At 35.8% G+C, this 72,089-nt stretch overlaps 4 pseudogenes; 3 read left to right on the top strand and 1 right to left on the bottom strand.

Annotated features, from left to right (window-relative positions):
- The first annotated feature begins 4,695 nt into the window (after positions 1 to 4,695).
- LOC143595243 (calcium-transporting ATPase 12, plasma membrane-type pseudogene) lies at positions 4,696 to 7,823 on the top strand (annotated as a pseudogene).
- Positions 7,824 to 13,386: 5,563 nt separating this feature from the next.
- On the top strand, positions 13,387 to 16,358 carry LOC143595242 (putative calcium-transporting ATPase 13, plasma membrane-type pseudogene; annotated as a pseudogene).
- An 8,720-nt stretch (positions 16,359 to 25,078) lies between these two features.
- Positions 25,079 to 28,167, top strand: LOC143595245 (calcium-transporting ATPase 12, plasma membrane-type pseudogene; annotated as a pseudogene).
- A 20,073-nt stretch (positions 28,168 to 48,240) lies between these two features.
- Positions 48,241 to 50,151, bottom strand: LOC143595239 (calcium-transporting ATPase 12, plasma membrane-type pseudogene; annotated as a pseudogene).
- Positions 50,152 to 72,089: the final 21,938 nt, after the last annotated feature.

The raw sequence follows: 72,089 nt of genomic DNA, 5'->3' as shown, positions 1-72,089 counted from the left end.
ACTTTCGCTTCCATTAAAATTCGTTACAAAACCGATTAATATTATATCCATAATTAGTTAACTTTGGTCGTTAAAATAAATCGCCATAACTTTAAGACTCGTTAATATTAATTTGCTCGTTAAAATTTATTTTGGTAATATTAATTCGTTAATTCGTTAAACACTAATTCATTAGCTTATAATTCATTAAACCATTAACAATAGCTTTATTTCGTTAGCTTTTAATTTCTTCAACTTTAATTCGCTAACATAAATATTATTCGAGATGTGATTACCCTTTAAAATTCGTTTAAAACTTAAAGATAATATAATATTATAATACCACAAAATACTAATAAAATATATTAACTAATGCATTATCCCGTTAACCATATATATATAACATTTTCAATCTCAATAGTTAGATTTGTTTTTGTTTTAATTACAGTTGAAAAGTTCAATCGTTTCAGATTCTTTAACGCACTTCCGGCTGCTTTGGTTTCGTATCGTGCTTTGGACTTTTATTGCATGTTTATCTTCGACTTCAATATGAGTTTCTCACACCCTCTTTTTAACGTTTTTATTACATTAGGGGGTAGCATATGTATCCTACAAAATTCAAAGTTAATTATGATTTCATTTACAAACTGCAATTCATTATATGGACTTGTTTGCTTACTTGCTTATGTGCGTTGATTTCAAGTGGTTCCCTCAATACGTATGATCATACGCCCCCCCCCCCCCCCTCTTTGCAGTCAGGTCCATTGTATCGAATGAAAAAAGGACCTCATATCCGAGTACGTTGGTTGTGTACCAACTAGAAAGGACCTTCGTTTGTTCTTTACAATCTGGTCCATTGTATCGAGTGTAAAGAACTCTTGTTTACGCATTTCACAAGTTTCATGGAATTGTATGATTTTTATGTATTTATATAAACTGTGGGAACTCACCAACTATATAGATAGTTGACTTTATTTTATACATATGCCACAGGTACAAGCATTAGAGGATGATACTTAGAGAAGACACTAGACTTAAGTTATTTAATAATGGACAAACTGGTTTAGTTGTATTTATTTTTTCCTTGTATTTCTTGTTACAAACTTGTGTACTCGACTTGTAAATTAATTAATGATAATATTGTAACTTAATAGTATCACATGTGTTTTGAACAATTGTACGTCACACTCGGGCGTTTCCGCTTTAGCCGGGGTGCTACACCGAAAATGCATGGTGATTGTTTCTGTGCGTTTCGATACTAATTGGTGAACGAAAACGACCGAGCATGTAGACGATATGTAAATATTAACTCGTTGAATCTCCAATATAAATTTCGGCAAAGTAACAGTACAATCGGCGTCTTGTAAAGTGAACGTGAACGGGTGTAACTTGTTGTAACTCTAAACAAATATGTGAATAGCACATGCACTCATTCGTTAACTGTTAGCCTCACATTCGTTACATGAACTAACATCTCATTCGTCACCATTTGGCTCACATTTGTGAAGCTTGTCCATTCGTTATGTGCATGCTCATTTTCTCTTGATCTCACATTCGTTACTCATGCATGCATTCCAATCACACTTCATTCGTTAAACTTGTTTCCTTCCATTCGTTAACTTCTATGCTTGCTCATTTGCTGCATGCTTCAATTTAGCCATTGTTCTCCTTCATTATCTCATCTGGTTCCCATTCGTCATCCTTAACTTCCTTGTATACATGCATTAACATATGAGCCTCATTATAAAGACACAACGACTTGTTGGTTCAACTCTAGCACTTGTCACATTTCATGTACTAACATACTCCCCCTTATAATTGCTGGAGTTCATTAACTTTTAGTCTTTATCGGTTTCAGATAGTCTTCACTTGTCACATTTCATGTTCATTAACTTTTGTCTTTTTACAATAACCTATCCCTATATATATATATATATATGTTATTGTAAAAAGACAATGTTTCCTAGGAATGGTAAGAATAATTATGGGTCATTTGATTTGGGGATCTAAGGTTGAGATTTAAAATTACCAAAAAACCGACATAGTTTCCTAGAATTGCTCTTTCACCATTATAATCGACATAGTTTTCTATAATTATTCTTTTACCATAGATTTTAATGCCAAATGTCAAAAATATATTGGTTCTTACCATTCCTAGAAAACTCTTTATTCTTATTTGAATCTATATATATATATATATATATATATATATATATATATATATATATATATATGATTTATTTCCTGTTTTGAATAATTTTCATTCCTACTTACATCACGATGCGCCATATAATATATATAACTTCTTTTTCATATTAGAATACATAATTGTTTCTTGGTTGGATGGTTAATGAGATATTTCTAAGATTTCAGTTTTGTTGGGTTGTCTGGGTTCGAATATTTGCCTACCGGGTCCCGGTTCAACCGGTCGGACCGGCCGGTCCGGGGTTCAAAACACTACCTGGATGGGGTCGATTCATTTAATATTATAAATCTTTTATTTGATAACAAGATCGTTCGTTTATATTATCTTTATTTGTTTTTGTTCGATCGTTTGATTTCACCGTACCCGTCTCGTTCGCTTATCAAGAACAAAATCAGTTGTTGTCAGATCGGTTTCAGAACCTACAATGACGATGATGCTTGAGTCCCAAACATGCTTTCAACCCCTCTGCAATCACCAAAACATTTTATTTTATTGACCGAAGTTAGAAAAAAACGAAACTTGGATCTTTGCCCACTTTCTATCTCTAATACACTCTTTAAATTGATGCAGAGCGATCAATGACTCGAGAGACTCATGATTAATCAAAGACGATAATTCGAACCAAAGGTTTTAAGAACAATGTTCTTTAATACAAAACTTAATCAAAAACCAATTAACAAAGAAACCCTAGTACCCTATTTATACTAAAAGAAAAGAAGATAAACATGAAAATAAGATAAACATAAAATAATTAAAATAAAACTAATAATAAAAATGAGATGCTCCTACATCATTGCAAATGAAAGAAATGAAAAGATTGTGAGTTTGCAACCACCAAATGATCCCTAATTATTAGTGCAAAACTTTAAATTTTGGCCAAGTTGCCTTTTAACCCTACACAGTTCCATATTTCATTTCTAACCCAAGACTTTGTTATTGGATTCTTTCTTTTATACCTGGGATGTTGCATAGGGTTGGAGAAGATAAAATATAGGCAAATCATGCTTCTATCTCAAATGAAAGGTATGCTGCCTTTGGAGAGATGCACGGACCCAAAACCCTACATGAAAATGAAAGTATGATTAAAACATAGAGTTCTTCACATGAAATCTAAACAACAAAAAAATTAAACAGATTAAAAAAATTATTAATAAATGATCATAATAATAAAATAAAAGGGCGTACCTGGTGCACTGGGCTCCGGCGTTTGTGTAAGGTTTAGGGACGGGCCGGATCGCTTCATAATCCAATGTACACAGTCTTACCCTATATTTTTTGTGCAATAGGCTGTTTCCACAGCTTGAACTTGCGACTCCTAGTTCACAAAGCAACAACCTTACCATCTGTTACTCTAAGGCTCGCCCTCCATAACAATAATAAGACGATAGAAAAATATAATAGTATGCATAAACATTCTAGAAATTGGTTGTCTTCTTGCAAAAAAGGGTGTGGGAAAATGGTGGATCCTTTCGTATAAAACATTCTTGCTGTATGTCTGCCAGTCGCAAACGAAAAATCTGACATATGTCTTTGGAATTTGTTGAAACCTATGTATCACAATTCGGAGTACTTACTATGGTCAGATTCCTTATAGTTGGAAGTCACGATGAATAATTTGAAACAATTATACTCGTCATGTGGACAACTTAGTATGAGATAATAATTAAGTAGATGAAATTGTAAAGTAAAAGTGACTAACTAAAAATGTAAAAAACCATATATTTTGTTGTTGCACGGCTTTTGTTGTACTACACATTTTTTATATCATCTATTATTTTTAAAAGTTACTAGTAAACATTTTGTTATCGAAACGATCAACTATGGTTAAGTTTTATAGAATTTTCTTTTATTCTAGTTTTGTCATTTTGGAATTTTAAGAATTCTACAAATTTTAATGCATTTGTTTTAAGTAATGAAAACTTTTTCAAAGGGTAACAACTTTAAGTGTTGTGTTCTCTTTTGCATCGTGTAAGCTCCTCTACATGTATATATTATGTACATCTAATCCAATCACAAAATTTTTTTTACGACTACTTATTTCAACAGGTGGGTGGGGGTGGATGAATATTATTCAAACAGCCCATACCGACCTGAATTTGTTTTGCTTGAAACCCATTTTAACCTGAACTCAATTTTCTTAGAATCGTTTTGACCTGAAGCTACAGTGTCCTGTAGTCCAACCCGTCCGGATTGCCAGACCTAACGCTCATTAATGTCTGAAACCATCAATAATATTACCCACCGACAAACACTAAACTATATTTGTAATTTCCAGAAAATATGCATCAAACTTATAATATGGAGGCCACCATATAGACCAAATGGTCAGTCTTAATTCGTTGTCATTGTTACATGTTATAATAATATTTCTCAATCATACTAAATCCAAAACTAGTGAATTTCCATGTTGTTTCTAGGCAGTTTCCTAGAGTAATTAATTTAGTAATTAGTATATAATTGAACTACGTTGCTCCATCAAGCAGAACATACACATTGAAATCATTCGTATCATGCTTACCCTTACCAAAGCCAAGAAACGATGGCGTCGGGCATACTTCATCATATGTTTCGCAAACGCCATCTCCAAAAACTTTGTATCACCCGTTACCCAAGTCCCGACATGCTCTGTTATTGATATCATCCTTCTAAGTGTTTAGCAAAAACCTTTGACACTGATCTTGATCATGGGATCACTGTCAGGTGTTTAAACAAAACGAGATTAATTGTGTTTGGTTCCAGTCCAGTGAGGTTGTTTTATTTTGCGGTCGAGACTCTTTGCAAAGATGCCAAGATTCGCAGCCCACAAACTGCTGTTCCTCAGGTTGGTATTAATATCGAACAGATGTCTGGCCATCATGCCTACAACGTTGATCAAGCACAACTCACGGATATCGTACGAAGCAAAGACGTGAAAAGGCTTAACAGGTTCGATGGTGTCACGGGCTTAGCAAACGCCCTTCACATGCATCTTGAAGATGGAATCAATGGTCAAGATTTAAGTGAAAGACGAAGCGTGTTTGGTTCGAATACTTACCAAAAACATCCTCCAAAGGGTTTCTTTTCTTTTCTAGCCGAAGGTTTAAGCCAGAAATTGTTTCTTATACTAATAGTGTGCGCGGTTCTTTCTCTTGGTTTCGGTATCAAAGAAGATGGAATCAAAGACGGATGGTATGAAGGCGGAAGCATACTTCTCGTTGTCTTTCTGGTTGTCGTTGTGTCTGTGGCTAGTAACTTCAGACATGCGAAACAGCTTCACTGGCTCTCAGAAATAAGAAATGATATCACGATTGACGTTGTTAGAGAAGGAAGGAGACAAAGGATATCGATATTCGATATAGTTGTCGGAGATGTTGTGGTTTTAAACGTAGGAGATCAGATTCCAGCAGACGGGTTGCTTATTGATGGGCATTCTTTGCTAGTTAGCGAGTGGAACATGACCGGTGAGACTGGGCATATAGTCAAACACTATTAATAATCCATTTTTGTTCTCGGGTTCTCAGGTGGTTAACGGACATGGCCAGATGCTCGTGTTATCAGTTGGAATGAAAACCGACTGGGGCATGTTGATGAGTTCTAAAACCAGTGATTATGATGAGGAAACGCCACTACAATCACTCGTCAACAAATTAACTTCTTCAATTGGAAAGACAGGTCTTGCGGTTGGTTTCCTGGTTCTTCTAGTTTTGTTAACTCGTTACTTCACCGGAAACACTGAAGACGTAAATGGTAACCAGGAGTTTTATGGGAAACACACGAGTTTATGAAAAGCACTAGACTCCATCACTGGTATCTTGATGACGGTAGTATCCATCATGCTGGTGGCCATCCCTAAAGGTCTACCGCTAGCGGTCAGGTTCACATATGCATATTCTATGAAGAGAATGATGGGCGATCAAGCCATGGTTCGGAAGTTATCTGCCTGTGACACCATGGGCTCAGCCACGATTATATGCACCCATACAACCGGAACCTTGACTACGAACCAGATGACCGTAGAAAAGTTTTGTCTCAGTCTCGAGTTCATGGAACCAAGTTCTTCCAATGTTCCTTTTCAAGTACTTGAACTTCTCCACGAGGCAGTCGGGTTCAACACTACCGGTACAGTTTTCAAACCCACTTCAGGATTTGTACCTGAATACTTCGGATCCCCAACTGAAAAAGCGATTCTATTGTGGGCAGTTGATGTTCTGGGTATGGATATGGGGAAAGTGAGACAAAGCTCGACTGTTCTTCATGTCGAACATTTTAATTCCGAGAAGAAACGAAGTGGGGTTTCGGTTAGGAGAAAAAATGACAACAGGATTCATGTTCACTGGAAAGGAGCTGCGGAGATGGTACTAGCAATGTGTTCAAAATATTATGACAGCAACGGGCGTCGATCAATAGCGATTCAAGGACACAATTTCAGAATATAATCAAAGGAATGGCAGCAAGTGGTCTCAGGTGCATTGCTTTTGCGCATAAGAAGGTTCCAGAAGGTACAAGCTACCAAACATTACCAGAAGAAGGGTTTACTTTACTCGGGATAGTCGGGTTGAAGGACCCATGTAGGCCCGGATCCAAAAAAGCTATTGAAACTTGCAGGTTTGCTGGAGTTGAAGTCAAGATGATAACCGGAGACAGTGTATTCACAGCAAAAGCCATTGCCACCGAATGTGGGATACTTGATCCGGGTCAAGAAGTATGTGAAGATGAAGTGGTGGAAGGTGTCCAGTTTCGTAATTTCACAGATGAAGAAAGAATGCAAATGGTTGACAAAATCCGTGTGATGGCAAGATCTTCACCTTTTGATAAGCTTTTATTGGTAAAGTGCTTGCAACAAAAAGGACACGTTGTTGCGGTTACAGGTCATGGGACAAACGATGCACCTGCACTCACAGGAGCCGATATTGGACTTGCAATGGGAATTCAAGGAACTGAAGTAGCCAAACTGAGCTCGGATATTATCATCTTAAATGACGATATTGCCTCTGTTTCAGCCGTAGTAAAGTGGGGACGGAGCGTGTACATTAACATCAAAAGATTCATCCAGTTTCAACTCACGGTAAATGTCACCGCTCTTGTTATTAACTCCGTTGCGTCCTTAACATCGGGTTATGTCCACATATCTATAGTCCAACTCTTGTGGGTGTACTTAATCATGAATACTTTGGGCGCACTTGCACTTGCTAGAGAACGGCCCAATAAGGAACTCTTGAACAAACCGCCCGTGGGTCAGGCCGAACCGCTCATAACAAATATCATGTGGAGAAACCTATTTGCGCAGGTTGTTTTCCAGATTGCAGTTTTATTGATGTTGCAGCTTAAAGGTAAGGCGATATTTAATGTGGATGAGAGGGTGAAAAACACAATAGTTTTTAATACTTTTGTGCTATGTCAAGTGTTTAATATGTTCAACTCGAGGAAGCTGGAGGAAGCGAATATATTTGAAGGAATACATAGAAACAGATTGTTTGTTGGAATAACTGGGATCATTGTAATCCTTCAGATTGTGATGGTTGAGTTTTTGAAGAATTTTGCGGATACAGAGAAATTAAGTGGTGTGCAGTGGGGAATTTGTGTTGCAATTGCAGCAGTATCATGGCCTGTTGGACGGTGTATGAAGTTGATACCAGTACCTGATAAACCATTTTTTTGAGCTACGCAATCAGTAGGTGATACACACGACTACTGCAGTATTATGATACGATTACAACAATGTTACGATTTGATTTTAGTTCTCTTTTTTGTTTAAGGTTGTGAAAAGGTAAATATGAAAATAAAAATTTAAGAATATCTGGTATGCAATGCCACTTTTGCTTGCAAAGAAATGAAATGGAAAATCACATGATATGCATACATGTTTCAAACTTTTTTCGTTGAAAAAACGACTTTAGATTTTAATAAGCCTGAAAAAATGGGCGAATATGGTAACCTGTTTTACAGGTGTGGTCATAGTGACTTCTACCTAAAATCGGTTAGGATCAAACCCGTCCATTTTAAAAATATCAAGTTGGTTTGTATCAAAGGGGTTCTAACTAAAATAAGTTCACCTTGAAATGAATCGTTTTAGAAAAAAGAAAATATCAATACTGACTCATTCATTGTATTTGCTTTTATGGTGGCTAGCTGCAAGGTGTGACTGCGATGGTATCGATGGTGATGGTGAAGGTGACGAGTACCAAAATGACGGTGGGAAGCGCTCGCACATTTGAACTTATAACTAACTGTATGTGAACAATAATTATAATAGCGACTCAAGTTGACACACTGCGCAATTTTAATAAACTCATAAAATTGACCATTTTCGTACATTTTGTAGACCCAAACAATCTTATAGAACAGTTTTTAAACATAACTGAACCAATTGCTTGATCAGTGGGTTATAAACTTATGATCACCAATATTAAAACTATAAAAGTATCATGTCTTAATAAGGAAGTAGATAAACATGAAACAAGAAGTTTGCACTAATATAGTAATATTAACAGTCTATAAGCTTAAAAAAATAAAATCAAATCATCAGTTTTTGAGAAGCAATTTTCCAGAACCATAAGTAGAAAATTAGCATATATCTTAAATAAAGTAGTATTAGCAATTATTTAATTTAAATGAATGTAATTGTAAACAGCACCTGACTGAGTAGAACTTCGTTGATCATCTTCCCTTGTGATTATCACTGATTCGCACCTTAAGTTTTACCTTTTTAATAACAAAACAAAAAAATTAGTGGGCCTTACTATTATATATTTACTTTTTTCAAGACGCATTATTCTTTTGCCTTTCAATTTATACTTCCCAAAACCCTATGATCCTCGGCTCACACTCAAGAGCACCCATCAACAAACCCTCCAAATCCCCCCCCCCCCCACCCCCAAATGGCATCGCAACGGAAAAACCTTGAAATCTTCACCGGCGAGTGTGAGACATTTAGTGGTAAACAGACAAACCGTTTTGGTGGGAGGAGTGGCGGTGGATGTTGCTGGTGGCAGTTCTAGCGGAGGGTCTAGTGGTATATGTTATACAATATTTAAGGTTATGGAACAAAGGTTCAGATAAAAGAGATCAAAAAATGTAAAATAATAAAGAAACTTAAAAGACTGTTTTACTCATAATGTAACGTTAAAAAATAGACAGGGTTAGTGATTTAAGCGAAATTGGCAAGACTCGTGAAACCTCAATAGTTGTCAAAATAATATAAAGAAAAATTTTTAGATGAGAGTGGCCAAACTTGAAGACAATTTTTTGAACGACAAATTTCTGTTTATTATGGACTTGTGTGTTTATTTGCTTACTTGCGTTGATTTCAATTTCAAGTCGATAAGTATGATCATACGCCCCCCCCCCCCTTGCACTCAGGACCATGTTGTTATGAGTGGAAAGGGGCCTCATTATCCGAGTACGTTGGTTGTCTCCAACTGGAAAGGACCTTGCGTGCGTTTATCTGAGTACGTTGGTTGTTACCAACTGGAAATGACCTTGCTTGGTTGTACACATGTTCATAGAAATGTATGATTTTCTTTACGTATGTATATCAAATGTGTGATTCTCACCAACTACTTGTTAGTTAACCTTATTTTGTGTACATGCTACAGGTGCGATTATTAGGGGTTGAAGCTTGACGAAAACACTAGACTTAGGTTATTTAAGCAAATGGACAAATTGTTTAGTTGTGTTGATTTTTCTTGTATTTTTTTTTCAAACTTGTATATTTGATGTTGAAATTAATTAATGATAATATTGTCACTTAATAGTGTCACATATGTTTTGAACAATATGTACGTCACACTCGGGCGTTTTCGCTTAAGCCGGGGTGTTACACGATGAACCATCGATCGAGGTGTATATGTTTCATGATAGTTTGTTTGAGGGAAAGCAAAGGTTAAGTGTGGGGAGGCTGCAAGTTGTGCTATCAAAGCCGCAATTTATGGTTCTGTCTGGTAAGAGAGTCCGCAAGCAGGGGCGCTGATAAGGCAATTTTGGATAAGGAGGCCACAAATTGTGGCCCTATGAGCGTAAATTGCGGTCTTGTTCATAAAAAGACGCGGATTTTAGGTTTTTTGCCTCCATATATAAATATAACTTTAGGGTTACGAAAAGGGGACTTTTCACAGCCGTTTTGGAGTATTAGGAAGCCATTTTCCACCATCCTAGCACCTATCAGTCACCACAATCATCCATGCTTTCGTCCTTCCATACCATAATCAAGCTATTCAAGATGAAGATGCAAGGCTAAAGCTTCTGTGACCATCTCCGGGAGTAGAGTTGTGTTTGTAAGCAAGACCTTTTATATTTTGAATCTTTACATTGGAACTATGGTTGATTAGTCATTCAGCTGATTAATCTTTTGCGTTTGTTTATGCATTTAACAAATTTTCGAAATTAAATATTTTGTGATTTTATCAATTAATTGATTTGTGGTCATCAGCTTTTAGGATTAGGTTCTTAGATTCATTGACCCGTTTATCTTTAGCCATTAAATCATTTACATTTATCAAACCCTAAAACTATTAATAAATTAGGTTGTTATTCAACTAAGCCAATTGTTCGGATTAAGTTCTGACGATCAGCAAGGTCAAATATCTAGTCTTTTGATTATAGGTGTAATCAAACGAGTTTTCCAAATATGTGTAATCAATTGGTCTAGTTTGCTTCACAACCTGAAACCTAGAGTTGGTTACTTTTCTCTAATTATTTTACAACCAAATTAATGTTTAATCTGCTTGACATCGTCTGTCCGTCTAGCATAATTCGTTGTTAAGTATTGAACTTGATTAGCACTTTTCACTGATTCCATGTGGATTCGACGCCTTACTTACCCTTTCTAGTAATGGTATTTATTTATAAATGTTTTTGATTGACCTTTCGACATCGATCAGGACCCTACCTCCACAAGTCCCCCCCCCCCAGTCTAGTGTTGCTCCTGGGCGTGTAAGTGTTTAGGTGGAGCTTTGGACTTAGAATGTGTGCTTTGGGGTGAAGATTAAGGGTTTTCTTACCCAGTGCTTCCCATATGTACCTTTTTTCATGTATGTCTACTTTGTTTCGGGGTTTAAGAGGTTTTAAGTCATGATGGCGAGTTTGGGCTTAGCAGAGCATGTCTATACTGAGCAGAGTGTGCCCGTACTGAGCAAAGCGTGTCCCGCATGTGGGCTTATATGGAGGTGCCCAACCTTATATTCAATGAGTAGTCGTATGGGTGTGTTATAAGGCTCCCATCCTCGGCCGTATTTTGAGGTGACCAGCCTTATGCTCAGCGTGTAGCCGTATGGGTTTATTATAAGGTTCTCATCCTCGGGCGTATTTGGAGGTGCCCAACCTAATGTTTGGCGCGTAACCGTATGGGTTTATCATAAGGTTACCATCCCCGGGCGTATTTGGAGGTGCCCAACCTTATGTTTGGCGCGTAAACGTATGGATTTATTATTAGGTTGCCATCCTCGCATTAGGCGCGTAGCCGTATGGATTTATTATAAGGTTCCCATCCTCTGACGTATTTGGAGACGTCTAACCTTATGTTTGACATCTGTTTTGCATTAATATAAGCACTTAACTTTTTGTGTAATTTTTTAATACAAATATTATATACTCAAACTTTTCACATTTTTTATTTAGGCCACAATAAATATAAGCCAAAAGTTGGAGGTTATTGTGAAACTTATGAAATAATTCTCTTACTTTTTTTGAAACTAACATCATCTAATCGCGAGAGTCATCCATAATTGATTTAGACTTTTGTTATGCTTGTCCGTCGCAACTCAAACGTGTCCGGTGCGAGCTGACGCACGGCTTGTGTGGAACCGACACGCGGATCTTCTTCACACACAGGGGTTAATATGTAATTATTGTGAACTCTTTCCATCTTTGGACCATATATTAATATGATCCAAAAGCCAAAGGGGGTTCTATAAAACTTTAGAGTTAATTCATTTGGTTTGAAAACCTTTATCTTTCACATGCTACTGTGAGTCCAAGACTTTCTTTTCATATTGATAATTCTCTTTTTAGTTGAAATATTATAATGTACACGTTAATTAAAGAACGTGGTTGTGGCTTGGGTGGCTAGCAAAACCCTTTTTTTTTGTGGCTCGTGGAGTGTTGTATGCGGTCATCCGGTCTGCAGTGGCTGAAGTTTGCTCGCTGGAGCGCGTATGCGGCCCGCGGTTATTGATGTTGGCACGTAGGCAGTTAGTGGAGAAGCTAAAGTCATCCGGTAGTTGAGTTCCACTGTGCGGGAGAGTTGAACACGTCGGAGAGCTTGAACCTTCATTGATCTTTTCCCGAGTAGGCCGGATTTGATCCGCTGAACCCGCATGTAATCCACGGTGACGGGAATTGATCCACCCGAACTCGTATGTAACCCGTGGTGGCCAGATTTGATCCGCCTGAACCCGCAGGTAACCCGCGATGGCCGGATTTGATCCGTCTTAGATTGCTAGTAGTTCGCGGGGCCGTAATTAAAGTACCACGACCACTTAGGTGCAACCAATGCATAGAGATCCTCTGCCTTTAACCGCTTTGTACGGGTTTGATATGCATAGTTAGGTCGTTACCGGTGTATGTGTTGTTCTCACCAACGGACTTTCAAACGTGGGTGAGGTTGGTTGCTGACGTAAGCACTCATACTTATCGTAAATTTCAAAAGCAGAATTTATTATTATGCTTTCCAATTAGACTAAACGGTATGGTCGTCGAAATGCCGCTCCCTTGATGACATGGCAAGCGGTGCCGGCGGTGAACACGTCCCCGGTGGTATTGGGATCGCTCAGCGGTAATTTCATTGTGGAAAATTGGCCGCCCAAATCACCACTCAAATCATCTTCCCCATTAAAGCCTTTTTCTTTTTAGAAACAATTTACAACACAAACATGGATAGGATTCTGTTGAATAGATGAGGCCATGGAGGCTTCAGAAAGAAGACGAAGAAGATAGGGGTTGAATACTAGGGGTTTTTTTTCTCTCTATTTTTTATATGTTTAGTTTAATGGGCTTGAATCCTTAAGAGTAGGCTTGGGCTTGACATTTTAGTGATATTATAATTTTATATGTATCAGTTATAAATTAATAATTTTTTATATGTTTGTTATAAATAAATAGTTTTAATTAATTAGATGGTAATATGTTAAATTTTAATTTAATGTGAGTTATATAAATATTATTATTTTATTTGAAATTGAAGAAATCGAGAATTGGTAACCATTTCCTGAATATTGTGGAAAAAAATGGAGTGGATTGTGGTATGATGTGGGGCTGATGTGGTATTATAAAGTGAGAAGCAAAGAGGCATCCATACCTTACAATCACAAGATTCTCACATTGTAGCCTTTCGTCGGTTTCGAGATGCACAGTTCCATAGATTTTAAAGGTTTGAATCTACCGAAAATCTTAGATCTAGGAATTTTTTACCACTAGAACTAGGTTGAATTTTGCAATTGGAATCAGAGATCTGGAAACAATATAATGATTTCAGATTTGAGGGTGTAGGTAAGAAACTCATTAAGGAGTTAAACCAAAAAACTTAGATATGAAAATTTCAATTTGAAATCGTGATCGGTAAGTAACTCAGATATGTCACTCTTGATATGAAATCGTGCGTAAAATAACAAGAAACATATCTGAAACTTGGAGTAGAGAAGAACTAAGCGTCACCCGTTGTCGCGTCTCACAGATGGCGCCAATAAAGAGACTTAGATTCAACCTCGGGTCGATAGAATGGATGTTCTCCGGTCTTCAAGATGAACGAATCCACGCCTTCATCTTCTTCATCAGTTGCTCGAGATCTGCCATGGAAAGGTGGGGGAGTGGAGGTGACTGCCAAGAGTTTCCTCTTTTTTACAGACACAAATATACGTTGGATGCCAAGAGAGTCCCTTAAATGAGAGGTGAAGTTCCTTTATATAGGGGATTCCATGGCTACCATCATGAACCCCTAACCTTAGTGGGTCAAGCCTGGTTAGAGGTTACCTCCACAACCTCTCGGCCCATTGGGCCTTGGTTAACAAACAATAATAATATAACAAATATAATACGTAATGTAATAAGTAAATGTCATACAGGAGGTTTAGGACCCTAACTCCACACAATTGGAGAAAACAATAGAAGGAATGGTAGCAAGTGATCTCAGGTGCCTTGCTATCGCGTATAAGAAGGTTTCGGGAGGCACCCGTTATCAAACATTAACATAAGAAGGGTTAACTTTGCTGGAGATTGTTGTGTTGAAGGACCCAGCAGATCTGCAGGACTTGAATTCAAGATGATAACCGGAGATGATGTATTCGCAGCAAAAGCCATTGCAACTGAATGTGTGATACTTGAATCGGGTCAACAAGTATGTGAAGAAGAAGTGGTGGAAGGTTTTGTAATTTTATAAATGTAGAGAGAATGCAAAAAGGTTGATAAAATTCGTGTGATGACAAGATCTTCACCTTTTGATAAGCTTTTAATGGTACGGTCCTTGAAAGAAAAAGGGCACGTTGTGGAAGTTACCGGTGATGGGACCAAGGCACTTAAAGAAGCGGATATTGGACTTTCAATGGGAATTCAAGGGACCGAAGTAGCCAAACATAGTTCAGATATTGTTATATTAGATGATGGCATTGCCTCTACTACAAACGCATTAATGTGGGGACGATGCGTGTACAATAACATCCAAAAGATAATCCAATTTCAACTCACGGTAAACGTCGTTGCTCTTTTTATGAACTTTATTACAGTCGTAACTTCTAGTGTTGTCCCCTTCACTACTGTTCAACTCTTGTGGGTGAATTTAATTACGAATACTTTTGGTGTACTTGCACTTGCTACAGAACGGCCCAATAAGCAACTCTTGAACAAGCCACATGTGAGTCGGGCCGAGCCGCTCATAACGAATATTATGCAGAGAAACCTATTTGCACAAACTGTTTTTCAGATTACAGTTTTATTGATGTTGCGATTTAAAGTTAAGGCGACATTTAATGTGGATGAGAGGGTGATAAACACTATGGTTTTTAATACTTTTGTGCTATGTCAAAAGTTTAATATGTTCAACTCAAGGAAGTTGGAATAAGGGAATGCATTTGAAGGACTACATAAAAACAGACTGTTTATTGGAATAACCGGGATTACTATAATCCTTCAACTTGTGATGGTGGAATTTTTGAAGAAGTTTACAGATATAGAACGACTAAGGTGGTGTTTGTTTTTGCTTAAAACATCTACAGGAGGCTTATGTCTGTGGGCGCGCAGACATAAGCTTCTGAAGACTGTTTGTTTTTTTTTTAAATAAGATCTGCAAACTGCTTTTATGGTCTTAAAAAAGAAGCTATTGTTTAACTTCTTCACACATCTTCACACTTCTTAACATCCTACCAACACCTAATGTCCAACACCACCACCACCCATCGTGCGCCGCCACCACCACCACCACCCTCCACCACCACCACCCACCGTCCGCCACCATCACCGTCCATCACCACCACCGTCCACCGCCACCACCACCGTCCATCACCACCACCCACCGTCCGCCACCACCTTCCATCACCACCACCCACCGTCCACCACAACCACCGTCCACTACCACCACCACCATCCATCACCACCACCACCCACCACCACCACCACTACCGTCCATCACCACCACCACCCACCGTCTACCACCACCGTCCACTACCACAACCACCACCCACCACCACCACCATCCATCACCACCACCACACACCCGTCGGCCACAACCATCGTCCACTACCACCACCCATCGTCCGCCACCACCACCCACTACCACCACCTACCAATCCGCCACCAACACCGTCCACCATCCACCACCATCAACGTCCATCACCACCACCACCCACCGTCCGCCACCACCACCGTCCACTGCCCACCATCAACTATTTTACTAGTCTACAAACGTTAAATGACTTCTATCTAATGTGATATGTATGATAAGTAACTAATTTTCAGCTTATGCAGACGATACACAGTTTATAAAACAAACAGTATTATATTTTCAGATTGCAGCCCTTCAGACCACATCTTCAGTTGCAGACATGAAATCAGATTGCAGACAGTTTTTGTCTTCAAAAACAAACAGCACCTAAATAGCGTGCAGTGGGGAATTTGTCCTGCTATTGCAGCTTTATCATGGCCTGTTGGATGGTTTATGAAGTTGGTTCCAGCACCAGCAAAACCATTTCTTGAGTTACATTATCAGTAGGTGACACGTACAATGATCACAGTGTTATGATTTGATTTTAGTTCTCTCCTTTTCTTTTAATGGTTTGAAAATGTAAATATGAAGATAAAGATTAAAGACTATCTGGTATGCATTGATATTTTGCTTGAACAGAAATGAAATGGAAAATCCAATGGTATGCATACATGCTATAAAATTTTTCATGCAAAATGGGCGGATCTGATAATAGGTAAAAACAGGCTGCAGTCACAGTAATTTCCAACTAAAATGGAGTTGGGTCAAATCAGGCCATTTTAGAAAATATCAATTTAGTTCGTGTTAAAGCAGGTTCTAACGAAAATTGATTCACCTTGAAATGAGTCGATTATAGAAAAAAAAAAGAAGCAATATTAGCTCATTTGGTATATTTGCTTTTATAAACAGTCTATAACCCTAAAATAAAATCTTCAGTTCTTGAGAAGCAATTTATCATAATAAAGTCGTATTACCAATTATTTAATCAAATGTGAAATTTAATGATAATAAACTAATCAGATTTTGGAACGACCTGAGTATACATTTGTTGATTTGTAGTCCTTGTCTATTGCTAGTGGAGGAGGAAGTTCAACGGCCCCCAAAATTTACAGTCTAAACACCTAATTTAGTTGTTACAATGTCATTTTGGGCTTTATCTTGGGGCGGCATTGTTGATGTGAAGGGGCTTTAAATCCCGAACACCATGTCGGAGCTATATGCCACAACGGTACTTTATGAAGTAGGGGATTTATACCATAAACGGACTTTAGAAAGGAGGGATTTAAAGCCCTATTTTCTATGTGGAGATGATGTGAAAGGGCGGTAAAGCCCCTACACCACACATAGTCTTATTTTTATGGGGCCGGTATTGTGTGTAACTCCTTTTTTTATTTTTAATTTGAAAAAAACTGATTATATTAAGTGGAATTTCAATAATATCAAAGACTTTTGGTAGAGATATCAAAAAGTTGTGTGGACATCATTTCCATAATAATAATAATAATAATAATAATAATAAGGTATATTGGTTTTTAATGATCCTAATTATTGTCTTTTGATCACTACTGGTTCCAACTAATGAATTAGCTACTGATGGTCCCAACTTTTAAAGTATTTGTTCCTAATGGTACGCGACTAACAGAATCCTAACATCGTTAGTTTCAGGCCGCCGGAAAAACGGTTTTGGCCGGAAAACTCAATATTTTTCCTGAAAACTCAACAGTTTCGTCCCAAACATCTTGGTAACTTCGTATCGGACCTTTAGGAACCTTTTTCTAGTAAAAACCCCAATTATTGAGGTCGCCGGAAACCCTAGAACCATCGTTGGAATCGGTTGATGGTGCTCAAGTGGTGGTAGTTGGTTAGCGGTGAGTCAATTGGCGGTGGGTGCGGTGTTCAGGTGGTGTTTTCCGGCAACAAATTTGAATTTTCCGGCCAAAAATGTTTTTCCGGCGACCTGAAACTAACGGCGTTAGGATTCTGTTAGTCGCAGACCATTAGGAACAAATACTTTAAAAGTTTGGACCATCAGTAGCCAATTCATTAGTTGAGACCAACAGTGACCAAAAGACAATAGTTAGGATCATTAAAAATCAATATATCTAATAATAATAATTATATTGTATTATCTATCTTATTTATATCCATACATAAAAATAGGTCGTTGCATATTATATATACAGTGAGACTAATGTAATCAATAACAAACGAATGATTTGACAATATCTTATGGTATCAGTACGTTCTCTGGTTTATCAAACTCTAGCCGCCACATAGTCATCGTCGGCCATCTTCTTGTTGTCAAAGATCATCCCACCGTCTGTGTAATTAACTCTGAAGATAACTAGAACAATGAGCATAAAGGAAGAGATGTTGTAACCTGGGTTAAGCGGAAACGCCCGAGTGTGATGTACAGATTGTTCAAACACACGTGACACTATTAAGTGACCATAATATCATTAATTCATTTAAAAATCTCAAATACACAAGTTGAAACAATGAAATACATATAATGAAAGAAAACAAAATACTTTGAAATCAACTTGTCCATTATTTAAGATAGCCTAATTCTAGTGTCTTCATCAAGCATCATCCTCTAATAATAGCACCTGCATATAAAATGGTCAACTACAAGTAGTTGGTGAGAATCACACAGTTTTGATATAATACATAAAAACCGTACATTTCTATGAACATGTGTAACAACGCAAGTAAAGTCCTTTCTGGTTGGTAACAACCAAGTACTCGGATAATCGCACAACACACACAAGGTCCTTTCCAATTAAGGACAACCAACGTACTCGGATAATAGCACAACGCACCCAAGGTCCTTTCCAGTTGGTAACAACCAACGTACTGGGATAATAGCAAAACGCAAGTAAGCAAATAAACACGCAAACCCATAATATGAATTGTAGTTTGTAAATGAATAAGTAAGTACTGCTTAAATACGATATACATGCTACCCCCAAAAACGTAAAAGTGTTAAAAAGGGGTGTGAGAAACTCACATTAAAAATTGAAGCGGAAAAATAAAGGTAAACCAAAAGCGTCAAAGGAACCGAAACAAAAAATCCGCACGAACTATAAATAAAAATAAATACGAAATTTAAAGGCTACTCTAAAGGGATTATTAAAGTTAATTATTGTATAATTTTATTAGGGATATATATTATTTTATTTAACTTTTATTATTTTAAGGCATGAGTTATTTTAATATTATTTTTAAGCTTAACGGAATTTTTAACGGTTTATATTATTTTAATATTATAACTTTAGCATTCATACGAAAGTTACGATAATTTCTAAGCACGAGTTTTAAGTAGGGATTTTACCTTGAATAATTATAACTATGCTATTGAATTAAAGTTAACAGAATAAAAGTTAACAGGTTAAGATTAACCAACTTAGATTTAATATAAGCTAACGAATTATGGTTTAACGAATGAAAATCTAATGAATCAAAAGTTTAATGAATTTAAAGTTAACGAAGTAAATTTAATGCAACGGAATTTATAAACTCATTTTTAACGATTTAACGAATTTTTAAGTTAACAAAGTAACAAAAAAAATAAATTAGTTTCAATAGTTTAACGAACGTGATAGTTGGGTTTTAGTTGAAAATGATAATTTATATTTTATTAAAATTTTATTTGATTTAAAATTGATTATTTATGATTTTTAAATGATTTATTTGGTTTTTATACAATAAATAAATGGTTTAAAAAAATAATAACAAAAACTCCTTTGACCCGAGTCTGGTCTAACAAGCTAGTGATTTAACCACTGGACCATTCTAACAAGTTGAATATAACAGAGAAATAAAGATATCTAAGTTATGTTATTAGTTCATCATATTTTTCATAAAACCCTAAGTTTCAATTCCTTTAATCCGTTCAATGTTTGTCCAAATCATGTTAGGGGTTTTGATTGTCGGCCAAATACTAACAAAAATCATATAACTGTTACCTGGGTTGGTGACGAGAAGGTGACAAACGACGGGATGGCCAGAAATTTACTAGGACGCTCAAAACGGGGTTACAGAGAATGTATAAGTATATTTTGATGATTTTAACAGGTTTAGATTGAGGTTAGGGTCATATTTTTACATATAGTTAGAGCGTGTGCACATTAATTGTCAGTTAATTGGATTCGGCCGTTTTCCGATGGTTTCCGGCTATTATTACGGGATTATCTTGACGATTAGGATGTTACAACACAATTAATATATTGATTAGCGATTGGTATAGTCATCTAAATTTGTTATACTCAACATACGGGCCAAAGAATGAGGATTGCGAGGAGTATAGTGGTTGCCGGAGCCGTCGCCGGTTTCGCCAGAATTTTTGAATGGGAAAACAAGGGGTGATGGGGTTGGGTTAATATTTTAATAAAATATTATTATTTTGAATAATTTACACTTTCAGCCCCTTTATTTTCATATCTCTTTTAAATCAAAATTTAAATATAATTTGCACTTCGATCCTTGAACTTTGAAATGTTTTTATAAATGAAAAAAATTAGTAACTTGGGGTAGTTTTCGAATTATACCCGATTAGATTGCGATTTGGTTACACGTTGGAACCCGGAGTTTTAATAATTGAACGAAAGTTATATAAAACGAACGAACAATGAAATTCAAACGTCAGGAATACTTTATTAACGATAGTTAATAAATATAATACATCGAAACGACCCTACGGGTCAAGTTACAAATTCAAATACAAATACGAATACAAAAAAAAAATCGACGAATGTTACAGTCGTTGTACTACATATTTAGTATAAAGTGAGAAAAACTTCTTAGATGTAAAAAGTAACATTAGACTTGTGAATTTCTTTCTATTACCAAATTTGCTCACTAGGCATTAGACTCAATATAGAGTTGGGCTAGTGCTTGTTTGAGTTCGATAAGAATCGAGGCTTTAGTAAACCAATTTTTAGTAGCTCACGAACGACTTAACTCATTTGCAGTCTTGGTTCCTACTTAAAATAATATCAAAAACACAAATTCATGAAGTATTTATCCAGGGGCGGCTGGGGAATAGGGCAATGTTGGCGACCGGCCGGGACACTTAATTTTCGGGGGTAAATTTATTTTTATATTTATATTTTTATGAAAAAAATATGTATATTTAATGTTTTACCCTAATTATACAATAACTAGCTTGGTCTAGTGGCAAAGATATAACACCAAACTAAAAGGTTGTAGGTTCCAGTCTCATTTGAAACACTTTTAAACTTATTTTTATACTCAAAGTTTTTTACACAACCTAATCATAACCAAACAACCCATTAAAAAAAATTAATTATTTAAACCAAACAAAAATGCCATTTACATAAGGCCTAAATTTTTTTTTGCAAATATTATTTTGTTACTCGTTATAGTTTATGGGCCTTTTTATTTTGGCTCGGCTGAGACATAAATTGTAGTTATCCATAGAGGTGCACAAATCGGTTTTTTTTAAAAAACCGGTTCGGTTATTAACCGGACCGGTTTTTTTTTGCCCGGAAAAAAACCGGTTCGGTTAATAACCGGACCGGTTAATAACCGGTTTTTGTATGTCAAAACCCTAACCGGTATAACCGGTTAGGACCGGTTTAGAAACCGGTTAGAACCGGTTAATAACCGGTTAACCGGTTTTTTTTTAAAAATAACCGGTTTTTTTCATAATAACCGGTTTTAAAAAAAACCGGTTTTTCCATTAACCGGTTCGTTAACCGGTTTTGGATCTAAAACTTGTAACCGAAATACGAACCGGCGGTTTGTAAACCGGTCAAACCGGTTTTTAAAAAACCGGTTTTTGTAAAAACCGGTTTCCGGTTTAAACCGGCAAACCGGTTCCCCAACCGGTTTTTTTGACCATCTCTAGTTATCCATCATGCTTTTGATAAATGAAGTAACGTGATCTCGTGAACTGAGCCCTTGGTAGTTGGTTCAGGCCTGGGTTATGAGAATGCGCCAAGACTAGTAAATGATAAGTACTTGGGCCGTTGGGCGTAATGACCATATAGTTTCATCATGTTTTCCATTCAGTATTTCAGTTGCATCTTTCATACCAAAAAATTAATATGTCCATATAGTTTCATGTTATTTTCTTTCTTTCTTTCTTTATATCCTTTTCAACTTTTATGATGAACTGAATATTAATATTAAGAAAACCGAGGTTTTTTGACCATCTTTATATCATTGGGGCTGCAACTTAATATTAAGAAAACCGAGGTTTTTTGGCCAACGTGTAACGGGGTGAAAGTCAAAGATGGGCTCTTCCCTAGTGGGATTGGTAGACCAGAGAGAGGGGTAAAGCTCCTTGGAGGGGCTGTTAGTCGAGATCCCTACTTTATTAAGGAGTTGGCGAGGCGGAGAGCATCTCGTGCGGTTGATCTTATGAAACTCTTACCTTGCCTTAGGGATCCCCAGAGCGAACTCCTCCTGCTTAGGTCTTGCATGGGGGTTGCTAAGTTGCTTTTTGGGTTACGAACCTGCCACCCCCATATGATGGATGATGCGGTATCCTGTTTTGATAAGGGGCTACGAGAAGCCATCGAAGACATAGTTGTATGTGGAGGCCCGTTCTTTGGTGATCTTCAGTGGCGACTTGCATCTTTACCGATGCGCTTAGGGGGTTTAGGCCTTCTTTCGGCTCATGATGTCGGGGTTTACGCTTTTGTAGCGTCGAGGGCTCAGTCTTGGAAGCTACAGAATCACATCTTAAGGAATAGCGGAGTTGTCGACCTGGACCCAGACTACGTGCAGGCCCTGGAACGCCTAAATGGCGCTCTCCCAGACTTTGACATTGGCGGTTTCTCTAATATGGACACCGCCCCACCAAAGCCTCAAAAAACTTTGGCGAATGCCCTTTTTGGAAAAATCGCTCAGAGCCTGGGAGAAGTTTTTGGATTGTCCCCCCGACAGAAGGCGGTTTTTGAATGCTTACAAGGTCCTCATGCCCAAGATTTTCTGACCGTTATCCCGATTGATGGCTTGGGCCAAAGCATGTCTGCGGTCGAGTATAGGGCCATTCTTAAGTACCGTTTGATGGTCCCAATGTACCCCGAAGACGAAACATGTCCGATCTGCCGTAAGGCCAGCCTGGATAAATTCGGAGAGCATGCGGTTCATTGCAAGGAGATGCCTGGGTTCAAATACCGACATGATTGGGTGCGGGACGTTCTTTGGGACATCTTAAGGCGAGCTGGGATATCAGCTAAAAAGGAAGCCCCCGTAAACTTCCTTACAGACCCCACGGAAGGGAGATCCACTCTACGACCGGCAGATTTGCTCGTCTTTGGTTGGGCCGGGGGAAAACACGCTTGTGTTGACCTCACAGGGGTATCTCCCTTAGCTGGTTTGAGGGATAATGGGTTTGTAGCTGGGCAAGCAATAAAAAGGGCTGAAACGAAGAAGGTGGAGAAACATGCTAAAGCCTGCGAAGAGAACCAACATGTTTTTGTCCCTCTGGCTTTTGATACATTTGGCTCCTTGGCACCGGAAGCTATCCGTTTTCTAACCAGGGTCCAAAAGGTTGTGCATAGCAATGTGTCGACTCCAAAGGGGCAGGGGTATGTCTTTAGCAGGTTAGGGTTTGCAATTCAGAAAGGGGTGGCGGCGCAGCTTGTTGCCCGCCTACCTGCTATATTGATGTAATATCTATGTTTCATCAGTAGAAATAAAATCTTTATAATCTTTGTATTTAAAAAAAAAAAAAAAAAAAAAAAAAAAAAAAACTGAATAACTTTTAGAGAAAAAGGAACGTAATTTACATCATTTAAAACCATTTTAAATTATTCATATAAATTAGAAACCCGTTTAAAGGCCCAACTAAAAAGTTCATAATAAAAGAATCTATAGAAATACAAACTTTAAAAAGTGGTATTTAAATGATACTATATTTGTATAAAGACATTGTGCAAGAATAAAGCAAAGAGTTGTTCACACGTTTCTCGTTCCATTATACTATTACAAACATTGGATAGACCGAGAATTTTAAGTCATTCCTTACATGTTGTTGGTCATTTTCTCACGAAATTGTTGCGAACTTCTCAAAAGGTATCGTACACGTTAAGATAAATGTAATGTTACGACATTCTCTTGCCATTTTACAAGCTCTTAAGTTAGATATAGCAATTTCACATAAATCAGAGGATGATTCTTCTAGATCCAAGCTATTTTGACGACATTCCAAGTATGAAGTAATAAAACTTCTAACGGCTATTAGCAATAGGGATCATCTCTGATGATAAAAATCAAATATGATAGCATGAAATTTCATCTTGACAAATTCCGTCTTAAAAAGGTTGTTTTACCTCTCATTTAAAGATTGGAAATACAAGAATGTAACAATTTAGACCAAATTGACAGACTCTTTCTTAACGAAAGTCGTAAAAATGACCAAACCTGTTAGACCATTTTAACAATTTACTCTTTTAAGCTCCATTGACTTGGATTTTTATTAATTAATAATAATAATAAGATTTACTCTAAAAATAAGTAACATATATTCCTATAATATTATTAGTGATCCTGTAAAATTCCATCCCTTTCGAAAGCCCCTGATAAGTAACTATTGAACTACGGAGCTCAATAGTCCATAGTTCTTATGCGAGAATTCGTGGGAGTTTAGGCAGCATCCGGGTTTTTTTCTTTCACGAAAACCGGGAAGTGGAAGCCGTTTTGTCACGATTTGCAAGAACAAAAATGTGGAAGTCGGGTTGATCCGGGAACAATTGCGTGCCTCCGATGTTTGGTACAGCTGATTGAGTGGCTGGTAGGAGTGATGTTGGTGGTTGGTTGCAAACGGTTGCCGTCAAATTATTAAACCGAAGTCGGTCACCTTTATTTGCGCTGTGCGTGTAGTATACGCGTTTCCGACCAATTAAGGATTCTTACGTGCAGTGCAAGGCGCGTTGCTTCCTTAATCAAGCTGTTAACGACCAACCGCCACGGCAATTTAATCCTTTCATTTCTTTAATGATTTATGGGATGTCATAAACCACTAACATGTAAAATATCTTAATTTATTATAATTATAGTATTATATAAAAAGGAAACTAGATACTATGGTCAACTCAGTCTTACGATATTATACACATTTGAACATCTACGAAGCTTCCCTCCTTTTTATGTATAAAAATGAGGTTGCACCATTGAACCACAATATAAACATCAATCGTCTCCAATTTTAGTTACATTAACATCTTTTCTCACTTTGCAAAGGAAACAGTACTCGAAAATGGTTGCAGAAATTCAACCCTTGCATGATATCGGTAACATGTTATACAGCTTAAGCACCGCAACCTTTACCACAGCCAAGAAAAGATGGCGCCGCGCCTACTTCACCATACGTTTCTCAAACACCATTGCCAAAAACATCATCTCCAAGGCACTGCCCCTTTCAGAAATCCCGAAATATTCTGTTATCGAAATCATCCCAGATATCGATGTTCCTAAGGTTAGTACCAATATCAAACACGACTCTGATCATCATTTCTGCACTATCAATCAAACACAACTTGTTGATATTGTACAAAACAAAGACTTGGAAACGCTACACATGTTTCATGGTGTTAAGGGCTTAGCAAAAACCCTTGACACTCATCTTGAAAACGGAATCAATGGTCAAGATCTAAGCGAAAGGGTAACTGTGTTTGGTTCCAACACGTACAAAAAACCCCGTCCAAAGGGTTTGTTTTATTTTGTGGCTGAGGCTTTTAAGGACGTCACGATTCTTATACTGATAGGGTGTGCAGTTCTTTCTCTTGGTTTCGGTATTAAAGAAGACGGGATTAAAGAAGGATGGTATGAAGGTGGCAGCATACTTCTCGCGGTGTTTCTAGTTATTGTTGTGTCAGCGATTAGTAACTTCAGACAAGAAAAACAGTTTGACAGTCTGTCAAAAATAAGCAATAATATCAAGATTGATGTCGTTAGGGAAGGGAGAAGACAAAAGATATCCATATTCGGTATAGTCGTTGGAGATATCGTGGTTTTGAATGTCGGAGATCAAATACCAGCAGACGGGTTGTTTATTGACGGGCATTCGTTGCTAGTAGATGAGTCCAGCATGACGGGCGAGAGTGAGCAGAGAGAAGTTAATGCCAACTTTAATCCGTTTTTAATCTCGGGCGCTAAAGTGGCTGACGGGCACTGTCGGACGCTCGTGTTATCAGTCGGGATGAACACTGCTTGGGAGAAGATGATGAGCACCATCACGGGTGAAAACAGCGAGCAAACACCATTACAATCACGCCTCAACAAACTAACTTCTTCAATTGGTAAGGTAGGTCTTTCCGTTGCTTTCCTAGTTCTTGTAGTTATGTTAATTCGTTATTTCACGGGAAACACAGAAGATGATAATGGTAACAGAGAGTACAATGGGAAAGAGACCAGTGTAAACAAAATCCTAGATTCGGTTACGGATATATTCTCGGCGGCAGTGACCATTGTGGTGGTGGCCATCCCAGAAGGCTTACCACTAGCGGTTACCCTCACACTTGCATACTCTATGAAGAGAATGATGGCTGATCAAGCCATGGTTCAAAAGCTATCCGCCTGTGAAACAATGGGTTCAGCCACGGTTATATGCACCGATAAAACCGGGACATTGACTATGAACCAGATGACAATAACAAAGTTTTGGCTCGGTCTCGAGTACATGGAACAACATTCTTCAAATGCTATCTCCCAACAAGTCCTTCAGCTTCTCCATGAGGCGGTCGGATTCAACACCACGGGCACAGTTTTCAAACGCGCCCAACGAATGGAACCCGAATACTCTGGGTCCCCAACTGAAAAAGTGATTTTATCATGGGCGGTTAAGGATTTGGAAATGGATATGGAGAAGCTGAAACAAGGTTCGACTATTATTCATGTCGAGACTTTTAATTCAAAGAAAAAACGAAGTGGGGTTTCGATTAGGAGGAACGACGACAACACTCTTCATGTTCACTGGAAAGGAGCTGCGGAGATGGTACTAGCAATGTGTACAAAATATTATAACAACAACGGGTGCAAAATGATAATCGACAGCGATTCAAGAACGCATTTGGAGAATATAATCGAAGGAATGGCAGCTAGTAGTCTCAGATGCATTGCTTTCGCGCATAAGAAAGTTCTAGAAGGAACTGATTACCAAACATTACCAGAAGACGGGTTAACTTTGCTCGGAATTGTTGGCTTGAAGGATCCGTGCAGACCTGGATCCAAAAATGCTATTGAAACATGCAGGTTTGCAGGAGTTGAAGTCAAGATGATAACGGGAGACAACTTATTCACTGCGAAAGCCATAGCCACTGAATGTGGAATACTTGAATCCGGTCAAGAAGTATGTGAAGACGAAGTGTGGAAGGCGTCCAGTTTCGTAATTTCACAGATGAAGAAAGAATGCAAAAGGTTGATAAAATCCGTGTAATGGCAAGATCTTCGCCTTTTGATAAGCTTTTAATGGTAAAATGCTTGAAACAAAAAGGACACGTCGTGGCAGTTACCGGCGACGGGACAAACGATGCACCAGCACTCAAAGAAGCCGATATTGGACTTTCAATGGGAATTCAAGGAACCGAAGTGGCGAAACAGAGCTCAGATATTGTCATCTTGGATGATGACATTGCTTCTGTTTCAACCGTCTTAATGTGGGGCCGATGCGTGTACAATAACATCCAAAAATTCATCCAGTTTCAGCTCACAGTCAATGTAGCGGCTCTCGTTATTAACTTCATTGCAGCGGTAACTTCTGGCGGGGTCCCTTTAACCGCAGTTCAACTCTTGTGGGTGAACTTAATCATGGACACTCTGGGTGCACTTGCACTTGCTACAGAAGGGCCCACTAAGGAACTTTTGAACAAACCGCCTGTGGGTCGGGTCGAGCCACTCATAACGAACATCATGTGGAGAAACCTACTGGCACAAGCTACTTTCCAGATTACCATTCTGTTGATGTTCCAGTTTAAAGGTAAGGCAATATTCAATGTCAACGAGAGGGTGAAGGACACGATTATTTTCAATACTTTCGTGTTATGTCAAGTGTTTAATGAGTTCAACTCGAGAAAGCTGGAGAAAAGAAATATATTCAAAGGTATACACAAAAACAGACTGTTTGTTGGAATAATCGGGATGACTATTATCCTTCAGATTTTGATGGTGGAGTTTTTGAAGAAGTTTGCGGACACAGAAAGATTAAACGGTGTGCAGTGGGGAATTTGTATTGGTATTGCAGCTTTATCATGGCCTATTGGATGGGTTATGAAGTTGATTCCAGTGCCTGATAAACCTTTTCTAAGCTACATTAGACTCTAAGATACAATTAGCATATATATATTATTCATATTGGTTGTTCATACATATCATATTATCATTATAATCTATAGCAGTGTTACAATTTGATTTTTTGTCATCTGTAAGTACTTTATATATCAAATTCTTATTTTTCCTTTGTGTTTGGGCTTCATCTTCAGTTATCAAGGATCAAGCAACTGGGATGTACAAATGTACAATCACTTCATTTATAAAAGTGACCCACAATATAAGGAAGTCAGAACAACACCAAAGTTTTGACATTAAATACATAGTGACAGTTTATGAACTCATATCACCATTAAGAGTCGTATGCACTAAATATAAACATATACCATATTTGAATTCAATTCAACTCTTATGTCAAGATGCATATAGGGTCACAATGCAGCATTGCAGCAACAAAAAACACAAATGCATATAGGGTCACAATGTCACTCAAAAGCAATAACATGGTTTACGTAATAAACTATTCGACTTCTTTTAATAATAAACTAGAATCTGTATATCTAAAAGCTTTGCCATAGTGATCATGTTCTCTGTGGAAGAAGCTATTCTGCTAAAAAATGTTTGGAAATAAATGAAAGACCTTATAAAATAAAAGATACTATCACCAATTCCTTCAAACTGATACTAGATACATGCAGCAATCATGTTGAGTCATGCCAAACTTAGCGCTATTCTTATTGCAACTCTGAACACAAATCTTATTCAAATGTCAAGGGTGCATATTTGCACCAGCAAGAACACAAAGGAATATATGGGATACACTAAGGGGTCACTATGGTCTCAAAATCAATAACATGTTTGACATAACAAATAAATCAGTTATTGATTTTATTCCTACCATTGTAAAAAACTTAAGCTCCCAACTCAGAACTTTAGCTTCCATTTAATGATTTTACAAGCCACATTTTGGAAAATCCGGATTCAGAGCATGGTAAAGATACTACTGTATTGTCTCACGCACAATTGAGCTCCACAATGTCGAACTTATATTTAAAATGGGAGAAATTCACATGCTTTAGTGGTTTCTAGGAAAGATATGAAAATGTTTTGGTTTGAAATGACGGATCCCATCGTTGCATTGCAGATCATGTGAATGTTTGTCTGGTACTATCGGAAAAAAACCGGATTCAATTGTCAATTATCCCTATTAAATATTGGTTTTTTTTTAATTTCTTTTCAACATGCCAATTGTTCCGACATTTCAAATGGAGGAACTACTATCAACCACACAAGCGGCGGATCGTGAACAATGCAAAGTCAAGTATGATGCTCAATGGGATATGACTTGTACAATCTAATAAATTACTTTAGTGGTTCCTCCATTTGAATTTTGGATCATGTGTGAATTGTCCAACTCAACAAGCAATCCATCACACACTCAGCAACAATGCTAGGATCCGCAATTTCATAGACGGATCGCCTATAAACCAAAACAAATTATCGCTTTCCTAGAAACCATTGAAGCATTTCATTCCTCTCCTGTTTTCAAAAAGATTCTAAGATTCACGAAATCATCAATTTCTATCACCATGAGTTTTAGAGTCATCCAAATTCAAAATCTATACAAATATTACTTTCTACACGTATCAATGAAGTTGATGAAAAACAAAACTGAAACTTCCATCAATCATACAAAGTTACAAACTCATGTAATTCCAATTGGTAAATAACATACATCAAAGTTTATCGTTCGATTTACCAGTAAAATTAGACATTAATTACTAAGTAAGTTTGGGCGTACCTTTCTGTTATGACTGGGCATTGGTTTGAAGACAATACACAATACACATAGCATGTATATTCATAGTTAGGTTTGTATAAGTGATATTGTATAGCACCAACAGAGAGGGTTGACTTAGCTTCTTTTAGACATAGTATTGAGATTGACACCGGAAAAAAAAAACCGTTATGAACGAGGAGAGCCAATCTAAGGTGTTAAACTATTTTTTCTCTTTTTTGTTTACTTTTTGTGATTTCTAAAACGGGTTTGCATCAAATACAAATGTTTTTTTTTATCATAAAAATTATACATATAACTAGAGTAATTATGTTAACATTAGAGTAAGTATTATTACTTTATAAGTTTTGATTTGAACTAGAGTAATTTATTGTTACACCATTTTACTTTTTGTCATATAGTTACTCTAGTTTAAAACGGTAATTACTCTAGTTATTTGTATGTTTAGTATGCTAATTTTATTTGTACTATATCTCACTTCATAACATATAGAGTTTGTATCAAATACAAATGACTAATCATTTATATGTTTATTATGTTAATTTATTTATACTGGATCCCACCGCTTTAATTTACATATATCCCATTGTTAAAATCTCTTATTACATATTTACCCAAACCTTATCATTCAAATACCATTTTATCAATCTAGAGTACTTTGTAATGAACAATTTATTTGGGCCTTTAAACAAGGGTTTTAATCCTTTTAAATAGTTTGGTTTGGAAAATCATTTTTCTAACAATTTTTTTCATTGAAAATTTGTTGGAAAATCATTTTTCTAACAATTTTCTTAAAAACTGGGTGGGAAAAACACACGTTGGAAAAATCATTTCTAACGTTTCTTAGACAACTTTTCCAACAAAATTATTATAAATATATAGATTGTTTCAAAATTCATATAATTTTCCAACAAAGCCTATTTAATTTGGATTATAATACAAAAGTATGTGATGTCAAAAACAAATAATTTCCATATATTAACCATTGTAAGTGTAAGGTAGAGAACGAATTTTGTCGTTCTAAAAAAATTAACACATAATTAATAATAAAATAATGGTAAACTAAACCACGTTACCCAGCCCTCCCCAAAAATGAATTGAAATTTGAAACAGTAGTCGGGTCGTAACCCAAGTTCATGGACCTCCATTAAAAATGAAATAAAAATAAAAAAATTTTAAAAAAAATCTTAATGACGTTAAGTTTTAACTTTTATCCGAATTTCAAATTGATGTTTTAGTAACCGGAATAAGGATACGAGTCGATTAATGCAAAACTTATGTCGAAATGGTGTTCCAAACGACTTAATTTTTGTTAAACGAAGTTCAAACACTCAAATTGAAGCATTGTTTCATTGTTTGGAGCACTATTTCGATGTAAATTTTACATCAATCGACTCGTATCATCCTTCTGATCAAAAGCCCTAAAACATCAGTTTGAAATTCGGATAAAACTTAATGCCGTTAAGTTTTCTTTAACGGAGGTCCAATGAGAATAAATTTTTTAAAACTTTGGACCATCAGCAGATGAATATTCTTACTTGAGATTATTATCGACCAATAACATTAAGTAGTATATATATATATATATACATATATATATGGGATGGATCATGCGAGAAGTGAAATTATAGCGAGAAGTGCGATAAGTCGATCTCAACCATTGATTATCTATGATGTGTTCAATGCATTAATTCCTCTAATTACTCCTAAAATATTCTTCACATTAATTTTTGTAGAAAGTTACAAATTTGAATTATCTATTACCTACATATAAAAAAATGTATATGTAGGTGAATTGTATTAAATTGATCACCTACACAAGTAACATAATAATCTACACATAGCTCATATTCAATTATACAAATTATTAGTTATTTTTATTTTTATCAAAATGTAACTCGTATTTACCAGCACAACTTATTTTCTCCTACACTAATTTTGTTTCTTTTATTTTCACCAACACAAAACTAATATTTACCTACACATATATCGTATTTGCCTACACATAAAAGATAGATTATAAAATAATTAAAATTATAAAAAAAATATGATGTGTTCCTGGATTGCAAATATTTTACAAGTTTAGGTTAATACTATTAATTGTATGTGATATCATGAACAAGGTTTGTTTGTGTAGTTTAATATTCTGATATGTGTAGGTAAATACAAATAGGTAGGCTATAACATGAAGTAAATTTGTATATGTAGGTTGTGACATTTGAGACAAAACCAGGTACACCTCAGTACGTATTTATTGATTAAGCGAATAAACGCTTATTATGTAACGAACGAATGCTTAACCGAACGGGTCTGGTTATGACCCATATATCTCGGGAGGCATCTATAAGTGATATACGTTTAATATAAGCTAGCATGCTAGTATTATGGCCTTATTTCGGTAGCAAACAAGTTAAACGAAAACATGCTCATTTAATTAGCCGCTTTAGATTTAAACGCGACAGATAGTTACAAACCAAGCATTGTATCATCCGTTGAGCCGAAAAAGGCTCACCAAACACTTAGTGGGAATGTTTTAAGCAATCCGTGAAAATATTTTCGATTTTTACAAACGTATAGTATGTTTTTATAAATTTACACAAAAATAGCCGAAAAACACTCGTTTTCGCACTGTTTGACGCACCCGATATGTTTTTCGTGCCAAAAACCGAACCCGAAATAAATTTGGACTAGTAATTTCACGTTCGGGCACATAAATCGAGAAAAGTGGGCCAAATGGTCCCAAAAGGGGGCCCAACAAGCCCAGCCCACCAATGTTGACTAAAAACCCTTTATATTATTATTAAACTACTAAATCATAAAACATTATAAGAGATATTTTTAAGCAGCAAAAACCACAAAGTTTCTAGAAAATTTTCTTCTTCTTCATCAAGACTCAATAACCCTATGTAATTTCTACTAATTTCATCATGTTTAACTAGTTTTAATCATGTTTAATATCATAGAAACATGGTTTAATTGTCAAAAATCATTCCTCACCATGTAAAAATCATAAAAATGGTCCAAAAACATGTTTTGATCATACACATGGTTAGGAATCAGTATCATACTCTTTTTTGGCCAAAAACACGGATTAGAGGATTTAAACGGCGTTTTTACGGTTCAAATGTTTGGTTTTATACCGTAACCGAAACCCTAAGTTAAGGAGCTGTTTTGTTGATGAAACTTGCTTGGTGTGTGATATAGGAATTTTATACAGCTTACATAGGAGCACAAGAACCCGAAAACTTGATTAGAAGGGCAAAAATGAACCAAAACCGCAAAGGTAATACCAAATCACTCGTTTATGGGCTGTTTAGGTTAAGGTTGTGATGTGCATATTTTTAGGTTATGAAATTTTTTAGGGACATCAGGGGCCATATTATTGAGTACCTTCTCAAATTTGGTAATTTTTCGACCATCCGAGAATATTTGGTGAATTTATTATTGAATTAGGACGTTTATTTGGGAAAAATAGTTAAAATGATTCAAAAATTATGAAATTATTTGAGGAACTCATATTTTGTATATTTTGATCACATATGAAATTTGGAAGCATTTTGGAAAAGTTTAAGTAGGTTTTGTGCATTCGCGTTTAATTGAATTTTCATAGTCGTTTTTGGCTCGGAAATGATATTTGGCAAGATTGTTAGAGTTTGGGATTTTTCAAGTTGTTTTGGGACATATTCTGATCAGTCGTAAATTTTGGTGGAATTTTTGGAGATCATTTGGTATAAACGGACGATTTTCGGGCTAAATATAGCAGATAAAATAAATTTCTATAAATTAATAAATTAGTAAATAATTCCAGAAATATTTTTACAAAAATCTAAATATTTTAATTGATAAGTGGCTAAATTCTCATAATTTAAGTATTAACGGATAATTAATTATGCTAATTTAAAGATTAAACAAATTCAATTCTGATAAAAACCGACGATTTCGTGATTAACGAACCTGCTGGAATACCAAAACACCAAGAGTGATCAAAAATCATAGGATAACCTTTGAAATAAATTATCAAATTTTTACCAGACTTTGATAAATGTCTTAGGTTTATAAAAATATTTTTATTATATTTTTCTATTGGACACAAAAATTATAAAAATTCGTCCAACACAGCAAGGTACGGTCAGCTATTTCAGTGTGCAACAAAATGGTTTTATTTTTATAAAATTCATTACTGAACCAAATTAAACGATTCCAATTAGGTTTGGTTCCTAACTCAAAATACTAACTTCCAGAAGTGGAACCAACCAATTTGGACCTGTCGAAAAAAGGTTATAACGTCGGGAAGACGGACCAGAATCCGTCATCCCGCATCAGCTTTGACACTCGATTTTATAAATTCATAAAAACCATTCAAATCTCGTCCAAAAATTACGTATTATACCTTTCTGGAAACTAGACTCAAAGTAGAACATCATGGAATCAAGAATCGATCAAAAAAAATGGATTATCATCGCGTTACAGACCCTACAATAAACGTATACGAATCTATCAGCAAACTGTTATCATCAAAACTCAACCTTAACGAACAATAAACGCGTTAATATGATCAATTAAGGTGTAAAAGACATGGGGGATCATAAAACCGACCTTGAATTGAAGTTTTCATGGCTAAAACTTGGCTGGGCAGAAGAAAAACGAGCAGGGGGGGTCTTGAGGTCCGATCGGCTGCTAGAAAAGGTTAGGGGTTAGGGTTTATTTGTTTTATGATATAAATAAAATAGTTACATCCAAGTCCCTCCAAATTGAAGTGTAAGGCAAAATAGAAGGAAAAGTTAAGTTCTTTAACGTACCGGGATAACGTAAAGGCTTCCGAGAAACGTCGGATAAATCCCGAGAATTATACATACTCTACAAGCTTTAATTCTTGAAACCGGAATTAACGGGCGTTACAAGTTAGATCAATGTAAAATATTGTAAAGTAGTTCGTATTGTTCTTTATAAACAATGTGGTTGATATCAGATGTGTCTGTTACATTTCCGTTTTACGCTTCCGCAAACCGCTTAAAAGGTTGTGACATAAGTTATTATTGTGATTTGTGTAGGTTAACATGAACTAGTTATGTGCATGTATAAATATTGTGATATTTGTAGGTGATAACATGAACTAGTTTTTGTATGTATAGGCTAATATTATAATTTGTGTAGGTATTTGTTTTTATGATGGTTAATATATTTATATTTTTTATAATATGAGTATGATGGTTTTGTTTTATGAATTGTTTAAAGATTAAATCAAATTAAAAAATAAAAATAAGTGTATAATCATTTGTAACTTAACATTAATTAGTATTAATTATAAAAAAAAACTCCTAAACTTTTTAGTAATATACTTCTATAATTAAATAATCCGAAATTAAAAAGAAAACTTATGATTGAACAGAATCTCTTCTCACACTTCTCACATTAAAAATACTTCTAAAATGAACCCAATCCTATATATATATATATATATATATATATGATCAGGATCATGTGAGAACTTTTTGATAATTGAGAACTATGAGAACCATTTTAGACCACAAAAAAACCCAAAAATAAAAAAATCATATAATAAAAAAAACACAAAAATAAAAAAAGTAAAAAAAACCAAAGTTCTTATTTATCATCCCGGTTTCTAAAAAAAAGTAAAAAAAAATTATCGGTTTATATAAATTATACATATATGTATAATATGTACATATATGTACACATACGTTTTTTTTCATATAAGCATATGTATAATTTAAGATAAATGATAATGTACATATGTGTACATTACGTAACTAGAGATCAAATTAAAGTATACATATGTGTATAGGTATAATATGAATTAAAAAGGAAAAAAATCGGTTTTTTTATTATACATATATGTATAATATTTACACACATGTTTTTTCCTATACACATATGTATAATTTAAGGTAAATGATAATGTACATATGTGTACATTACGTAATTAGAGATTAAATGAAAGTATACATATATGTATAAGTATAATACGAATTAAAAAGAAAAAAAATCAGTTTTTTTTAATGAAACCGGAATGAAATATAAGAATTTTGGTTTTTTTACTTTTTAAAAATTTTTGTTTTTTTTTGTTTTATAATTTTTTAAACATTTTTTAGAGGTTTTTTTTAGTGGTCTAAAATGGTTATTTCCTAGGAATGGTAAGAAGGGCATAAAATTTGAAGTTAAAAAACTACTTGAGCCTTTCTAGGAAACTATGTAGACTAAATCCTATATCCTAGGAAACTATTTGTTATTTTGGAAACTACTAATCTCAACTACTAAATCTTAGATCCAATGGCCTAGATCTATTCTTACTCTTTCTAGAAAACTATCTCCTTTTATTTTAACCCACTTATACATATATATATATATATATATATAATTTGCAACTTTGTGTTGCATTAAGAGTTGTACATTGTGGACTTAAAGTTGTACCCCCTTTTCTACTTTTTGGTGCTTCCTCTCATCCGTGTATCCTCCTCTTCTCCATCGCCTCTCACTACCGGTTAACGTCGACGCCCTTTTCCACGGGAACATGATTCAAGAGCTCGATCCCCTTGCTTCGTCGGAAATACCTTGACCAGTAGGAGGAAACGGGGGCGTGGTAATCAAATGGAACTCTTTGGATCAGAAATACTGGAGTCATAATCAAACTTCTTGTGAGTAATATAGCATGCCTAGGGTTTCCAATATCGTCTTTGGTATTTGAAGAAACACTAGATCGAACTGGATGGTCCGATTAGATATTTCCCCAGATGTGAGTATTCTGAAGCGCTATGAGAACAGATCTAAGCTAGTGCCTGCAAAACAGAACACCGCTGAGTCTCGTTACGGGAAGGACTGAGTTGGGGGTCTTCCCGTAACCACCCTCCGGCATGAGAATAAGTATCGTACTCTGATCGGAATAAAGTAAGATACAGTATGTAATTGCTTGAGGCTTGAGAGTGTGAATGAATATCTTGAAGAGATGATCTTCGTATTTATAGCCGAAGGTGGGGGAAGGTGATTGGTGGAGTTGTCACTAGCGATTTATTCCCTCTCTACCTGAATGGACACGTGTCGAGCCTTTATTGGATGTGACTGCCTGGACCTGTTTATGGGGCGGCCATTATCTGTGCACGTCGTGGGATGGCCATTACGTGCCCATGTGTCATCTTTCCATTGGCCGATGTCGCTATTAGGTGGTATTAGGGGAATCTTCTAGAAATAGTTTGTTACAACTACTCTTCCATATCACGTGGGGATCATACGTGTGATGAGTCCCTTGAATTGTTTGTGGATTCCTTCCGCGGATGCTCGCATGGTAATCCGCGGGTTATGGTGGAGATCCACAAAGCGTGTCTTGGACTGTGGATAGCTTTACCAGTCCACGTGTTCCTTGCACGGATGTCTTTCGACAATCCGCGGGTTGGATAAGGGATCCGTGGGTGGCGGATGTCTTTTGACGATCCGCGGGTCGGATAAGGGATCAGCGGGTTGTTTAATATGTTTTTTTTATATGTTATCTGATTTATTTTGCTTGCATTGACCTTTTGCCATCTTAAATTTGCTTACTAAACCCTAATTCCCAAATCCCATATCACCATCATATGCCATTGAACCCCTTCAAATAAAGTTACACTGAGAAACAAATTATGAAAAATACCCAGTTTCGTATTAATTTTGTTGTTTATAGCTTAATTTCTTTCTGATCTATTAGTGATGTTTGTAACCATGAGAAGCATCTGTTAGTGGTGTTCAAAACTTAATTTCAAAGATGTTTATACTTTAATTTGCAAATTAGCCAATGTGTTAGTGATATTATAGCTCAATTTGTTTTTTTGGGACTTGGTATATTCATTGTGTGTTTTATGCAGTTATTATTGTACGTAACGCAACACCTTTCCCTTCGTAGTGGGTTCGGCTGTTATGTTGATTTGCACATTGGATGAGAAACCAAACGTGTCTGTTATGGTTTGGATTTACGGTCATTTGTAGCAATGTGCGGTGCTGTTGTTCAGGTGCGGTTGGAGTATTAAAGGACAAATACGAGCACCCGGGAAGACGAATGACAGAAGTGATTCGTACTTCAACGATAATAAAGATGATGAGGAAAAATTTAGGTTTTTTCTTGAATTAAGCTTATTTCATAATATGTTGGCATTAGTGCATATATATTAGCCTTTTAGGTATGCTCACAAAGAAGTTCGATGAAATGCTTTTAACTTATTTTGACATCGGAAATAGGTGGTCTTTTTATTTTTGGTGTCATTTGTGTGTTACTTCTTCATGAGAAATGCAAAATCTATACTTACTAAAGATCATGATTTTTTGTTTGTTTTTTAATTTAAATAAATAGATTATTTTTAATGTGCGTGACAATTTGGTTTGCTTTGCATTTAAATTTGAATAACAATCAGTTTTGAGTACCACTTACTTTGGTGTGTGGTTATCTGTTTGTAATGTAGGTTGCTTATATTGCTTTTTAGGTGTTTTGTAATTGTTAATTGCTTGGTTTCTCTGTTGATTTGGTTTTGATTGGTAGTTGTTCATCGCTTTTTGTGAGTATTTCCTTTGGTTTTGTGGATGATGATGATGATGAGCATAGGCTCTTTAAAGACGTATTTGAATGGAAAAAAGTATACTGTTTAGATGGGTCAAACTATTTTCAAGATAAAAGCATGGTGCTGAAGATAATTGCAAGAGGTTTACCACACCAGCTCAAGTGTGAAGGCTTTGATGAAAATAAGTTATTACTTTGATTTGATTTGAAGTTATGAAATTTGGACTTCTTTTGCTTTCTAGTTTGCTTAGTGGCGATAACGCATGTAGGATGGTTTCAATATTGTATATAAACTCTCCAATGTTAAAAACGATTGTTAATCAACAACCGGCTTTTTGGTAGCATTTGGACGTTGTTGGAGTCTTAGGTTACGGCTTGACACCCTGTCGCAACGTAGGGGGTCAAAATTCTAGTTAAAATCTAATTTGCCTTTTAAATATGTATATATTTCATTTTAAACATTTACATAATAACTATATTTATATGGTTGAAACTTTGTAGCTTTCTTTAAAAAAAAGGTACGTGTTGATTTTATGTTCATAACTAAACGAGCCCAGTTTGGCTCTGCTCAAAAACTTTTAACAAGTTGAAATTTAAGCTTACAGTGTGAGCGAAATTAATTACTTGAATCACAAGTTTGGTAACTGAAAATTAGATTATAATACTGGTCTGTACAAGTTGGACCGCCCAAAATTAGTTAAGGGTCGTTTTCTACCAATAGACCTAGAGGCGGTTTGTCAGCCGTAGACCCAGAAGCAGGGAACTCCGGTTCCCATTCTGGAGCGAGGCCGTAGCCATTAACGATATCTTGGAAACTTCTTTCCTTCTAGTTGATCGGAATACGATCAATGGAAGGATAAGCTCGTTTATCAGCCATCAAGTAATCTGCCAAATATCGATTACAGCGAGCAATTGTGGGAAACTAGGTTTTCAAAGAAAAACTCAGTTTTCCAGCAAGAAATATGAGAAGGCAAACTAGAAAGATAGAAAGAAAGAGTTGGAGAAACCCCTATTTACACTAATCGCAATAAATGCGACGAAAAATGAACAGTAGAGAGAGGGAAAATGGTCCAATAGTTACGTAACACCTCAGGCGGGAAAGAAAAATTAGTGGGAACAGTTTCCAATTAACAGTTGTCAGCGGGGCACAAACGTTTAATCATCGTTCTAACTAGCTCAGGCCTGTCACGTCGATTGCTAAAAGATCTACTAAAACCTAGTTATATGCTAAAGCAAAAAACTCAATTATGACAACTTAATAAAGTGTTTCACCTATGGTTCATGGGTTAGAAGTTGTGCAAGTCATGACCTTAAGAAGGTTATAACGAAGCCTTTAGCACACCTACATGACAACTCAGGCAGATAAAATCATTTTCATGGAAAGGCTTACACACTGAAACATCATGATCTACGTGTCATGTTGCGCTATTATGGTTGCTTATTTGGGCATAATTTAAGAAATTCACAAGTGCATTATAAAGAAGAAATAACAAGACAAAAAGGTCATTCTTATATCATTCAAAGAGAAGTGTTACATGTTACATAAGTCATTTACAATGTTTGGCTCCTATTACTAAATACAAAAATTCAAGAAGCAAGCGGGTCTCGAGATATTGGCGGAGGCATATACCCACATTGTCCATCTTTAGGAACTTGAAAATGCTCGCGCAAGCGCGCGAACCCATCGTCGTGAGTTGAAAAATCTTTAATGACGTCTTGGAGGGAAAAAGATAAGTTATCAAACTCTTGAAGGTTGTTACACCCCAACCTAAGGAGGAAATGCCGGGGCGCAAACCGTTGGTTCACAGCTCACAAGGTACTATCATAAAATTTAAATATGACAATATCTAATTATTTATTTATTTCAAAATTTCAATTAAGTACAGAAAGTTTAACAAATTACCAAAATAAGAATAGTACACAAATATCTTTTACTTCATTAACTAAGGTCTCTCTAAGTGTTTCTTCATCTTAGCTTCAACCAAATGATAACCTGTAAATGCGTACAAAATAATATAGATTTGCCAACACGAGGTTGAGTGAGAAAAAGTCACCAGTTTTAACACTAATAATAATGTATAAGTAAAATGAGCAAAACTGATATTGTGAGTATAAATCAATCAAACCATGTGCAAATAGTTGTGTCAGTTGACAGTTGCCTAGCGAATCAGGCTTTGGCTAATGTGACAAGCAAATACAAATAAGGGTGTCGGTTGAACATCACCTAGCGAATCGGTCTTTGGCTACTAAGACGGCATATGATCATACTTTAAGGTGAGTATGATGGAACTCTCCGAATGCGATAAAATAAACAATTAAGCAATTAACATTCAATTAATAACACACAACGCTCACAGTTTGCTAGTGCGAATAATATATAATATATAATACTGATAAGTACGCAAGTGTCCCCAAAACGTTTAAAAGCTGTAAAAAAAATGGGGGATGACTTCTCACCTTATTACTTAGGCAAGTTAGCAAGATAATAAGAATAAAATAAGAAACCGAACTTTTAACGTGCTGACTGTGTTAATCCAAATAGACCTAAGACTTAAAGACAATAAACTACAATTAAAACCGAGAACATAGCCGCTAGAATCAATCCAAACGGATGTTTAGAACTCCGGTTATGAGATTTTCAGTAAATAAGCGAGCTGGTAATGACTAGAATCCGAACATCGAGTCGGAAGTAAGGTTTTGGTTAGTACACTCAACATCTCGAGATAAAACTAAAAGTCTTCTGGACCGAAATTCAGTTCCGACCAGAAGTGATAGAAATCGACTGTTCAACTTTGTTGACCAATATGCCCTTAAACGGGTCGGAGTCCAATTGAAGTGTCAATTTCCCTCAATCATAGAAATATAATCTGCACACTTCTTCCCGAAACCCTAATATCTAATGTAGAATCCGTCACCCTCAAGAAACACACGTTTTCCTCTTTGTTCTTTGCTATTTTATTCAAGATTGTTTTATGTAAAGTTATTCCTTATTGTTCAATGATCAATTTCCCTCAATCACAGAAATTGATTGAGGGTTATTGATCATTAAACAATAAGGAATAACTTTACATAAAACAATCTTGAATAAAATAGCAAAGAACGAAGAGGAAAACGTGTGTTTCTTGAGGGTGATGGATGCTACATTAGATATTAGGGTTTCGGGAAGAGGTGTGCATATTATAATGGTCTTGTTTAAATAGGATTAGTAAACAAAAGCTAATTTTAGTCAAATAACTCGTTTATGCAACAAGATCTCGTTTAATGACTCAATCAACTGAAAAAATAAATCAAATTCGTTATTGAGGAAGGGGCTAATGCATGTGGACATGTACCAGGTCTAGGAGGGTTTTCTTGGAGCTTAAAACACGCGATTTGGTCCAAAAATAAGCGATTTTGCATTAAAGCACGAGTTAGGACTTAAAATATCAAAATCTTGCTGATCCGATGAGTTGGCCATGCCCCGCGACCAGCTATGGGGTTCCTGGTTGTGCTACCTGGCGTGGGGATATTCCTTACCACTTTTTTTTTGTCAATTTTGGTCCATGAAGTTCCGAAAATGCATTTTTAGCCATTTTAAGAGTTTCTAAGGGCTATTTGGCATGATTGAAAGTTATGAAATTATAAATAAGTTAAACCAAGTTAAATACCAATCAATACAAGTTTTAAATAGTTCAAAAGATCCTAATTACATTCCTGAATCGGTTTAAACATAAACGAATACAAATACGAAAAATCCAAGTTGTTACAAAGGCTGGCGTGATACTCAGCTTCTGTATCATGATCTTGTTGTTCAGACTGAGATGTTGAGAAACCTTCATGAGCCATTGCGAGGCATTCTTCAAATTCGGCCTTCCGTCCGGCTCGAGAAGAGGTGAGGAGAAGTTTTTCCAAACAATCTCCAAGCTTGAGTCCATCTTTAATATTCTCAATAACCTTCAAAAACAACAACACAATGATTAGTATAATTTAGCCATAAGAAGCAAAGGAAGAATGAATATAATTACCAAGGGAAGGCTGTATTTCATGAGCCACTTCCTTTCCGTGGTGACTCTCTCAGAAGTTGCTTTGTCTTTAGAATAACCCCCCTATGTAAGGCGGGTATTGTTAGCGTTTCAGCAATCTGCTTATCTTTCTCCAAAGCTTCAGCCATCAGTCGCTGGATCTCTTCTTTGTTGGTTCTAGAAAATTGACAAGGAAGATTGGAATCTTCTCAACCTCCTCAGAAAATGGCTAAGTATGGAATTCAAGCAAGCTTGGACCTTCGAGCACGACTTTTGCTAGCTCGAGCATGATATATTACTCATGTAAGATTATTTTCTGGAATTCTTCTAAGTGTTGAAAGTTTTGAGCATGGTTGTAAAACTCCCGAGTAGGCGGCCGAGTACTCCCTGATTACTCTCCGCCTAGATCGAGTACTCCCCGCCTCGGCCGAGTACTCCATAGGTATTTTCTGAGTAATCCCCGACTACTCCCGAGTACTCGCAACTCCCCAGTCGACCGCCTAGGACCGCTTAACGACTTTTACAACCTTGGTTTCGAGAAAACTGCACTTGATCGAGAAAGGATTCTCTTCATCAAGCACAGTTTGCTATCTGAGCAAACACTTGATCTATCCGAGCTTAAACCAAAGTTTACAAGTATTTTGGTGGGTCGAGCATGGATACAATAAAGGGTGATCTCAATATGTTCTAAGTAAAAGTTTGAGCATGGTTCAATCTTGAGCAAGTTTCAGTACCAAGCATACTGGAATTGTTCTCAATAAACCTTAGTGAAGATTGAAGAGATCTAGAAGAATATGTTTGCTCGTGGGATTTTTCCGAGCAAAGTTGGGATAAGTCATGAATATTGAAGTCTGCTGGAGTAGAATATTTTCTAAGGAAAATATTCTAAGTAAAGGTTGCTCGAAAACATGCTTCGAGCATACTCAATGTTACAAGGTCTACTCGACAAGGATATATCATACTCGAATACCTATTTTACACTTGTATTTATTTTAATTGTATTTTGTAATCATTAGGGCTTCTAGAAGGAACGTCTATAAACAATACTAGGTTTACATCATAGGGCGCGTGCGTAAACGATTAATGAGAGACTAAGACCTCATTCATGCAAACCTAGTACGGCCGTCATTGAATATGAAACCCTAGATGTTCCATGCAAACCCTAAACACTTCCATTGTTCTTGAGTGAATACTCTAATATACTGGAAACCTTTTGAGGATATTTGTGAGTGATTTTGTACAATCATATTACCATACCAACATCCTGATTATAACTGATTCCGCCGGATATAATTAGTGGGTCTTCATATATTGATTTCATGTGTGTGTTCTTGCCAACTATTTTGGTTTAACACGAGATCCTGGTCCTGACATTCTTCGTTGCGAGCGATAAGATCGCCCTGGGTAGATATTTGTTGTTCTAAGACAATATTCGTCTCTAGAGATTTCAGAAGTTCTGAGTCCCTACCCCGGGCGTATTCTCGAACAGCACTGGCCTATTCGCGGGCGACATCTCTTTCCGCCTCCGCCTTCTTCACAGCCTCCTTAGCTTTCTCCACTTCTCCCTCCATACTTGCGAAGGTCCTCCCTCACTCCCAGTGATGGAAGCATGAGGAGCGGAGATAATTTGTTCTGTTTGAAGCGCATCCTCATCTTCCGTCTGGACTTCCTTCTCAGCAGATTTCCCCTTCTCGGGAGCAACAGGAGGGTTCAGTTGGATTATTAGAGACGGAGGAGATGGTTCATTAATAACCACCTTGGCGGGATTTGTTAAGCACACAAAGTGGTTAACTACGGATACATAAGTATAAACTCAAAGGAAATTTTTACCTTGAGAAGCTTTGGTGGCAACCTTGAGGATCCGGTAACCCAAGCGAACCTTTTTGGGATTAGGAAAAATATGCATTTTCTTCAAACCCTCAAGTTGGCTGGTCGAGGTGGCCGCCGGAGCTTCCGTCTCTGTAGTAGCGACGGACGGTTCCTCGTGGCTGGAACCCCCATCCTTGGAAGTTTCGCCGCTAGACTCGTCCTTCCGCTTCCTCTTGCGGGTAAGATCTACAATTGCACACAAAACTCCCGCATAATCAGTGGGTGAATGTTCTTCATCACAGGACGATGACTACTCACTAGAAGAAAGGAGTACAATCGTCCCATATGAATCAACAGCGGAAAGAGGGCGATGGTTTAAGACATACTCACCTTTGGTGATGAAGTTCTCGTCAATAACGGGTTCGACACGCCCGTGATTGGGAAAAAGAAAGTTGTCCTTCGTCTTGTCAAGGATTGGACGCGCCACGGGCTCACGTGGTTGGCGATACATATTGCCGCGGATGCTATCCAAAAGGACATCAAAGACAGTCCCCGACGCTGAAACAACAAACAAGCAATTAAAAAAACAGAGAGAGAGAGAGAATATGATTACAAAACAGTTATACCCATCGTCTCGAAAAAAATAAGGATACTCATCTAGGAATGGCTATATGCGGCTCAAACCCACCAACACAAGCACCAATTCTTAAATCCGGCGCATGGGACTCGGTGTGCGGGTTAGGGTCTTGAACCATGGCTGATTCGCTGGGTCAACTATGGTAAGATCTATAAATTCCTCCGCCAAAGAACGACAGGCCATGGTCAAGGGAATAGCATCTTCCCTGATCCAGAAGAATTTGGTCTTCCATTCGTGGGCACTCCGCAGGGGCTCGGTGCACAGCGCCTTCTTCCCAATCGCAGTGCAATTAAACAAGTTTCCATGACTTTGGAGTCTGTATAATACGAAAAATTTGTCGATGGAAGGGGTAATGCCCTAGGAATGGCAGCAAAACTCGAAGTGCTTAAGCCTCATGAGCCCAAACGGATGCATCTGGAATATATGTATTCAAGTTAGAACCAGAAATCTGCCCAGGAACCTTGTAATCGATAACCTAAAGTTACCGGTGGTAAAATACATGCTATATAAAGCTATTTTGCCTTTGAGAGGCTTATCGGCTGTCGATCCGGCAGCAGGGAGTTCCGGCTCCCATTTAGGAGCCAGGCCATACCCCTGAACTATATTGGAAAAGTCCTTTTACTTCCAGTTGACCGGAATATGGTCGATAGTGGCAGGGGACCATCTCTTTTACCGCCAACCATTAGGGCGTCCAGAAATTCATTACAGCGAGCTATGGTTGATAATAGCAAGAAATCAAAGAAGAGGAATCGCCAAAGGATAAATTTGTAGAAGTGAATGACGAATGGAAACGGTTTCCCCTTTTTATACCCATCGCAATTAACGAGATGGGAAGATGAACAGTAAACCAACAGTAATCCTCAACTCAGTAGTCGACACTAATTTCAAAAACAGCCGCATAGACGCGTGTATACACCTCGAAAAACACGTCTGACATAGCTCAGAGCAGAACCGTCGTATCATAGCCCTCAAAGTCCAAACCCTAGTTAAATAATTATAATAACTACACGCAAAAGGATGATTTTGAACACGCTCACACCCAAGAAAGAGTATTGAGTCCAAAATTCCTCCGCGGAAAGGTATCACAAAAGAAACAATAGACTGGGGGCTTATAGAGGTAGGGAAGTAAAAGTGACCCGCAAACCCAAGAAAGAGATCCACGGATCAGCGATATCACCTGCAGGTCATTAGTGATACCCGCGATAGAGATTCGCGAACCACGAAAAGTCCCACACGAGGAAGAAACAATAGAAAGTTCTTACGTGGCGAGGGAGAGCAGTTGTAACAATATTGTTCTAGAAGATCACCATAACATTCCCTGACAAGGGCGATAGCCAATGAAAGAGGGACAGCTGGACATCTGGTAAGAACCATGCACATGGCTAGGCTGTCACATCCTATCAAGGTGTCACACGTGTCCATTCAGGTATAAAAGAATATTTTAGACAGTGGCAACTCCATCAATCACGTTCCCCCACCCTCGGCTATAAATGCCTTCATCACCATCATGGGGTACTCATTCACTCCTCACATATTACATCAATCACTTTGTACTTTCTCTCATTACAGAACAGTATTTATTCTCACGTCGTAGAGTGGTTATGAGAAAACTTCCCCCCCCCCCCCCACCTTGTCCTTCCCGTGACAAGACTCACGATGTTTGTTTTGCAGGAATTAGTTGAAGATCTGATTACATCTGACTTGTTGGTTCATGTTGTAGTTCGTACTTGGTGGAAACATATATCCAATCCCCACTAGATTAGATCCGTGCTTCTTCACATATCAAGATTGACATTCATTTCTTGCTATTGTTGATATTTTGTGTATGTCATGTTAGGATTCTAATCTTTCACAAAGGATTGCATACTCAACAGAATCATAAATAAGTTCGATATCCGTGAGCAGTTAGATTGAGGGGTTAATAAAAGTAGTCACGGGTATAACCATCTAAACCCGTTGGGTCAGGCACAATATGAGGCTATCATTTACATCCCCTTTCCATGCTATATATTTTTATAGACAACCCAAATGAATTGCATTGAAACATCTATAGTTTAAGGTGAAGTTAAAATGAAAATGGAGAAAAAAATGAGAAGTGTGAAAAGGATTTGTGGCCACACAAAAACCTCTCAAAAAATTCAAAAAAAATAATAAAAAAAATCATAACTCAATATATAAATAAAAAACCAAAAAATTTAAAAACCTAAATGTTTCCCTCGTCGTTCCTGTTAAAAAAAACAAAAAGACACAATGCCAAAAAAAACACAATGCCGAAAAAGAACAAACAACACAATAATAAACAGAAAAATACACAATAGATCGTAAAATATAACACAATGTCGAACAAAATATGACACAATGTTAAGCTGATGTATTATTATTCTTTTGTTGGTGATTTTGCACATTTTGTCACAGGGCTGAGAGAGGTTAGTGTATATATATATATATATATATATATATATATATATATATATATATATATATATATTTATTGTAAAGGCTGGGTTGAATTGACTAAAATATTATTTGTTAAATAAATTTTAAAATATTATAAGTTAGTTTAATACACATAGTTATAACATTTTATTATTTTAATGTTAATACAATATTTTCGAACTTTATAATTGCTAGATTGCTAATGTAACTTTGTAAACGTTGTAATGCCCTGATTATGAACTATAAGAAACAAAATAAGAAAAAGAGAAACTTAGTTTACCTACGAGCTACTATGCTATGTGAAATACCCATGTACTCCTAAATCCTAACTTATATTACATCATAAGAATTGCTGTCTACAATGCTTCCACAATCTGTATATCTCATGAGCATGCAGATCTAAACAAGAAATCTTCTCTAGTACCACTTCCATCATGAAATAAAAAACATAGTAGTCACCACTCCGCGAGAGGCTTAACCATTTCATCTCTGCCCCGGAGTCTCTCGGCCACATTCTAGAAACCTTAATTTAGCCACCAACCGGCTCCGCTCCTCCCGTAGCTGTGCGAGCTCAGACTCCATCCTTTTCTTCATCATGGACTCAACCACGGTAGTATTGAAATCGTTCTCGGAGTTCCATGCATCTTCTTTTTGGGACAACCATGATAAAGTTGCAATACCAATAGAAACTCCCCATTGCACACCATTTGATCTCTTTGCCTTAGGAAAATTCTTAAAATACTTCACCAACACAATTTCGAGAATTACAGTAACCCCAATTATCGCAACAAACAACATATTTTTATACATAACTTTGAATATATTTCTTTTCTTCAAAAGCTTCCTTGAGTTGAACTCATTAAACACTTGACATAACACGAAAGTAATAAAGATTATAGTGTTCTTCACCTTCTCATCCACGTTAAATATCACCTAATAGTAACCTGGAAAACAGCTTGCGCAAATAGGCATCTCCACATGATATTAGTCACGCGTGGTTTGACCCTACCCACGGGCAATTTGGTCAAGAGTTCCTTAGTCGGCCCTTCTGCAGCGAGTCCACCCATAGTATCCATGATTAAGTTCACCCACAACAGTTGAACGGCGGTTAAAGGGATCCCGCCAGACGTTACCGATGTGGTTAAGTTAATAACAAGAGCTGCGAAATTTATCGTGACTTGAAATTGGATGAATTTTCGGATGCTATTGAAGATGCATCGTCCCCACATTAATATGGTCGGAATGGAGGCATTGTCATTATCTGAAATAGCACTATCTGTGCTTTGGATGGCCACTTCGGTTCCTTGTATTTCCATTGAAAGTTCAATATCTACTTCTTCTGCCGGTGCATCATTTGTCCAGGCACTGGTTATGTCTGACACGACTTGTCCGTTTTGTTTCAAGCACTTCACCATACCTATTTTATCAACCTTTTGCATTCTTTGTTCATATGTAAAACTAAGAAACTGGACGCCTTCTACTTCTTCTTCTTCTTCTTCACATTCTACATTACCGGATACCCTTATATCACATTCGACGGCTATGTCTTTTGTTGTGAAATCATCGCCTTCGGTTATCCCTTGCGAAGTTTGCCCTTCTTTGGTGCATATAACTGTAGCGGCACCCATGGTATCAAAGACGGATAACTTCCAAACCATGGTTTGATCACCTATCAGTCTCTTCATAGAGTATGCAAATGTGAGTGTAATAATTAGAGGGAGCCCTTCAGGTATGGCCACCACCAGGATGATCACTTCCGCTGAAAATATACTAGTAACCGAATCAAGAATTAACATAGCTATAAGAACTAGGAAAGTGAGTGCAAGACCTATCTTTACTATTGAAGAAGTAAGTTTCTTGAGGCGTGATTGTAATGGCATTTGATCGTTATTATCATTTGTGATGGAACTCATCATCTCCCCCCAAGCGGTGGTCATCCCGACGGATAACACAAGCATCCGACAATGCCCGTCTGCCACTTTGGCACCCGAAAATAGAAATGGATTAGTGATGGCGTTTACGTCTATTTGCTCACTCTGATCATGACCTGGCATGCTCCACTCGTCCACTAGCAACGAATGCCCGTCAATAAACAACCCGTCTTCTGGAATTCGATCTCCTACATTTAAAACCACAATATCTCCAACTACTATATCAACTATCGATATCTTTTGTCTCCTTCCTTCTCTAACAACGGCAATCTTGATATTGTTTTTTATAGTTGGCATACTGTGAAACCGTTTCTCCTGTCTGAAATTAGTAATCGTTGACACAACGATAACTAGAAAGACAGCGAGAATTGTGCTTCCACCTTCATACCACCCGTCTTTAATTCCGTCTTCTTTGATGCCAAAAGAAAGAGAAAGAGCCGCACACCCCATTAGTATGAGACTCGTGATGTCTTTGAAAGCCTGGACCATAAAATAAAACAAGCCCTTTGGAGGCTGTTTTAGGTATGTATTCGAACCAAACACAGCTCTCCTTTTGTTTAAATCTTGTCCGGTGTTTCCATTCACAAGACCAGTGCCAAGGGTTTTCGCTAAACCCTTGACACCATCGAACTTGCAAAGCGTTTCCAAGTCTTTGTTTTGCATGATATTAACGAGCTTTGTTTGACAAATACCGTAGAAGTGATGATCATACACCTCTTTGATATTGATAGGAACCTCAGGAACAACAACTTGTGGGTTGATTAGGGAAATGTTTTTGGCCAATGTGTTTGAGAAACGTATTGTGAAGTATGCACGACGCCATCGTTTCTTGGCTTTTGCAAGTGCCGATGTACTTACGACGTTGTACATCATGGTACCAATGTCGTAGAGTTGAATTTCTACAACCATTTTTAAGTAATTAATGGAAGAAAAGTGAAGTTTGTGTTTTCAGAGTAACATAGATCTATTTGACTTGTATATATACTGGTGGCTGGCTAATCATGTGGATTTGGAAGAAACTTCATAGAAACTGATTATGGTGCACGTACGTGTTACGAATAATTCCATGATCTTTCCCATGAAAAAGCTGGTTGCGGCTATAGTATGGGAAAATAGAGGATTCTCTTAAAGAAAACTATTAGTTACAAATTAATAAGACCATGTGTGGATGGAGCCCCAACAGGGATTTTGCGTCATATGGCGTCATGTCAGCATTGACGCTTTTTGTCAAAAAATAGGTGTAGCGGATGGAGCCCCTCGCCATTAATAAGTTATTATAATTTGAAGTAAATATAAATAAAATAAATGTGTGATTGGTTGGAGTTTATGAGAATAAATTTGATTGTTTGATGGATTTGAAGGGGGGAGAGGGGGCTATGTACATAAAACCCCAACCCAAAATGCCCTTTAAAGAGCCTCGGGGGCGGTGTTTTGGGCGCATTCACCAGCAAAGCACCCACTACATATGGTTTAAGTGGGTTGCAATTTGGGAAAGAAATAAATTCTCGAAGATAGTTAAATTTTTAATAGCGAAACTGAACGGTTATATATGAGTATCAAACGCATATTTTCTCATTCTTAACTCCTTAAATGCATATTTAAGCAATCAAAAAATTCAATTGTATATTTCCTCTTTTTCTTAATAAAATTTAATATTGTTATAATTTCTCTTTTATAACTTAAAGAAACCATAATTTAGAAGGTTAGGTTTTGGTTGAAAGCACACCAAAAACTAGTAAAAATAGGTAAGCATGTAATGTTTAAAGTTTAGTAAAAGATAAGGTAAAATAGTTATTACATAAATTATTTTAAATAAAAATAAATCAAAATGGGTAACTTTATCATTTTTATAATTAAAGAGGGGAAAATATGTAATTGAACTTTTTGATTAGGTAAATATGTATTTAAAGAGTTTTGGAGAGGAGAATTTGCAATTACCCCATTAATTCTTACTAGACAGATACTCGCGCGATGCGGCGGATGCTCGAATGCAGACCCTGTTAATCACGTAACAATTATGAGGTCATGGTTAAATGCTCGCGCGATGGTCATGGTTTGGTTTAAAACTTGAAACCGTTGAAACCAGTCATCAGCTTGGTTTCATGGTTGGTTTTTTTACTCGGTTGGTTGATTGGTTTCAAAATTTTCAAACTGTAGCTAACGGTTTGATTCGCGGCTTATAACGGAAATCGGACACATGAAATCAGATCAGACTATAAATGTTGAATGCATTTTAATCTTTGTTATTATTTAGTATTAGATATGTATTATTATATATATATTAGATATAGTTAAAATATAATTGAACAAAGTCTTTCTAATACAAGCAAACTTGGCTATTGCAGCTTTAATTTAATCTAATTCCAGTATGACTTTTTGTGATATTCATTTTTGTTATTGTTTCGCCTCTTGGGTCTTCCGTTAATGTTTACTATTTATGTTACCAAAATTATCATTCTTCCTACTACAATTCTCTCAAGTATCATATTATGCTTAGCTAGAATTGATTATACAGTTAAATTAACAATAATTTTAAACAAAATTATTATCAAAGCTTAAACTGTAAAACCAAACCATTAGTAATGGTTCGGTATCAATTTTCAATTGTTCATTTTTGGTTTTGGACGACCAAAAATCGTTACTAACGGTTGGGCACCCGAGTTTAACTTAAAAGCCATCAAAATCGGAATTGAACACCCCTACGTAATATATTAATCTTTTTAATTAAAAAAAATTATAACATTTTTATACTCGAATTAAAAAGAATAAAATGCTCGTTTTTATGGTGCAATTCTTTTACAAAAATATTAACGTATGAAAAAGTTATGGCCGTTTAAAAATCGTGGATGATAAGTTAGTTTTAAATTAGAAAATAAATATATAATATGATTATAGATGGGGGCAAACTTGTAAGTTGTATTAATTGTGTTTAAAAGATAAGTTTACCGTTTCTTATGCATTAGCATTTGTCAAACTCTGAAAATTAAATGTTTTAAATTATCATTGTCTCATGTATTATATATAGTATAGATATGGATATATAGTTGATAAAATATACATTTATATAAGATACTAACCGTTTGGATCCATTCAAAGTGACTCTCGTGTGCGTGTTGGCTGTTGCAAGTAGTATAAATGAATTGGTCAATTGGGGAAGAAATATCGGTTTTTTTTTTCTTTTGGAACTTCGTTGGAAGTTTACAATTAGCTTTGTAACGAAGTAATCCATCTGTAAATGAAATGTGGTAATATGTATATGAAGAGGCCGTGAGTTGGTGGGTTCTAAAAATGAAAAACAGAAAACGAAAAAAAAAAAGAAAAAGCTTAAAATAAAAGACACCAAGTAATTAAAATGTGTGGATACAAAGTCTTCTTACCATGCAAAGCTTACGGAAAATTTTGAGCCATCAATTTCGTTTTAAGCCTCTTATCGCGCACGATGCTTTTCAAAACGGGAACCAACTCGGATTTGAACTAGATTTGTACCAGAACCGTTTCAACCCAACTCAGGGACGGTCGGTTGAAACATCACGGGTCATCGTAGGGCCGGGTCGGATCGAAATGTACCGGTCATCGGTGGGCCTAGTTGGCTCGAAATGTTGGGGGTCGTCAGCGGGCTGGGTCAAGTTGACAGTAGAGCAGGGGAAGGGTTGGTGGGGTTCCCGGTGTTTGCTGAATTGCTTTCAATTCTTTGACCAACCAAGCACATCAAGAATAGATTGAGATTTCAATTATAACAAATTTGCATTCCCATTGAATTGTTTAAATTCTAAATCCAATTCTTTTAGATTTTAATTTCAATATAAATTCTAATTTCAAAATATTCTTCAAACCAAAGACACCCTAATATTATATTTTCTAAGTGGTCCATAGTATTTGTTAATGAGAAACCCCACTACAATTCTTGCCCAATTTTTGATGTGATGTCATAAACAATAAAATATAAATTCTATTAATAATTGGTATAAGAAAGTTTTCTTTTCTTTTTTTTTTCCGAACAACCAAAGTTTTTATCCACCTATTTTACACCATGTTTCATGCGAGATTAAAACACACACCCACTTAATTATAAATCACACATTTTTGTCACTAGATCAAATTAGTGATATAAGAAAGTTCAGTAATATAGTCAAATCAAAGGCACATAATTAATTCCGTTATCTATATTAATTTAATTTAAAAAGCACACCGGCCCTCATATTTTTTTAGATGACGTCAATTCATCCATCATTTTGCATAAAATCATGAATCATATATTATTTTTATCGTTTGAAGAAATAAAGTATTTTGTTGAGTTAATTACACAGATGCTTCTTATGGTTTGTACGGATTTCACGTATGGTCTCTAACTTTGAAAAATTGCATGCATGTTTCTTGATTGTTTATAAAATGTAACAAGGGTGCTCCTTGAAGTTGATGGACATTAGTTTTTCCGGTTAGATTTTTCAAAATGATGAACTACCCTTCAATATTTAAAAGAACTAATAATACTAATTCAATATTAAAGGTATTTTTGGGCACGGGCGGACCTTCATACATCGGTGCGGGTTCACAAAAACCCACCGACTTTCAGATTTTGTATTAAACGTCTATAAGATATATGAAAGTGAACCCATATATAAATTGTAAGTGAAAACATAGTCAAATTGCAACTTTGGTCTAGTGGTAAACAACCCTTTTTTGTATTGGTATTTGTGGGAGCTTGCTTGGGTTCGATTCCCTCTTTAACCGTCTCCTTTGTATTTTTTTTTACCCAACTTGAGAGACGGATTCAAGTATTTACCCTACCAAGACCTCCCACCACGCTTTGACAAAGCAATTCTAAGTTTTAACTGGTGTTTAAAATGTTTATATTACTTTCTTTAACAACACAGAAAATTTAAATAATTACTCTTGGTTTGTTTTTTATAAATAGTTTGTTTATGGTGGCCTTCTGTTTGTTTAGGTTAATCTATCTTTATATTAATACGTATAATATGTATTTGTTTAGTCTTTTTCTATTATATTTAATAACCATGTTTTTAAGTTATAATTAAAGGTTTAAGATTATTGATAGTCACATGTTGTTTTTACCCGACCCATATTTTATCGAGCCAATTTTGACCGACTCATATTTTGTCCCCGTACTCACATAATTTATGTATATTTGATGTTTTGATTCTAATATTTTTATTTAGTTGTTGAAATCATAATTAGAAAGAAAGAAAGAATGATTATGTTGAAACTTGTTAATGATTTATAATATTAGTGATGTTTAAATTTGATTTGTAGACATTATCATGTGATAAACCTTAATTAACCCGAACAATTTGATCAGTATCCTTGTTATTTGATATACCTTACAGTCGAACTGATAGTGAATCCACTAAAAAAAATTTCTATATCCGTCACTGTTTTTAGAACCCACATTATTGTTTAAGAAAAAACCAAAAGCAATCCAAAACCCCACATATTATCCACCATTTACTGATCTACCCCACCAAAATTCTAAAATCAACCCAGACTTTTCATTCACACCCAAAATTAAAGAAACCCAATATGGTTTTAGCTATCTACGGTGGCATGGCTGACCATCACCGCAAGCCACAACCAAGAACTTGTCCAACTTCTACCAAATCCTTTCTTCCATTCAACCTCGTCGCCGACCTCCACATCTATTATCACTTATGTTGATAGGTGGTGTCAGTGATGGGATGTAAAGTTATAGAGATGGTGGCCCTGTTAATTGTTTAGTACAAAAGGGGTATTTTAGTAAATTCATACATACTTAACTGGAAAAACTAGCGTCCATCCGCTCCAAGGAGAACCCGTGTTACGTTTTATAAACATTCGGGGAGCATGCATGTAATTTTTCAAAGTTGGGGACCAAATATGAAATATTTACAAACCATAGGGAGCATCCGTGTATTAACTCGTATTTTGTTACAAAAAATGCTTTCAAGAAATAAAGTTTTGCTATAGATTCTAGTTATAAGTTATATGGCTACGTGGTATATGGAAATCAATTCATCAATTGATGTTTTATGTGGAACATTGGCGAATTAGGGAACACTAGGGCTGTAAACCAACCGAACGAACACGAACAAGGCCTTGTTCATGTTCGTTCGTTAAGTAAATAATGTGTTCACGAACGGTTTACAAACACTTACCGAACAAGATTTTATGTTCGTGTTCGTTCATTAAGGAAATTAATGTGTTCACGAACGGTTCACGAACACAAACGAACACAAATAAGAGCCTAGAGATTGAGACCGATGTATTCATCAATGTGAATAATGAAAGCCTGTAAACGAATCGAATGAACACGAACAAGGGCATGCTCGTGTTAGTTCATTTAACTTTAAAAGAACACGGACACTTAATCGAACAAATATTTATGTTCATGTTCGTTTATTTAAAAATGGACATTTGCGTTCGTTTGTTTAAAATCTAAACTAACATAACTGAATAAAAATAAACGAACATGTATGAACAAACGTAAATGAACACAAATATAAACGAACTTAAATGAAAACACTTAAATGAACACAAATTAACAAATATAAAACCTTTAAACAGATGACATATCCAGATAATATTTAATTATTTTCTATTAATATTAATACATAAATTAACATAAATAAACAGACATAAACGAACATAAACGAACGTTCAAGAACATAAATGAATGAACGGAACATGTGTTCATGTTCGTTCATTTATTAAATTAACGAACATAAACGAACTTCCCGTCGAACGATTCATGATAGTTCACCAAACGTTCGGTTCGTTTACTGGCATAGAGAACACCATTCACCAGGCCTATAGAACACCATTCACCACCCTTTATTTGGGCTTGATGAATTGACAAAAGTTTTGGGGAATCCCGCAACCATTTCATCAATCTTCATCCTCTTTAAAAAAAATGTATATTAAATAATATTTGGTTAATAATTTTTATATGTTAATTTAAAAACTAAATACATAGGTTGTATAAAATAAATTTTTTGAACACCCGATATAAATTTTAACAAAAATGGATTTTTATTGTAAAAAATATATTTGGACTCGTAAATGACTTTGACATATGTTTGAACCGGTAAATTTGATTAAATATATTTACGTTTTTTGAACCACCCGACGACGATGAAGTCTCGAATTTATATATTTTTTTGATTTTATGTTTATATATATTACTTATAAATCAATGTTTTCAGTTTAGTTAATTGGTAATGTTTTATGTAGCATTAATTTTAGTTAGATTAAATTTTAATTTTATTTTAGATATATTAATAGTATTATTCTATTTGAAAAGAGAAGGAATTGGTGAATTGAGACGTATTTCCTTGATATTGTTGAAGATAGTGGAATGGAGTGAAGTATGATGTGACGCCGACGTGACACTATAAGAAAATTGACGAATTTTGATCCACATCACGTAGTCTAACATATTAACTAGAAAAAGATATATACAATCAAATAAATGTAACTTCAGAATATGTTGCCTTTGATTTCTAGGATCGTCAATAGAGTGAGTAAACTAAAGCTAGTGCTCTAGGTCTGGGGCCTCCAATTTAGACTGAAGTCATCTCCAAGGCACTACCCGTAACCCAATTCACGCCACATTCTATTAGCTAGATCACCCCATAACTGGTTGATCATTATCGATATCAAAGAGGCGCCTGATCATCATTTCTGTGGTATTGATAAAAAACTAGTTAATATCGCGCAAAACAAAGACATGGGAACGCTTCACAAGTTCCATGGTGTCAAGGGTTTTGCAAAAATCTATAGCACAGATCTTGAAGATGGAAACAACAGTCAAGATTTAAAAGGAGAGTTGTGTTTTGTTCGAATACTTGCTAAAAACAGCGTCCAGAGGCTTTGTTTTATTTGTGTTTGAGGCTTTTAAAGACATCACAATTCTCATACTAATCGGGTTTGCGGCTCTTTCTCTTGTTTTCAGTATCAATGAAGATGGAATTAAAGACGTGTGGTATGAAATTGGAAGCATTCTTCTCGCCGTCTCTCTAGTTATCATTGTGTCTGTAATTAGTAACTTTTGATAAGAAAAATAGCTTGATAGTCTATAAAAAATAAGTAATAATATGAAGAATGATGCCATTAGAGAAGGAAAAACACAAAATATATCTATACTCGATATAGTCATTGAAGTTATCGTTAATTCAAGTGTAGGAGACCAGATTCTAGCATATGGGTTGTTTATTAACAGATATTCATTGTTGGTGGATGAGTCAAGCATGACATGCGAGAGTGAGCAAATTGAAGTAAACGCCATCACTAATCCCTTTTAATCTTCGATGTTAAAGTGTCTCACGGGTATTGTCGGATGTTCGTGTCATCAATTGGTATAAACACTAATTGGGGGAAGATGATGAGTTTCATTACAGCTAACAACAAGTAAATGTTATTACATTCACGCCTCAACTGAGTAACTTCTTTAAACAGAAAGATAGGTCTTGCACTTGCTTTTCTGGTTCTAATAGTTATGTTATTTCTTGATTCGGTAACCAATATTTTCTCAGCAATCTTGACCATATTGGTGGTGGTTCCCTGAATTCTACCGTAAGTGGTCACAATCACAATTGCATACTCTATGAAGAGAATGTTCGGTGATCAAGCCGTTGTTTGGAAGTTATCTGCATGCACCAAAGAAGGGTTTACCGCCTATGAGACCATGCGTTCATCATGCACAGAAGAAGGGTTAATTTTACGGCTATTGTTGGGTGTCACGCCCCAACCTACGGTGGAATATGCCGGGGCACGGCATAATTGTATCATAGCTCAAAAGACACTAAAGTAAATACACGTGTCAATATCTAGATTATTTATTTCATATACTTCAAGTACGCAAAAAGACAAACATTGTATCATAAACATTACAATTAAAATAAAAATAAATAAGTCTTTATTCATCATGCAGCCTAAGGTCCAACTATTTCTTAGTTTGTTTCTTCATCCCAAAAAAGCTACCGGCGTCATGCGTAAAAATATATAGTTTGTCAATATAAAGTTGAGCAAGTAATCACGATTTTTGAATATATATATATATATAATATTAAAAAGTCAATTCCTTGCGATAAATATGAATTACTACAACCAGCATAACAATAATATAAAAGTTGTCTTTTCACTCGAATCCCATGGATAACGAGCTACTCCGACAGCGTATGATCATACTAATAAGGATGAGGATGAGTTACCAACCACCAAAACATAAAATAAACACATAGTCACCTTTGCACGTATAACTAATTTAGCCATATCATATAACGCAAATAATGGAATTGTAGTGTGAAATAAAATGATTAAATTGTGAAAGCATAACGCCCCCAAAATGTAAAACAGTAAAAAAAGGGGATGTTAATTACTTACCTTTAGCGTATGGATTAGTGATGATGAGATATGATAAAGTTAGGGTAGAAAATGATCAAGCCTCTCGGGATACGCCGACAAAGCATCCTAGTGGTTGAAGATAATGTGAATTAATTATAAAGGTAATAATAACAAGGCTTATGGTGGTTTTGGGATTTGTTTGGGTTCTAGGTAAAAGTTTGTTATTATTTAATTAGTTGAGTTTTAAATATTGCTGATTATAATTGGGTGAAAGATTTGGATCTCTTAGGATTTAGGTCATTATTATAATCGTTATTTAGTATTATCGGTACTAGTATTAATATTATTATTACTATTATTATTTGTTATCATTTATCTATGTGATTATAAAAATCAAACAATGCTAATTATATAACAACTATAGGAAATTATATGTAGGTTAACTAAGAAATAAGGGTTAATGACAAGAAAACATAAGTGTAGTGTTCGGTTTTTAGAAGAAACTAGTAATATCATTTTATATGTATACATTAATGAGTTTGTGTGTGTCTGTGTATACCTATTAATGAGAGAAAAAAAAATATAAGTTATGAAACATTGAGTCAAAAATAAGGAAAAAATATTATTGTCGAGGTTTAGTTTCGTTCGAATAACGTTTATTTAGCCTTATATTATGATTAGAATGATAAAAACAAAAAAAAAATTAAACAAAACCGAGCCTGGGGGTTCGAACCCGCGCCCCAGGCCGATTCTAAGTCTTTAAGGAAGATGCGCTAGCCATCAGCCCAGCGCCTTAGTTTGCTAATTAACTGGAAAAAGATATTTAAATATACTAACATTATTTGTGTTCTTCCCCAAATCAAAACCTAACTCTAATCGGTTAAATTGATAATTGTTTGTTACAATGATTTAGGGTTATTGATTGTTGGGCAAAAAAATTTGTTTGCATGTTCCAATTACCTGGTATGATGACTAAAAGACGAAGAATGAAGGACGAAAAGGGGCGGCTCTGAATTGATCTTGAACTGATCTGGACAGATTAATATGCTGAAATTTGTATAGGGGTTATGGTCTTTGAGGTTCAGAGATGATGTGAAGAAGTTTAATTGGATTATGGTCGTGTATTTATAGATGAATGAGAGGAGGTTACATGGGTTTTAACGAACGCGATTATAGACGGATTTTTAGCCTAATTAATCCAATTAACTAATCAGTTACAGTCATTACCAGCTGAATTAACGATTCTACATTTATCAATTGCATGATTTGTTGAGTTAATTAGTGAATTGCAAGAGGGGGGGGGGGGGTTACGGCCAGCGTGAGAAGGGAAAGAAGAAGAAGAGAAAAAAACATATTATTATTATTATTGTGAATGATAATTGCATATTGGCACCTGGTCTTTAGAGTTAGGTACACAAGAGGTTGAAGTTAGTTAAGGGGTTGTTATTGTACATTTGTGATAGTTAGATAATAAAAATACTAAAAAAATACGGGAATTTTATTGATTAATTACTCGAATCGAATCGGTTCGGGTAATGATTACAAATACAAGAAATAAAAAAACGAAATTTTACATTGGGTCCAAGGACCCATGTACACCCACACCCGAGTCTAAAAAAGTCAGTGGAGTTGAGATATTAAAATTTTCAAACTAAGTAATGACGCAACACTAATAAAACGCCATATCACCAGACAAGAGCTAAAAACAATTGTACAGATTTTTGGATCCACTATTTTAAATAATGGATCACATAGGGTAAAGTTAAAATGCAAAGGGAGACAAAAATGAGAAGTGTGAGAAGGATTTGTGGCCACACAAAAAACCTTTAAAATAATAATAAAAAATCGTAACTCAATATATAAATAAAAAACGAAAAAAATTAAAAAACCAAAATGTTTCCCCCATCATTCTTGTTCCCGAAAAAAACCCGATAAAAAAACACAATGCCGAGAAAAAAGACGCAATGCCGAAAATGAACAAACAACACAATGATAAACAAAAAAGGACAATAGATTGCAAAATATAATAGAATAACAACAAAATATGACACAATATGGAGTAATATAACACGATATCAAGAAAAAAAGACACAATGTAAAAAAAAGATACAATTAATGACGAAAATAAAAACAAAACACAATAATAAACAAAAAAATACAATGATCTTTTTCACTCAACATTGTGTATTTCTTTTAGAGCGACAAAGACGATTGAAACATTTTTGTGTTTTTATATTTTTCATTTTTGTATTAAAATTTGAATTATAATTTTTTTTATTAATTTTACATTATTTTTTAAGGATTTTTTTGTTGGTCCTACTTTACAGAACAACTATCCCTCGCTTACAAATCAAAATCATTAATTATCTCTTCTGCAAATCATTTACCACTTTTTTTATTAAAAAAAATACTCGGGTGATGGTTAGTTGTGTCTTTAATTTATTAAAAAAAGAAAAGAAAAAGAGTATTTATGAGATATTAGGAACAATGAGTACCAATTGATTACGTAAGGAAGGCCGCGTAGATTGTTCCGTTATTGATTAATTTTTTTGCGGCATTTCATTTATATGTGTTCAACTGCTCATTCACATAGACGAATTATTTATGGAATATTGGCCTCATATAATCTCAACTATGGCCCATTGGCAAATATAAGGACCAACTATCGAAATGGCAAAATATAATCCCAACTACGCATGTGGGTGGAAAATTAACGGAAACTTAACCGGCCGTTAGTTTTTGTGACGTGGCGGCTGAGTTGTCACGTAACCGGCTGACTAGGATGCTGACTGGTATATTAATTAAAAAAACATATAGATTAAATCAAAACCACCTGGTTCGTTCAATTACACCCAAAACCCCAAATTGGGATCATTCAAGAACACTAGAAACACAAAATCCATGGAATTGAGCTCGTCTTCCACTTCGTCATCTCGCCGTAAGAAAAACCCTAAAAGGTTTATGGTTGATTTTGATGGGAACGTGTATTGTAAACATGATTTGCTTTCGATTGTTAGAGTTGCTGGGCATAAAAGTGTTCGCAATGGAGAAGAGTTCTATGGGTGCCCTTTATGGCCTGTAAGTACTCCCGTCCAATGTACAAATTATCAAATTCTGTTGGTCGATTACAATCTTTGTGTGTTTTTAGAATGAAGATTGCAAATTCTTCATGTGGAAACAAGAGATTGATGAGTTTTTGAAGGAGCATGGCCAATGCATATGCAGAACCAGAGAAGAACAAGAACTTGAAGATTTAAGGATGGAAAACTTGAAGTTGCAGAACATGCTTTTGCAAGAAGAAAACCAGAAACTAAAGGATTTGTGTTTGCTGAAAAAGAACAATTGGAAGCTTCAAATTGTGTTAGGTTTAATAGTTGTAATGATAGCAATATGTTGGATGTTTTTGGTTTGATAATCAGTTTCTTATTTTGACTTGGACACATCAGTTTGTTACGTTGACTTGGCTGTTTGTAAGTTGAATGCAATGGTTTGATCAACTTGGACACATCATTTTGTTATTGAATTCAATGTGCAACCCGTATTAATATGACTGCAATGGTTTGCATTAAGTAATGTGCAATATCATCAATGTACACTAATCTGCACTAACTGCAATATGCACTAATAAGCAATAACAATCCACAATATGCACTAACAATCTGCAATCTGCACTAATAACAATCTGCACTAACTGCAATCTGCACTAACAAAATAACCATACATGCACTAACTAATCTGCAATCTGCACTAATAAGCAATCTGCACTAACTAACAATCTGCACTAACAAAATAACCATATCCTTATTCCAGAAATAACCAAAATACCCTTGGTCAAAAACAAACCAAAAAGTAAACACTTGACCATTACATTCATCCAAAAATAACCATTTAGTCATACAAAATAACCACACATAAAGTCATACAAAATAACCATAGCATACATGTTACTAGTACTAGAACAGATTACATTAATCCAAAATAGTAGATTACTTGTCTTAAAAACACATTTCAACCAATTCAACACTATTCAACTAGCTTCTTTCTCTCCCTTGCTCTTACTCCTTGTTGCAACAGAGGAATATGTTGGTTGGCTTGGCTGAGTTGACTGTGTTGGTTGACTTGGTTGAGTTGACTGTGTTGGTTGACTGGCTTCGTTGACTTGACTTGGCCTTGGTGAATCTACCCTTTGGTAGTCTGTCCCATCCCCTTGGCCTTTTAGAACCTGACAATCATAAATGAGAGAAACATACATGATTAATAACAAACAAGACAATATTATTACATCAAAAGTGAAACTTACCAGACACATGTTGACTTGACTGGGTTGAAACACTCTCAGTTGGGGTTGGGGTTGGGGTTGGTGTTGGTTTTGGTTGTGCTCTTGGCCTTCCTCTTTTGTTTTTCACATCTGTCACTTTTTTACCCTTCTGTTTCTCCGGGCACTTCTTGATGTTGTGTGTTGTGGACTTGCAATAACTGCATTTCATAACAACTCCATGCTTAGTCAACCTTCCTGGCTTCTTTGGATCTTCATGTGGGTCTCTCTTCCTGTTTTTCTTTGGTCTTCCAGGCATTTTCTTCACAGGAGGTGGGTCAAGAGGTAAGTCCACATGTGGCCAGTACCTTTCACTTGGCAAAGGAGTAATACTGAATTCATAAGCCTTCAAGTATTGCTCCTTAAGATAACACTTATTAACAAAATCCTCTGCATTTGTTTTCAAGAACCCAGCCAATGCATAAACATGCTTACATGGTACACCAGTTAAGTCCCACCTTCTGCAAGTGTATGACCTTTCACATATGTCCACTACAAAGTCTTCATCAAAATCACTTACTTGGAATACAACTGTTGATGAGGGGTATACTTTACATTTATGGGCCTAAGTTTTCTCTTTATTAATCTTAGCTTGAATCCTAGGACAAACAACCACATTTTTTTGTAACATTTGTGTGTACCTTGTTGCTAGCCTGCTCATTACTTGCACCCTAATATCCTATAACATATCATTGACATGTTTGGATCTAGCTGCAACTATGGTTCCATTGAAAGTTTCTGCCATGTTGTTTACTATCACATCACATTTGGTATCAGTTTCAAGAAAGCACCTTGAGAAGCATTTAGGGTTTTGTTTTGTTAATGCTTCCACTGCATCAGGTGATATATCATACATCTCCTTCATTGCAGCATTGTAATCAACTTCAGTATAAGCCCTACATGCCCTCCAGTAAATTTTGTTGTACTCTTCACCCTTGTAGTCTTTATGCCAGTTGGCAAAAATATGTGTTGCACAGTTTCTGTGTTCAGCATTCTTCCACACCACATGAACAGCATTAACAAGTCCCTATCACAATAGACCAAAATATTAGTATATGTATGTAAATGTGACAAATGATTAAGTCACAAATACCTTTTGTTGGTCTGAGATCAATGTCCAACCTTTCCAATCATTAGTCACATCTAAATACTTACTTAACTCAAGCATAAACCATTCCCAACTGTCATTGTTTTCACCCTCAACCACTGCCCATGCTACAGGATACATTTAATTGTTTGGATCCCTACCAAAGCAACCAATAACATACCACCTAGAAAGGTTTTAAGGAAGCAACCATCTAGGCATAAAATCTTCCTACAACCTGCTAGAAACCCCCTTTTCAAACCATCAAAACATACAAACAACCTGAAAACATACCAATTCTATGTTAAAGCTTCTATATATTAACTAAAACTATATAATCATTAAAAGTTAAGATGTACCTGAAAAAAGACTCTATTGGGGATGCTTCCAAATCTTCCCTATTGTATCCTGGTGGGACAGTAACTAGTTCAAATGTTGATGTTGGGTTTGCCTTTCTTAATGCTGCTATATATGAACCAAGTTTGCTGTAATGATCCCTCATTGACCCATGCAACATTTTATAAGCACAACTCTTGGCATTATAAGCCATCCATTTGTTTATGATCACATGATACTTTTCTCTAACAGCATCTTGAATATATTTGGCAGACCAATTTGGTTTTGCTTTAAACATTGGTAAAAAGTCAGTAGCAATGTATGAATTAGTCAATTGCCTATTCTTTTTCATGTTTCTTTGGCAACTGTGTTCATTTGTTACAGATTTAATCATGTAGCTTTTTTTTCCAGTATCATATGAACAAAACAACTTGAATGGACACCCTTTTACACACTTAATACTTATTCTGCCACCTCTGTGCTTGTTACTAGAAGAAACAGACAGATTCCTACCATTTACCACGGCATACTTCTTCACAGCTGATCTAAAAGCCTCCCTAGTTACAAACCTTATTCCAACAGACTAGTTAAAATTTGCCCAATCAGTTTGCTTACCTATAATTGGAACATTTTCTCTGTACTTGTTGCCTCTTATGTCATCATCTTCACTATTTCCAGGTGTGTGAACATCACCATCTGAATCTTCATAACTACTGTATGTGTCTAAGTGACTGGTCCCCACATAACTTAACAAGTTCAAATCATCTGCATCTTCACTTGTTTTGTTTTTCAACAAATCATCAAGAAGCTTCTTTTGTTTTTAAACAGCCCGTTCATTCACTTGTTTTCTTGCAACAAATGAGCTCCTGAATTCTTCATCCTCAGATCCCTCATCATCATCCAGATTGAAATTATAAGATTCATCCTCTGAATCATCACCAGATCCAACATCAGTAGACTCATCTGAACTACTATGAATTGGGGATGCAGGATTATCAATTGGTGGTGAAGGTGGAGTTTGAACAATTGGTGGTGATGAAATGTTGACTACTGGTGGTGGAGGTGGAGTTTTGACTACTGGTGTTGAAATCTTAATTGGTGAAATTGGGAATACCTGCTTTCTTGCTGTATTCTTGGAATACCTACGAGGACTTAAGGTAGTTGATGGAGAAGTGGCTGCAATAACTGGGACTGGGTTAGCAAGAGCTTGAGGGTTAGTGGGCTGGGCTTCCATGTTAATGGGCTGGGTGGGCTGGGATTCCATGTTAATGGGCTTGGCTTGAGGATTATTGGGCTCCGATGGCTTTGGTTTGGTTATCTTTTGGGTTTGAACATATATGATCAAACGTTCTGATGCACCTAACAAGGAAGCCATCTCATGCACTACACTATCACTATCCAACAATTTCACACGTCCATCACCGGGTATCATGGCATACAACCACACATCTTCCTTCTTTTCATACGGACGATAATCCATTGCATAACCAAGTATCTCAAAAAAGGGTAGCTTATTAACATCTAACTCTAATGAAGTAGTTTTTACATTACCAACATACCTTAGCTTCGAAGGTTTGACCTCAAATTTCCCACCTGTCTTGAAGTCGATGATAATATTATCACTCATTGTCAGTGTTGCTAGGGTTTGGAGTGAAGCAGACGAAAATGAAGAAATTGGGGCTTGATTGAGGAGAGTGAAACGACGATCAATCGATTAAGGAGAGAATTAGGGTAAGAGTGAATGGTGACTGATCAATTGATTAAGGAGTGACGAAATTATTAGGTTTTAGTATATTACGAATTCCATGTCATCATCCTCGTTAATTTAATCTATATGTTTTTTTTAATTAATATACCAGTCGGCATCCCAGTCAGCATCCCAGTCAGCCGGTTACGTGACAACTCAACCGCCACGTCACAAAAACTAACGGCCGGTTAAGTTTCCGTTAATTTTCCACCCACATGCGTAGTTGGGATTATATTTTGCCATTTCGATAGTTGGTCCTTATATTTGCCAATGGGCCATAGTTGGGATTATATGAGGCCAATATTCCATTATTTATTTATTGATTTACTTTTGCGGCGTTTCTTTTATATGCACATTCACACATAAACGAAGACCGGAAAGTATTTTCAATTCAACTGGAAAAAAAAAACTATACTGCTTATAATTGTCCACAATACCAACGGTCGATGTGTCTCATTAAACGGAGGAAATAGAAAAGAAATAAAAGGAAAGAAAAGAGTTGGTAACTTAACATTTTTATGGAAGAAAAGGAAATGATAAAAAAAAAATATTATGCTAGTGTTTGTTATGCAGGAATGACATGCGTAATAGAATGATTTATTATAAGACAATAAAAAAACGGTGTTTTGGTTGCTCAATGTAATAGATACAACAATCAATGTTTGAAAAACCGATATTTTACTCGCACAGGATTTAGTTCAAAAATGGTACAACCGGTTGAACCGGAATGTACCGGAAGGTTCAACCGGGCTGAATAATTTACCTTGCAATTTCGTATAAATGCAACTTCAACTCAAAAAATAACCCAAAAGTACACTAATAAACATCACTCGAATAAATATCGCATATGAGCAATGGTCGAGCTAGATAGAAATTTTGTACTTTGTATACGAATTACGAAATTAGTCAATTACAAAATTGGTTGATTAACGAATCGTCGTGTATACGAATTACGAAATTAGTCAAAAGTTGTTAATTTGTTGTTGCTACTACACTGTGAATTACTTGTCATATTCTTCAATCCTCAAATCAAGGCGGGATGGTAACAGAAAGGTAAGCCTGTGCGTACTTACCCTCTAATGTGTAGATTTATTTAAAGGTAAATCTATGTATGTGTTCAACCAATTCGAGTTTTATCAAGAGTAGTCCAAGTTTATCTAGTTTTGATTTCATCAATTTCACTGATAACTGAAATTAATATTTTCGTGAATTTGTAATGAGACACTCCATTTTACTTATGATCTGAAGTTTACATATTTTGGCTTTGAAATTCAATAAGTGGAAGCATAATTTCTGACAATGGTAGTAATTGAATAAGGTTTATTCTAGAGTTGCAATAAGATAAGAATAGTGCTAAGCTTGACATGTGTACATGACTCAACCTGTTGGTATTTTACTGCATCAAAAGGAATATTAATTAGATGATCATTTTACAAGGATTTTGCATTTATTTTTGGAAAATTGGATTTTAATAATCTCGTCTTTTTGTTATTGGCCGATAATAATCCCAACTTAGTTTATTTCCACCGGTTGTCCCAAATTTAAAAAAGTTGGCTCTCAATGGTCCTCCGTTAAAAAAAAACCTAATTGCGTTAAGTTTTTTCCCGAATTTCAAACTGATTTTTTAGGGCTTTTGATCGGAAGGAGGATACGAGTCGATTAACGTAAAACTTAACTCGAAATGATGCTTCAAATGGCTTGATTAGTGCTTCAAATCGGGTGTTTAAACTTCAAATTAACAAAAATTAAGATGTTTGGAGTATCGTTTCGAGCTAAGTTTTACATCAATCGACTCGTATCCTCTTCCGATCAAAAGCCCTAAAAATCAGTTTGAAATTCGGAAAAAACTTAACGATGTTAGTTTTTTTTTAACGGAGGACCATTGAGAGCTAACTTTTTTAAATTTGGGACCACTGGTGGGAATAAAATAAGTTGGAATTATTATCGGCCAATAACAGAAAGTTGGGATTATTAAAATCCAATTTTCCTTTATTTTTTAATACTTTTTTAGACTTGGAGAACATGATCACCATACCAAAGCTTTGAGTATAGTGTTATACAGTTCACAAATTCACAGGACTTTATTAGTTTATTATGTCCAACATCTATTGATGTGTGCCTTGTTAAACAATAAGAGTTTTCACAAGTGCTTAAAAACACAAACAAGGACCTCAAGATCGCACCCCTTCACTAATCGTTGTTGTACAAACAGGAAGTAAACAAAATACTTGGGCTGCAATCAACTAAATTTAACACACAATAATGTTATTTGACAAACAAAAACCTTCGAACTCTTTTATTATGAAATCCATTAACGGAAAAAACTTAATAAAATTACATCAATCCAAGGGCTTAAAATTCATCCTAATCCTATGCTCGTTCAAATACAAAATTTTAACTCAATACAAATAGAATTAAAATGTGAGACAAACTTATCTAATTCAAATAATAAACTTATTATTATTATTATTATTATTATTATTATTATTATTATTATTATTATTATTATTATTAATCTCCTCCATCCACCCCATGAGATTTACCAAACCACCCTTCTAATGTCGCTACGTTTAATATACCCTTGATATAAAGCATAGGTTAAATAATGTGTTAAAATATGCGATATTGGTCATATATTGTTTCAATTCAATTTTTGTTTGTATTCTGTTATCTTAGATCTTTGCTAATATGTGTGTGTTATTATGCATGTGAGTATTTTGGTCAAGTAAACCAGAGATGTTGATGGGCTTTGCAATAGGCTGGATGGACTTGAAGTATGGGCTTTTTTGGCTGGTATTACAAGAAGTGTGATGGCCCATTTCCTTTTCATCTCGATGTTTTATTTTAACCTTTTTCTGAGATCTTTTAAAGAAGTTTGGAGACGTTATACTTTGTTTTTGATCTTAATCCAGAATTCTTGAGATCTGGTCTGTGTATTCTTTTGTTCAATGCTTGAAGTTCATGAGAGATTTTTAGTTCGTTGCATCTCTAATCAAATACTGGTTGTTTAGTTCTTTTGTTATTGTAATATGAGGAGTTCTCTGTATTGAATCTTCTATCTGGTTGAATAATTTTGGGTTTGAGTTTCTGACATGGTATCAGAGCGACAATAATGCTCTGATCCATCGCTCTTCTGCAACTTTAGTTTATTTAGTTTTCGTGGTTTAGGGTTTTCATAATTTGAAACCCTAATCTCTAGATCTTGGTGTTTGCCGTTTGGTGGCTGTTTTGGTTGTTAGTCGGGTTCAAAAAAAGTCGAATCACTTGTCAGGAGTTCAAGGGTGACTCTATAACCCTAAGTGAATATTATAGGTCATTGAATCTTCTACAATATTGAAGAGTGACTTCGTAACCCTAAGTGAAGGTCACGAGTCATCAGTGGAGTTCATCACTGTGAGAGTATTCTATCCCTTTTAATTTATGTTTTATTGTTATCTCATATTGCATTAGGCATATTTGGCTGGGTTAGGGGGACCAGCATTGTTGGTTAATTAGAGGCTTATTTGTTGCATTAAGCATCCTAGGAGTTCTTGTGCATCTTTGTGTTTAAATCTTTCGTTAAAATTAGTGGTTCAGTTGATGGTTCTGGTGTTGTTAACAATGATACACTAATAAGTCAGCTAGATATCAGCAATCCCTTGTACCTCCATGCTAGTAACTCTAGTACTTTAACTATTATCAATTTTAAACTAAAAGGGACTGAAAATTATTCTATTTGGGCTAATTCTATGAAAGTTGCTTTACAAGTAATAAACAAATACGGTTTTGTGACTGGATCGTGTGTTAAACCTACTGATGATGTAGTTTTAGCAAGTCAGTGGGATAGATGTAACTCTATAGTACTCACTTAGATATTGAATTCTATTAGTGAGGAACTATATGTTGGGCAAGTCTATCCCCAACTTGCTGTTGAGGTTTGGGAAGACTTGAAGGAAACATATGACAAAGTGGATGGGTCTGTGATTTTTAATCTGTATCAGAAGATCAATGGACTTTCACAAAATGGTACTTCTATTGCAGACTATTATCACAAACTCAACACTATGTGGAAGCAGTTTAACTCCATGGTTCAACTTCCTTCGTGTTCTTGCCAAGCATCAAAAAGTTTTAATGACTTCAACCACTTCATCAAACTTATGCAATTTCTTATGGGATTAGATGATATCTATCAGCCTATTAGAAGCAACTTGTTAACAAGGGAACCACTCCCCTTTGTTAAAGTAGCCTTTTCTATCGTGTCTAGGGAGGATTCGCATAGGAATTCAATTAGTTCTCCCAAAATTCAAAGTCAAAATGTTGGTTTTTTGTCTAAAACTAGTCAAACCTATGACAATAGAAAGAAATTTGTGAGAGGACCTAATCCAAACCTTAAGTGCTCTCATTGCAATAGAATAGGTCATAACATAGAAAGGTGTTTCGAAATTATTGGGTACCCTCAAGGTTCCAGGTCTAAGAGTGTACAAAAGTCTAATTCTACTAATTGCGGAGTTGGTAAAAATGAGTCTTCTTCTAATGTTGTTCCTAGTACACTTACTCCCGGTCAAGTGACTTGGCTTTTAGGTTTGCTGAATGATAAAACCAATGAGGAACATCAACGAGGAAATGTAGGAGGTAGGTCTATGTGTTCTCTTTCAACTTCTATTGTTAGGAAGAATATTTTTAGTTTTAACAGTTGTCAAAGTTTGGCCTCTGAAACTGGTTGGGTAATAGATTCAGGTGCTAATCAACACATGGTCAAAACAAATAAAAATATTTTTAATCCAACTGATGTTTCTGAATTTGATATTAAAATTAAACATCCAAATGGCTCAGATGCTTTAGTAACTAAAATTGGAAGTCTAAAACTTAATAATGATGTCATTTTAAACGATGTGTTTGTTGTACCAGAAAACTGTGTTAATCTCCTTTCAGTTTATAAGTTGGCCAAAAATAATAAGTTAAATGTTACCTTTAATGAATCAAATTGCTTTATTCAGGACTCACTCACAAAGAAAACCCTGGTGACTGGTAGTCAAGTTAATGGGTTATATGTGTGTGATGAAAATTCTAATTCTTTAAAGGTGTGTTTCAATAGTTTTGATCAGATTAATATTTGGCATAGTAGACTAGGGCATCCTGCTATTCAAGTTTTGAATGTTTTAAAACATGACTTAAAAATTAAAGTCTTAGACGAGTTTATTCCATGTGATGTGTGTCACAAGGCCAAACAACATCGTGAACCATTCCCATTGAGTGATCACGTGTCACTTAATATTGGGGAATTGGTTAATCTTGATGTTTGGGGACCTTACAGGGTTGTGAGTAACGGCTTTAGGTATTTTTTTGACAGTTGTTGATGACTTCTCAAGGGCCGTTTGGGTGTATTTATTACAAGATAAATCACAAGTGTTTTCTAATATTGAAAGTTTTTTCTTTATGATACAAAATCAATTTAATACAACTGTTAAATGTTTTAGAAGTGATAATGGAACTGAGTTTATAAATAGTCAGATGCAAGAGTTTTGTAGGAAGAATGGCATTCTTCATCAAACCTCTTGTGTTCATACACCCCAACAGAATGGCATTGTAGAAAGGAAGCATCGACATCTGGTGAATGTTGCTAGGTCTCTTTTATTTGAGGGTTGTGTTCCTTTAAATTTCTGGTCTGAATGTGTACTAACTGCTACTTACTTAATTAACAGGCTCCCCTCTTCAGTGTTAAATGGTAGATCTCCTTATGAAAAACTTTTTGGTTTTAAACCCTCTTTACCACACTTGAGAACTTTTGGTTGTCTATGTTTTCATACTATATTAAATAATTCTGATAAATTTGATAAACGTGCTGATAAATGTTTTTTCATTGGATACTCTTTTAATAAAAAGGGATATAAGTTGTGGAATCTTGAAAAAAAAACAAGTTTTTTCAAGAGATGTTAAATTCTATGAAAATATTTTCCCTTTTAAAAAAGATACTTTTTTACAAACTGTTGAAATTAATATCGACGATTCAGTTAATAATTTAAACTTTTTTGATAAATTTGATGTTTGTG

The sequence above is a fragment of the Bidens hawaiensis genome, unplaced genomic scaffold, assembly GCF_021521415.1.
Source record: "Bidens hawaiensis isolate Kalapana, Puna unplaced genomic scaffold, B.hawaiensis_p1.1 tig00044839_1, whole genome shotgun sequence".
Classification (NCBI taxonomy): Eukaryota; Viridiplantae; Streptophyta; class Magnoliopsida; order Asterales; family Asteraceae; genus Bidens; species Bidens hawaiensis.
The sequence above is the reverse complement of the archived record's forward strand: the minus strand, read 5'-3'. Positions and strand labels throughout refer to the sequence as shown.